Consider the following 72,089-nt stretch of genomic DNA (forward strand, 5'->3'; position numbering starts at 1 on the left):
TGTATTATTAAATATTAGTTGTAATATATTAAGTTTGATGTCAACTCTCTCATTTCATTTCCTGTGTCTCTCTCTCTCACCGACCGTGGCCCTCATCTCTCTCTCCCTCAAATCTCAGACTCTGTCTCATCTCTCTCTCTCCCTCCCTCTCCTCTCCCTCTCCCCCCTCCCTCTCCCTCTCCATCTCTCTCCGTCCGTGAAGCGTTCCATTGTCAGATCCCTCCGTCCGTGAAGGCTTCACGGTGAAGCCCTCCGTCCATCAGATCGTGAAGCTTTCCGTCAGATTGTGAACCCTCTCCCTTTCCCTCCGTCCGTGAAGCCCTCCGTCCGTCAGATCGTGATTCATGAAGAAGAACAGAAATAGATCTAAAGAAGAAGAATAGATCTCGTTGTTGAATAGATCTGATTTTTGATGATTGTTACACATATATAATTTTTTTTTTATGATTGTTATATATATATATATATATATATCTATGACAGATTTTTTTTTTTTTTTTGATCTTCTTAATGTTGCTTTTTGAGCTGACTGACTGAGATGTTGAGATTTGTTGATGTTGTTTTTTAGCCGGGGATTTTCAGGGTCGGGGAAACCCTATCCCCGTTAGGGGGCGGGGGTGGGGGTGGGGGTGGGTTCCCCGTCGGGGACGGGGACGGGGACGGGGACGGGGGGAAGTTCTGCCATCGGGGATCGGGGACGGGGAGGGTGATCCCCGGCCCCGCCCCGCCCCGTTGCCATTTCTATATGGGAGTCCTGACTTTAAAAAAAATAAAATAAATAGTTATAACCAAATATCATATAAAGTATAACCAAACAACTCTTGAATAATAACCAAAATAATATCATAACTAACATCATAATCAGTGACGGGGCCAGAAATTCAATGTAGAGGGAGCACACATTAATTACAATATTGAATTTTTTTTCTACCATAACAAGTTCCAACGAGATATTATTAAAGAAAAAAAATACAAATCAATTGAAAGACCCAAAAAAATTACAATATCATGAAAAAACTTAACACTTCAATTACTAAAGTTGATAAGCCTTACCACTTATTTGAAATTTGTTTTAGAAACATACACTAAATTGTAATTTTTCCATTATTAAATTTATACATTTTTATTTTTTGTCAATCAATGAAATAAATATTACAATTATCCTGAGATTTATATCAACCCGACTTCTAAATCCACAATCAATGACTAAATTATATTAACTCAACAATAGGAACAAACAAACAACTAATCTACAATCAATAAACTTAATCCTATCAACTCAACAAAATAGCCCCACATTGAGAAGAAATAAGCAACTAAATAAACCCCATAATAGGAAAGGAATTATCAATTGATTCAATTCTTGCCTTGACCTATCAATTAAAAGTGTACAAGAATAAACAAAATAATAGAATAGAATCGAACATTTTTAAAATTTTAAAAATACAAAGAGTTTTACCTGATTTTAAGGATGTGCATTATTACAATTTTATAAGGGATAAACAATACATAATCTTTATATATATGGGCAATAATATAAATATCAAAAGTTTAGGAGGGGTCCGTGACACTCCTAGACCTAAAGTGGCTCCGTCTGTCATGCCCCAAAATAACAAGCATTAATACATCCACAAACATGTATTAAACGATAGCGTAGATCAAAGTGAATGATCCTTTCATTACATGAAGTTAATAATTACAAATGAGTTTAACAGAATTAAATGCCCTATTGGCTTACACCTTTCCAAGCCTTGACTTGGGTACACAAAAAGAGACTAGCTCATACACCTTTAGCCCTAGGCTTTACAAAAATATACAAATCAAATAAAGAAGTTCGTGCTCCCAAAATGTTCCTCCATACTATTGCCTTGATGGAGGTAAGTCACCAACACTTGAAAATGTTATTCCCAAATTGAGTGAGCCACAACCCAGTAGAAATCATCTAACACAGTATATGAAATTTAGTAAAAGTATAAGCACAAATGCAATAACAATGCTTGTGATAGAACATTTCACAACTTTATGTACTCATAAGATAACAATATCGAGTCTTAATCCATTTACTTTTAATTCACATTTCGGTCACTTGTTTCTCAATTCATGAGTCAATTTCATTATTTCACAACTCAATTACTTTCATTTCACACAACACATATGCATAAACACTTCAAACTTTCATTTCACGGATATTTTGTCCATGGGCAACTGTCAAATGGGACCCATATAAACGTAGGCTATACAAGCACTACAATTGTCATTTTACGGATATTTCATCTATGGGCTAGACACCCATGTATAATTTTAGGACTTTCACCCAGGACACTCCAGCCAACTTAGTTATAATGAAGTCTAACCCATTTCTCCTCCCAAACAAATATCCATATATATGCAATGTATTCAAAAAGATAATCAAACATGAAATACATCCCCTTTCTACTCCCTAACAAACATACATATACAATGTATATAAATACGGTCATATTCGATGACAACCATCAAAAGATTAGTATTAATTCAGCTAGTCCATATGCAATTCCCACAACAATCCAAGCAATCCTCCACCGATAGCCCAATACAATTATCTCTAGATAGATATTCAATCTCAACAGATAGTTTATTCAAAACTTCCAAAAGAATAAGTTAATACATAACCAATTCTACTATTTGTATCAATACTCTCTTAATTTCACGTTTTCAATGTCAATTCCTATTTTTTTTTACAAAATAATGGTTTGACCCAATTAGGGCAATTTCTCCATTTTTCCAAATATTAGCCAAGTGTCAAAATCATCAAATTAGGCATAACACAACATCATTTTCAAACTCCACAACCATTAATTTCATCTACACCCAAAACCCCACACTCAAAACCCTTGGTTTGTTTTAAAACATCCCCAAATCACACCATTGTTACACAAAAGACAATATCCAAGCTAAATATCATATGAAAGTGTAGAAGGATCCCTACCTCAAAGGAAGAAGATGAGTCCAATAAGAGGGAAACTCCAACAACGATGAGACACACTTTCAATAGGATTAAAACGAAGATCTTGACGAGCTCTACCTTTTTCTCAAAGGCACTAGGGTGCAAAGATGGATGGATCTAGATGAAATCCAAAGGAGAAGGTGAAATGTAGAGAGAGAAACTCAAGAATAAGCTTTTTGGAAAGTGTTAGAGAGAGAAAGGAAGAAAAAGTGATTCAAAATGTCATCCTTTCGGACTGAAATACACGCAGTCTGCTCGAGCGTGGAAAACCCCGCTAGAGCGTCAGACACAAGATTCCGCTCATGCGTGAAAAGTGGCGCTCGAGTGTGGAAAGCACAGTTCCAGAAGTTTGACAGACGAAGGTCCCTGCTTGAGCGTGGAACTGGACGCTCGAGCGTCCGATGCACTTTCCCAGCATTTTCAGAACTGCAAAATATACTGAAGGTTGATGAATCCCGCTCGAGCACAAGAATGGCCGCTCGAGCGGAGGAGCAAAATTGTAAAGCCCGCTCGAGCAGAAAGGCCAAAATCTGGGCAATACAGGTTTTGAAAATGAAGCAACCAATCTGTTCCAAATACACAATGACAACCCGATAACCAAAAATAGAGGGGAGATAAGGGAAACAAGATGTGAATAATCTTTCAAACCCATACAACCCAAATCCGGAATACACAAGAAATGGGTTAAGAACCGGAATCGCTATACCGTCCCTGATCATAATGTGTCATAATTAACACCATAATAAATCATAACCCAAAAAATATAAAAAAAAAATATGACAAAAAATACATATGGTACCTTAGATGTGAATAAAAGAAACAACCATTTTCAACGCAAAAATAAATAAATAAACAACAATGATACATGGTACATACATCACATTCATCATTGTCTAATGTAGTAACAGATGCAAAATTATCACTATAAAATGTGAAAGTATATTTGAGAGTGTAAATTTCTTATAATTTGAAGTTTTTAAATATAATTTATAGGGGAAGTTATTCATAAATCTTAAATGTTGATCTTGTGTTCTATTTGGTCCCAATTTTTTTTCTTTTGATCCATTTGATCCTCTCTATTGTGGAAAAGACACAAATGCCATGGGATTAATCACAGCCTACTTTATATAAGGTTTTTATTCGGTGTATGTTTAAAACTTGCCACGTTATGCGCGTGGTTGGGTGATACACAACACAAAAGTACACTAAGGTTTTTTATACTTTTTGCTTTGTGGGTTGATGCATTGCACGTGACACACAGATCACTCTCGTCCTTTATTACTCGACCCGTTGTGTTAGAATATCACATTTGGAAAAACATATTAAAGAGTTTTTAATTTTTTTAAAGTGTCATATCATATCCGTCACATTGGAGTGTCTCATGTCATGTTTGAGAAAAATACACTAAGAAGTTTTTAATTTTTTTTAGAGTGCCACATCATACCCACTACGTTGTCGCGTTTGAAAAAAAATACACTAAGGATTTTTTATTTTTTTTTTGTGAAGTGTCATATCATACATGCCACGTTGTCACATTAGGAAAAAGTATACTAAATAGTTTTTATTTATTTTTTTGAATAAAAGTTTTGGAATGTCATATCATACCCATCACGTTGTTACATTTAAGAAAAGTACACTAAAGAATTTTTAAATTTTTTAAAGTGTCACATCATATCCATCACGTTATCACGTTTGAGAAAAGTATATTAAGGAATTTTTATTTTTTTTGAAGTATTATATCATACCCGCCACATTGTCACTTTAGAAAAAAGTATACTTAAGAGTTTTTATTTTTTTTGAAGTGTCACATCATACTTATCACGTTGCCATATTAAGGAAAAATACACTAAAGAGTTTTTATTTTTTTTGGAGTAAAAATTTTGGAGTGTCATATCATACCCGCCACGGTGACACATTTAAGTAAAATACACTAAGAAGTTTTTTATTTTTTTAGAGTGTCACATTAATGCCTGCCGTATTAGAGTATCACATCATACCTGTCCCATTAATAAAATAGCATAGATGTCTATCAAAATAAAAAATAGAACCACACGAAAAGAAACTCTCAATTAATAAAATTTAATAGATCAATAAAAAAAATTAAAATTAATTAAAATACTTATTTGTGAGATAGAATTTATTTATAAATACTCTTAATTTATAATACCTTTTAAATTTTTGAAAGTGCGGTAGCTTCATCCGCCCACTAATCTATCCTTCGTCTGGTAAGAAAAGTGGTAGTTTAGGTAGTGACAAATGTAGTTGTCATAATATGTACACGTGCCAAACCATTAATGCACAATGAGGTCTACTTTGACGACTTAAAAAAAAAAAGAAGTTAATTTATTAATTTATTTAGGTTAGATTATCTTATTATTTTTTATATTTTTTTAAAAAGTCAAAAAATGTTTTTTTTTTATTTTACTTTTTAAAAAAGGCCTAAATTGGTGAAAAGTAATCACTAAGCCTCCGTTTGGGAAGTGGGTTGGCTTTTTGATTTTTTGGCTTTTTTGGCTATTTTAGCCTGGGCTTAAAAGCTTGGTTTGGGAAGGGTTTTTTGGCTTTTTGGCTTTTTTGAGTTTTTTTGTGAGAGAAGAATGTAATGATTATGGGTTGGATGTGATGTTTTGTTTGTTATGGCTAAAATAGCCTATTTTGTTTTTTGTGGCTAAAATAGCCAAAAAAGCCTGCAAACTCACTTGCCAAACACAGGAAATAAACCTATAATGATTAAAATTTAAAAAATAAAACTGAGTAAGAAAATGGGAGGGAAGAGAGTGTGAGTTGGAATTTTAATTTAATTGTGTTATTTAATAAAGGGTAAATTATAAATACATTTCTTGAGATTTGATTAAAATACGAATCGCTCTTTATAGTTTTGAAAATTACTTTCACCCTCTGAGATTTATAATTTCATAACAAATTGCACATTTTAATAATAAATTATGCGTAAATTACACTTACACCCCCTGAGGTTTGGTTTTAATACATATCACCCCTTTATGTTTGGAAAATTATACTAATCCCTGTCATTGTAATTATTTAAATGGAATGAAAATACTAAACTCATGCATTCTCTCTTTTCTTGTTTTGCTTTATTTCATCTTCTTTCTTTTTTTTTTCCTTTTCCTTTTGCTTTACCTTTTTTTTTTTTTACAATTTAATTTCCTCTATTTTTCTAGTAGGAGTTATTGCCTTTTATATAAATAGAAGGTTTGTAAAATGAGACTATTAACCACAAGTAGTGGCGGAACCAAAAAATTAAATCAGATGGGGCACTTATTAATTATAACATTGAAAATTTTTACAAAATATTTCATATAAATTTTTACGATTGACTTCAAGAAAGATATATATATATATATATATATATATATATATTATTTGTAATTAGTATATCATGGACAATATATATATAAAAAAAAAAAGTCATGGATATAAGTTTAAAATAAATTATATAATGATAAAATAATTTTTTATACAAAATCTCAATAAAAATTCAATATAATAGTAATATCACGTCATCATTGACATATAATATCACCAACCAATAGTAAAGAAACACATAGAGAATAAACCTCACATGTCAAATGTACCTAACAATTCAATAAATTCCAAATTTTTATTGAGATTAATTATAATTGTATGTCAATAATGATAGATATCACGACTGTATTGAAATTTTCATAAATAATAATATGACTTATCGTAATATCTTTATTTTCAATAAAAAACAACCATTATTATTCTCATAATTTTAAAAATGTCATTGATATTTCACTCTAAATAATATTTTATAAATTTTTTTGTTTAAAATATTTCCTTTATATTTACACACACAAAATAAAATTATTCCAAAATCCAGGGGGGAAACGTGACCCCCCTGTTCTAGCTGTGGCTCTGCCACTGACCACAAAGGTATGAATGTAATTTCTAGAACATCAGAGGATGGGATGTAATTGGTCTAAACCTCAAGAGAGTCAGTGTAATTTATCCATAAATCATAAAGTCAATTAACAGTTTTTAATGATGTTAAAAATATGTTTCAATTAATAATTTAAGTAATTTTATTATTGTATAAGAGAACAATTATAAATTTTGTTTTTTAGTTAATTCTATTAAATAAAAAATTCTGATAATGGGGTATTTATAATTTTTCAAATCACAGGGGATAATTTATATTTTAAGCAAACCTTAAGAGGTGTATTTGTAATTTGTCCTATAATAAATATATTGATGATACTGTCGATATTGTCCGTCCCGGGTGGATGGGCCGGTCTGGTCCAAGCTCTTCGAGTTCCGGTTTGGGGTGGTGATTCCGTCAAATGACCTGCATGCAAGTCCAAAGGGGAACGGGGCCGTTCCCCAGTGAACCCTCCGGCGTGAGAATTAGTAGAGGAAGAAAATGTAGAGAGAGAGAGATGGAGAGATAGAAAACTTAAACCTTTTCTTGTCTTCCTATTCTTGCTTATATCCTTTGGTAATCATTTCAATGTCCCTCGTGATGTGCCCTCTTCCGCCGAAAGCCTGTGCTGTAGCTTACCTTGTTCAGGGCGAGGGGGCGCTGTTCCGACGGGGAGGTGTTGTCGTAATAAATGTTGTGATGGGATGCATTAATGGTGATGTGTTGTGGTAATAACTCTGCAGATCTTTGTCTGCTGATGTGGCCCATGTTCTACCTGCCACGTGCCCGAATGCCATTCGCCCCCTATGTCTAGATGGCCTCCAGCTGTCCTGGGCTTTGCAAACCGGGTTATGCTGTTGGTCCTAAGCGATGGGTTCGGGGTGGTTTGCTGTGGGCTGTATGCCTCGTGGGCCTACCCATGTCAGTAGTCCCCCATTTCCGAGTGCAATTTTAGTCCAACGAAGGGAATAGTAATAAGGAGGGGAAGTGCGAACCGAGTGGAGAGGTCGACTGGGAGTCGGGCCGATCGCAAGGGTAACAATGGGAGGGGTCGTCCGAGAGGTGTGCCGACCGCGAGGGTGGCCGAGCGGGGGGGGTCGACCGAGAGGCGTGCCGACCGCGAGGGTGGCCGAGCGGGGGGGGTCGACCGAGAGGCGTGCCGACCGCGAGGGTGGCCGAGCGGGAGGGGTCGACCGAGAGGCGTGCCGACCGCGGGGGTGGCCGAGCGGGAGGGGTCGACCGAGAGGCGTGCCGACCAGGACGGCACGGGGCTCAAAAAGAGAGGGGGTAGGGTGGGGCCATGTGATGATTTGAAATGGAAAGGACAGGGGAAGGGGAGGGGATAGTGCATCGTGGCCATACACGTGGTAATATCGTGGGGAAAGTGAAGCGTTGGAGCAGAAATGAAATGATAGGTCACGAGGGGGGTTTTGAAAAGGCGGTTTTGGCGGTTGATTTGAAAGGTTTTGAAACGGGCGAAAATTAATGTGGATCCATGGAATACGGGTAAACCGGGGGTGTTGGGTATAATGCGTTTCACCTACCGTTTGTACAAAAACTCAAAATATCCAAGTGTTTATTCCTTCACTGCGTGCGACATACCTGTGTAGCATTCTCTCAACTTTCTTGTTCCTGCATCAGAAGTGAGTTGTAAGGAAACCCTAGAAATGGCACAAGAAGAAGTAGTCAATGTGAGGGTGGACCCGCTAGGGGATGATGATGCGGAGGAGTTAGCAGCGCGATACAGGACGGAGGCATCGGCCCTGATATTGGCTCCAAAGCCACTAAGCCAGGTGGAGCCAGATCAGTGGCACACGAAGGCGGACAGATCCACACTCACGGCGGCAGATTTGGAGGTTATCAGGGAACGATACCAGATTCCGGCGGAGGTAGAGTTACTGCTGCCAACATCAAGGGAAAGGCCGTCTACCGCGAGGCCAGGGGAGTTTTCCTTGAACGAGGAGGCGTTAAAAGGTGGGCTGAGATTGTCACTGCCTCAAGTGGTGGTTGACGTGCTGAATCGCCTGGATGTAGCGCCGGGGCAATTGATGCCCAACGCATGGAAGATTCTGTTGGCCTGTGCGAGTGCATGGCCTAGGGCGAATGGGGGGGAGGCCATGACAGTAGACGAGTTCTTTTTGTGTTACAAGGCGTCGGGGCAGCAGGAAACTTGGGTCACCCTACAGGCGGTGATGGGGAGGGGATTGGTGGCGGGGCTACCTACGTCGATCAAGGGGTGGCGACCATGGTGGTTTTATGTATCTGCTAATGGGGGGTGGGGATGCGCACCATCTGGAAGGTGCTAACCAGGTCAATGGAGTCGAGGCTGGGGGCGATGGTGGAAGAGAGGGTGAAGAGAGTGAAGGAGTGGAAAGAGAGAGAGAAGGCCAAATGGGACGAGCTTGTTCAGCCGTCTGCATTATTTGAGGCGGGGCTGGGACCGCAACCAAAAGGCGGGGGACTCGGCCGGGCGGAATTGGAGGCGAGGAGAAAAGCTCAGGAGGTAGAGGATCGGGTCGTTTTGACTAAGGCCACGAAGTTGAAGGAAACGCAAAGAGACCGACCGCCTCAACCGATCGCGCGGGAGAGGATCCGACCGCGCCCAAGGCCGTTGGGGGAAAAAGACTTGAGCAGTTTTGAGCCGCGGCCGCCCCCTGTGGACCCTGTAAAAGAAAAAGCCAGAAAGGAGGTGGAGGCTCTGAAAAAGAAGAAGAAGAGGAGTGCCCCAGAGGAAGCCGCAAATGAGTCTGGGGCCAAGAAAGCTAAGGTGGCCCCAGCTGAGGTGGAGGTCCCTGTGGCCAAGGATGCCCCAGAGGTGGTGGAGGTCATCCCAACAGTGGAGGTTGTGGAGATTGCTCCAGCGGTGTAAGTAGAGGCGGGGCTGACCGAGGCGGCGCTGAGTGGAGGGGAGCAAGTCCAGAAGGGGCCTGCCCTCCAGGAAGGAGGGGTCCGCTCGGCCATGGCGATCTATCATGCGCGGGCGGTAGCTGGAAGGTTGGAGGGAGAAGGCGGCTCAGCCAAGGTGGGGACAGACCGCTTGGTGAAGATTGTGGATGACACGGCTCTGCGCGCGGCGGCGACATATAGTGAGGCTGACCTGCTGAGGGGGTTATGTTCCGCCCAAATGGAGGTAACTACCTTGGCAGGGGCCCTCCTTAGGAAGGCAGGGGCTGCGAAGTTGAAGGCTGAAGAGGCGAAGGCCCAGCTAGCCAAACTGAAGAAGGACAGTGCTGACTGGAAGACCGCCCATACTGATCTGCCAGCAGTCAAGTTGGAGCTGGAGGACACACGCCGTAAGGTCGTGTCGCTTGAGTTCCAACTGGCTGGTGAGCAGAAAAAGTTGGAAAAGTCTGAAAGGGCCTGCGCCGTTGCGGTCCAGCGGCATGAAGAGGCCATGGTCAGCAATGAAGAGCTGGTCAGACAGAAGGATGAAGCAGATTCCAGGATTGCAAATCTGTTGAAGGTGTTGGGGGAGGAGCGCGCCAGAGTGGAGAAGGAGAAGGGGAGGCTTCTAAGGGAGTGGGAAACAGAGAAGGCGAATGCGGTGGCTGAGCTGGAGAGCCTGAAGAAGGGGGTCGAAGAGGAGAGGGCGACGGCGGCGGCGGCGGCGGCGGCGACGGAAAGGGGGGCCCTGCAAACAGAGCTGGACGAGAAGAGGGCGAAGGCGGCGTCTGAGAGGGCGGCCTATCCTGATTTGTGCGTCACAGCAGTGGAGCAATATAAAGGGTCCCCTGAATTTCAGATGGTGGTGGATGTTGCTGTCGCCAGGAGTCTGGCTGGGCAAGAGTCTGGGGGGGTGGGCCCATCAAGGAAGACTGCTGGAGGTAGGACGGAAGCAGAAGTAATTGAAAGCTTCCAGCAGTCAGACTTCTACAAGCACGAAATGGCCGAGTTCTAGGACAGTGGGTGGAAGATGTTCAAGCGCAGAGCTGAAGAGTTGTTCCCACACTTGGACCTTAGTAGTGTGACGATAGGTGAAGATGATGTGGCCCAGACCCCCCTGGACGAAGGCATTGAAGAAGAAGATCTGGCGTCGAGCGAGGAGGAGTAGCCAAGGAGAACTTCAGATGGTGTTTGTTGTTGTTGTTGTTGTTTTTTTTTTTTTTTTTTTATAAGCTTGTGAACACATTGTAAAGGAATGAGTAAATGACTGTATGAAGAATTTAATTGTAATGAATTTGTGTACAAAGGTTATTTTGTTTGTGTTGCTAGTTGAATTTTGTTTATGTTGGTCATTTTGTTTATGTTGCCAAGATAAATGAAGTGTTGTTATAAAAACTGGTCGTAAAGGTTGGGTTAATAAAAATATCGTGTAATGATTGGAGTTGTATGAAAGTTGAAAGGATAAGAGTGTTTGATTGAAAAATTGGAGTAGGAAATTGTAGAACATAATATTAAGCACGGGTGAAGAAGCGTCAAAATGTAACTAAGTGTTAAAAATGAGAGCATGTTTGGAATTTAACTAGGTAAAAACGTGGTCCTAGAGTTGTGAAGAAGCGTCAAAATGTGACTAAGTGTTAAAAATGTGGTATTGCGTGGCTTTGAAGTACTCCGGCTGGCGGAGGCTTTCGAAGTGCTCGGTCTGGCCGAGGCTTTTGAAGTGCTCGGTCTGGCCGAGGCTTTTGAAGTGCTCAGGCTGGCTGACGCTTTTGAAGTGCGCGGTCTGGCCGAGGCTTTTGAAGTGCTCGGTCTGGCCGAGGCTTGTGAAGTGCTCGGTCTGGCCGAGGCTTTTGAAGTGCTCGGTCTGGCCGAGGCTTTTGAAGTGCCGAGGCTTTTGAAGTGCTCGGTCTGGCCGAGGCTTGTGAAGTGCTCGGTCTGGCCGAGGCTTTGAAGTGCTCGATTTGGCCGAGGCTTTGAAGTGCTCGGTCTGGCCGAGGCTTTTGAAGTGCTCGGTCTGGCCGAGGCTTTTGAAGTGCTGCAAGTGAAAAAGTTATGGGAACGGCATAGAGACAGTTGAATTATGAAAGCCGAGGTCACAAGTCGAAATTTGCATTATGTATAAAAAGGGAAATACAACAATATTGACAATACAAAAGTATGAACTTATTGATAATAACGCTTCAAATGTTCCGCATTCCAGGGATGGGGCAGGTCTCGGCCTTCCATGTCTTGAAGTCGGTAAGTGCCTGGTCGTGGTCGGGCTTTCACAACATAGGGCCCCTCCCATTTGGCTGCCAGTTTGCCCTCGGTTGGATTCTTTGTGGCGAGAGTCACTTCTCGTAAGACAAGGTCCTTTACAGAGAATTCTCGTGGTCAAACTCGGCGGTTGTAGTGTGTCCTCATTTTCTGTTGGTACGAAGCCAATCTGACAGCAGCGGTCTCTCTGAGCTCTTCGACGAGGTCCAAGTCTGTTCGGTGGAGTTCTTCGGCTGCGGCAAGATCCGGATGTAAAACCCTGGGAGTGGGCAAACCGACTTCTACCGGAATAACTGCCTCAGCGCCATATGTTAAGCGAAAAGGGGTTTCACCAGTAGGAGTGCGAGCAGTGGTTCGGTAAGCCCAGAGGACGTTTGGTAGTTCCTCAGCCCAAAGACCTTTAGCAGCGTCGAGCTTGGTTTTGATGATTTTCAGAAGGGAACGGTTGGTGACCTCAACTTGGCCGTTTACTTGGGGGCGACCGGAGGAGGAGAAGCATGGTTGAATCTGGAGATCTGCACAAAATTTTCTGTACTTCGCGTTATCGAATTGTTTGTCATTGTCAGAGATGATGGCTTGAGGAATGCCAAATCGGCAAATGATCGATTGCCAGATAAACCTGGTGGTGTTCCGCTCGGTGATTGTGGCAAGGGGTTCAGCCTCGACCCACTTGGTGAAGTAATCAATGGCGACAATCGCGAACTTGGTCTGGCCTCGACCGGTGGGGAGTGGACCAACCAGGTCGGTCCCCCACTTGGCAAACGGATAAGGGCTGCAGAGTGTGATTAACTTTGTAGGAGGAGCATGAGGGATGTTGGCAAAGCGTTGACATTTATCGCATTTGAGCACGAAGTCGGTCGCATCTTGATTAAGAGTTGGCCAAAAATACCCAGTACGCAGTATCTTCTGGGCAAGGGACCTGCCACCTGAGTGGTTGCCACAAATTCCCTTATGGATCTCCTGCATTACATAAGTTGCTTGAGCTGGATTGAGGCACCGTAGATATGGCTGGGAGAAACCGCGCTTGTACAATATACCGTCCACAATGACGTAATTGGATGCTCGGGATTGGACTTTGGCAGCCTACTGCTGGTCGTCTGGGAGTGCTCCTGTGGTCAAGAATAAGAGAATGTCGGATGCCCAAGGGATGGGTTCGTTTTGGATGTATTGTACATCTTGCAGATCGGGTGAAATGGCTGGGTGGTGTAGGTATTCGACGCGGACATCATGGCTGAGAGTAGGATGGTCAGCAGAGGCCAACTGAGCCATCTCATCTACTTTGGAGTTTTCCGCCCGAGGAATGTGCCTGATGTGGAAGGTATTGAAGAGGCGAGCAAGGGGGAGTGCCAGGTCCCTGTAAGCCCGCATCGTGTCTTCCTTGGCATCAAAGTCCCCCGTCATCTGACCGACGACGAGTTGGGGGTCGTTGAATACTCGGAGGTGGTTGACCCCTATGTCCTTGGCAAGTTAAAGTCCTGCTATTAATGCCTCGTACTCGGCTTCATTGTTGCTCGCTTCAAACAAGAAACGGAGGGCACATTTGAAGTAGCTGCCCTCAGGGGAGGTGAGGATGAGGCCGGCACCACTTCTTTCTCTTCGGGACGAACCGTCGACATTAAGGGTCCAGGAGTGAGGGTCTTCTGGCTCTGTTGGAGTTGGTGGGAGCGGAGGTGTGGTGGTCGGGGTCGGCTTGGTGAACTCCATGATGAAGTCAGCTACAGCCTGTCCCTTGATTGCTGTCCGAGGGCGGTAAGAGATGTCGAACTGGCTGAGTTCTACGGACCACTGCATCAGTCTACCTGAGAGTTCTGGTTGCTGCATGACCTTCTTCAGGGGCTGGTCGGTGAGGACCACTATGGTGTGGGCTTGGAAGTATGGGCGGAGTCGTTTGGAGGCAATAACCAAGGCCAGGGACAGTTTTTCCAGCAAGGGGTAGTTCTGCTCCGCGCCCTTAAGAGCCTGACTGATGTAATAGACCGGCCGTTGGATTGAGCCATCTTCTCTGAGGAGAGCTGCACTGACTGCGGTTCCCGATACTGCTAGGTAGAGGAAGAGGGGTTCGCCCGTGATTGCTTGGGAGAGAAGGGGGGGTTGGCCATGCATTGCTTTAACTGTTGGAAGGCCTCTTCGGATTCAACTGTCCATTCAAAAGTCTACCGAAGAACTTTGAAGAAGGGCAAGCACTTATCTGTCGCACGGGAGATGAAGCGGTTGAGGGCCGCCACTCGGCCGGTGAGTCTCTGAACCTCTTTGACCGTCCTAGGCGACTGCATCTCAACCAAGGCCTTGATCTTCTCGGGGTTAGCTTCGATGCCGCGCTAACTGACTATAAAGCCCAAAAATTTGCCAGACCCTACGCCGAATGCGCACTTCTCTGGGTTGAGCTTCATCTGGTACTTGCGCAAGGTGGCGAAGGTCTCACGTAAATCAGTAAGGTGATCGAAGGAGTATTTGCTTTTGACTAGCATGTCGTCGACGTAGACTTCCATATTCCGACCTATTTGGTAATGGAAAACGGCGTTAACCAGCTGCTGATAAGTGGCCCTGGCATTCTTCAATCCGAACGGCATTACACAGTAGTGGTAGGTACCTCGGTCGGTGATAAATGATGTGTGCTCCCGGTCAGATGGGTGCATCAGGATTTGGTTGTACCCAGAGAAGGCATCCATGAAGCTGAGCATTTGATGACCGGCCGTGGCGTCGACCAACAGATCTATGCGGGGAAGGGGGTAGCTGTCTTTGGGACAAGCTCGGTTCAGGTCAGAGTAGTCAACACAGAGCCGCCATTTGCCATTGTGTTTGCGGACGAGGACCACGTTGGACAACCACTTAGGATAGTCCACATTTTTTATGAATTGGGCCTCGAGGAGTTTGTCAACTCCGGCGGCTATAAGGGTGTTGCGCTCCGGATGGAAAATGCTTTGCTTCTAGCGGTGGGGTCGGAAGTGGGGTTCGATGCTGAGGCGATGGGTTATGAAAAAGGGGTCGATGCCTGGCATGTCAGAATGGGTCCAGGCAAATACATCGCTGTACTCGGTCAGGAGAGCAGTAAGGTCGGCCTTGGCTTGGGAAGGTAATTGGCTGCCAATCTTGGCGCTTTTGATTGGATTGGTGGGATCAATGTTAACTTCAACAAGTTCCTCTACAGGTTTACCTTTGACCAGCTCGTCCTCGTCTTGGACGTCAAGCCCTTCGATGATCATGGCTTCTTTTAGCTTGACTTCTTTGAGTGAGGCGACATAACACTCCCTGGCCACGGTCTGTTCTCCTTTGGCAGTTCCGACACCGAGATCGGTAGGAAATTTGATGGCAAGATGATATGTAGATGTGATGGCTTGGAAGGCGTTGAGGGCTGTGCGGCCAAGGATGATGTTGTAAGCAGAGGGCCAGTCGACCACAAGAAAGGTGAGCAACTTAGTGGTCTACCGCGGGTGCTCGCCAATGGTGATAGGTAGGTTGATGGAGCCGATGGAGGTCACACGGTCGCCGGTGAAGCCGACCAGGGGGGTTTGGAGAGGAGACAAGCTTTCTTCTCCAATCTTGAGCTGGCGGAAGCAATTGAGGAAGATAATGTCTAAAGAGCTGCCGTTGTCTATGAGGACTCGTCTGACTTTGTAGTTGGAAAGGATGGCAGAAATGACAAGGGGGTCATCATGTGGGTAACGGACGCCTGCACAGTCGGTGTCGGTGAAGGTGATGGGTTCGATCCATTGTTTTGACTGTTTGGGAGGTCGGTCTACCGTCGCCACTGCTTTGTCTGAGCCCTGCCTGATTTTCCTGAGTTCTGCTTTCTGAGCCGAGCGGGACGGTCCCCCGCAAGCGAGGCCGCTTGAAATGACTCGGATTTCTCCGACTGGTGGAGGGGGATTACCAGGAGGCCGAGGCTGTTGTGGTGGGCGATCGTGGCCTTGGTTAGGTGGGGCTTGATTGCGGGGTGGTGTTTGTCGGCGATTGTTCCTGGTGAGGTCGGTTCTTTGCCTCTGTGGAGGGCGGGTGTCTGTGAATCGGCTGACGCGGCCCTGGCGTATGAAGGATTCGATCTGATCTTTGAGGTTAATACACTCGTCGGTGGTATGACCATGGTCTTGGTGGAAACGGCAGTATTTGGACTGATCTTTTCGAGTGGAAGGGTTTCGTGAAGGTAGGGGCCATTTGAGGGGGTAGTCCCGCTGGATCTGGTTGAAGACGTGCTTTATAGGGGAGTTGAGGGGTGTGTATCGCTCAAACCGACCGGGCGGTCGGGTCGGAGTCGACCGGGCGGTCGGGTCCGAGTCGACCGGTCGGCACGGGGGGGTCGGTCATTATAGTGAGGTGTTTGGCTATTATACTGGGCGGCTCTGTTTTCGAAATCTTTCCTCTTGTCTCTAGGGATCGGATTTTTAGGGTTGGGCTCTTGCCGAGCGGCCAGGGAATCTTCAGCATTTATGTATTTCTGGGCTTTGGATAGTAGGGCTGCCATGGTGGTTGGAGGGTTTTTGGAGAGGGAGAAAAGGAAATCCGATGACCGCAGGCCGGCCATGAAGGCGGTGAGGATGACCTTGTCGTCATTCTCTGCTACTTGAAGGGCCTCGGTGTTGAAGCGGGTGACGAAGCTGCGGAGCGACTCCCCCTCGGTCTGACGGATGTTTAGGAGTTGGGTGGCTGGGCGTCTCTGACGCTGGGCCCCGATGAAGTGGCTCAAGAAAGAGTCACTGAGGTGTTGGAAGGTAGAGACGGAGTTCGCCGGTAACTGACTAAACCATAATCGAGCTGATCCCTTTAGTGTCACTGGAAAAGCTCGACACATGATCTCGTCCGGGAAAGCATGGAGGATCATGAGGGTGCGATAGGTTTCCAGATGGTCGACTGGGTCTGTCGTGCCATCGAAGGAGTCGATGGTAGGCATTTTGAACTTGGGGGGCAATGGTTTGTTGCGGATGGAGACAACAAAAGGAGAGTTGGCGGTGACTGAGGGCTTGTGCTGGATGTTCTGCATGACCCCTTGTAGTTGGAGTTTCATGGCTCGGAGTTCTGCGTCCCAGAGGGGAATGTTGTCGCCATGGTCGGTCAGTGGGGGCTGGACACTGCTGGCTCCCCCCTCAGGGGCTGGCGGCACGACTGGCGGGAGTGGAGGCGGAGGTGGGAGGCTCATATGTGGGGGAGGGGGTTGTGAACCTTCTGGGTTGGGGGGAAGGGGAGGCAGAGCATTGTGGTCCGGGGTTCTTTCTTGGTTGGGTAGAATGTCTGGGGGTGGAGCAGGGAGGTTTCTTTGGAGCAAGGCATTGATCAGGGCCTGGTTTTGCTCGGCCATGCGGTTGATACTGTTAGTAAGTTCGATGATGTACTGTGGTGGTTTGTTTGGATGGGAAGGGTCTGTTTGATGATCGGTGGTATTATGGTGGGAGGCCATGGACCTAGTCGTGACCATACACCTGGACGGGTGAGAGGAAAAAGGTAATAGTGAGAAAGGAGGGCTCTGGCGATAGCAAACACAACTAGCGCACGGATAAACCACAGTTTCCCACAGACGGCGCCAACTAATGATACTGTCGATACTGTCCGTCCCGGGTGGATGGGTCGGTCTGGTCCAGGCTCTTCGAGTTCCGGTTTGGGGTGGTGATTTCGTCAAATGACCTGCATGCAAGTCCAAAGGGGAACGGGGCCGTCCCCCAGTGAACCTTCCGGCGTGAGAATTAGTAGAGGAAGAAAATGTAGAGAGAGAGAGATGGAGAGATAGAAAACTTAAACCTTTTCTTGTCTTCCTATTCTTGCTTATATCCTTTGGTAATCATTTCAATGTCCCTCGTGATGTGCCCCCTTCCGCTGAAAGCCTGTGCTGTAGCTTACCTTGTTCAGGGCGAGGGGGCTCCGTTCCGACGGGGAGGTGTTGTCGTAATAAATGTTGTAATGGGATGCATTAATGGTGATGTGTTGTGGTAATAACTCTGCAGATCTTTGTCTGCTGATGTGGCCCGTGTTCTACTTGCCACGTGCCCGAATGCCATTGGCCCCCATGTCTAGATGGCCTCCAGCTGTCCTGGGCTTTGCCAACCGGGTTATGCTGTTGGTCCTAAGCGATGGGTTCGGGGTGGTTTGCTGTGGGCCGTATGCCTCGTGGGCCTACCCATGTCATATATATTTTTTAATTTCGAAACTTTGGTTTAAAATTTGAAGAATAGAATTTAAAAGGGAAAGATTTAGAAAAAAATTAATGTTAATTAATGGACATTTTCCTAATTCATTTGTTTATACGGTAACTAAATTTAATTTAATTTAAAAGTCAAATATTCAATGTAAAATTATACAAGTGTTAACTAATGCAAACTTTCCTAATTCATTTATTCATATGGGTAAATAAACTCAATTTAATTTAAAAGATCAAATATTCAATATAAAATTATACTGAAATTTTATCTTTAGACCTTATCACGTATCATTTTAATGATATAAAAATTAAAACTAATTCATTTATTCATATGGGTAAATAAACTCAATTTAATTTAAAAGATCAAATATTCAATATAAAATTATATTGAAATTTTATCTTTAGACCTTATCACATATCATTTTTAATGATATAAAAATTAAAAATGAATGAAGAGTTTCAAGCACAAAGGTTACGATTTATAATAATATAGACTATTTTTACAGAATTAGACTATCTCTAACGCTTTTTTTTTTTTTTTTTTTTTTTTTTTTTTTTTATCAAATCTAAATTTGATAAAAAAAAAAAATAGACTCTTGTTGCTCCAACACTTACATCAAATCAGCATCAAATCTAGAATATCTTGAACTTTTCATCAAATTGAGAATGATATGCCTTTCATCAATTTACTGTACATAGTTGTCGAAAATGCAGAGTATACACCAACACCGAATGACCGGCCAAATGTCCGACCAGTTGTCTCCTCAGTCGACCACCTCCTTACAAAAGTTTGTTTTGGAATCTGGAAAAATTACACTGGCCGATCGATTGGCCGGACATCCACCAATTATCATCCCGATCGACCAGTGATTTGATGAAATCTCAGATTGCTGCGTTGAAACGGGCGATATCAGATGAAACTTTTACTCAAATTTGATAAATAAAAAAAAGAGTTAAACATTGAAAATGCTCTTAGTGCACTAAAAATGATAAATTCAACCAAATGTATTACGAAGCTCGTATTTAGCATTAAATCTTAATCAAACTATCAATTTTCTTGATATATTTTTGTGTAGTAATAATGTGAAAATACTAAACATATATAAAATTTAAACAAAAAGTTTGACAAAAATAATGTCGTAATGTTATATATTGTAAATAAATTTGTCTTTAATGGTGTTTTGTTTTGAAGTAAAAAGTTTACAATGAGGCATACCATTAAGGTCTCGTTTGGGAACCCTTCTTTTTAGCAAAAAAGCTAAAAAGTTATTAAATTAGCTAAAAAGCCAACAACCCATACAAAAAAGTCAAAGATTCTCTTTTCTCTCTACTTTTTGTACATCTTTTCGTAAAAAACTAAAAAGTCATCCCAAACATACTAGTTTTTTTTAACTCATATTTTAGCAAAATAACCAAAAAGTTACTAAATTAGCATGTTTCCAAACGAGGCCTAAATATAAAAATTATGTACTCCCTCCGTCCCAAAATAATAGTCCATTTTGGGGAATCTAAATTTTTTTTGTAGTATAATTATTACACTTTAAAAATAGAGAAATGTTATGTATCCTAAATATTCTACCAAATATTTTACCAAACCTCTCACATGGGGTGAGATTCATAGAAATCCACATGTGTGTGGGTCCCACACCTATGTGAGAGATTTGATAGAATATTTAGAGTCCCTAGCATAACTCTTAAAAATATTAATTTTTCAAAATTATCCTTTGATGATACATTTTTTTTGAGAATATCAATTGTCATAATTATATTTTTTGTATTATTAACGAATTTAAAATAAGGACAAAATAGAAAATTCACATTATTTTAGTCCTTGATTTTTGAAAAAAGATTAATATTTTGAGACAATAAAAAAAATAAAGAACTAATATTTTGAAATAAAAAAAAGTATGAATATTTTTACTTATATAACATTACTCACAGTAGTATTGCACTTACACTTACCTTCTTGTTTTTGTAGAAGGGTTACACTTACTTTTAAGGGTATGGCTTCTGTCCAGTTCGGGATCGGATTGGACCGTATTGTTGAGTCTGTGAAGATCCACCACGGGTCCTGTTTTGATAATCTGAACCATTGAATATGTAGAACTCGTCGAGTATTATATGCCTGTTAAAAATCACGTTGATCGGATATTGATAGCTATATGATCAAATCAGTTTCGTATTAAAAAAATTAGACGGTGAACAAATTAACAGTTGACAAAAAATTGTTTTGATCACATAGCTATTGATATCCGATCAACGTGATTTTTTACAGGCATATAGTACTCGATGATTTTTATACATTAACGGTTCAGATTATCAAAACGGGACCCGTGGTGGCTCCCCACGGGCCCAACAGCACGGTCCAGTCTGATCCCGGACTGGACAGAAGCCATACCCTACTTTTAATTCATCATATACTGACAATTATTTTCTGTTATTTATGTTCCACAAGTAAATTTTTTTTTTGGTTAATTCCAAAAAAAAAAAAAAAAAACTCTAAAATTTCACATGTTTTTCATTTTAAATCATAGTGTTTTAATTTCGACAAATTAAATCATGAAATTCTATGCTTATTTCAATGTGCTTCATTTGTCCATCTCTATCAACGTAAGGTAATAGAGAATAAAATACTGGAGTTTAAAGTGAAAAACTTGTGAAACTTGGGTTTTTTTTTTTTTTTTTTTTGTGTGTAATTAACCCTTTTAATTTTTAGTGATTTTAATTTTAAAAAAATAATTAATTACGAAAAAATCTCTAAATTTTCATGCATTTTTTCACTTTAAATCTCAGCATTTACCTTACACAAACGGAGATGAGTAGAGGTGGCATATTAAAACACGGATGGAACTCCATAATTTAGTTTGTTGAAATTAAAATATTATAATTTAAAGTGAAAAATACGTGAAATCTTGGTATTTTTTTATTATAATTAACCCCTTATATATATATATATTTGAGGGGAAAACTGGCATAGGAAAATGAATGGGAGATTTGGTCAAAACTTTTTTATAATAAAATTTTAATATATTAAGGACAAGTACAAAAAAAATTTATTAAAACGTTCAGTACATATCATTATTACCAAAATATCTTTAGTGGCTAATTTAATATTTTAAACTTTAAAATAATATAATTTTTGATCTATATGTCGTTTTTTTAATAAAATTTATATTTTTAGAATCATCTCTTTAAGATCTATCAAATAAATAAATAAATCTAGGTTGAGTATAAAATTCTTTAAAAAAAAATACCATCGAAATTGACATATAGACAGTAAAATTTTACCCTGTTTTACAGTAAAATTTTATTTTATCATTACTAGAGTAGGCGATATCGTAGTATCATTCATGGTAGTAAAATTTATTGTCGTTAAGCATATCAACAATTAAAGTTTATTGTTATTAACCAGAGTAAAATTTTACTTTATAAAAGAAATAGTACATAGCCTCCGTTTGGGAAGTGGGTTGGCTTTTTGGCTTTTTGACTTTTTTGGCTATTTTAGCCTGGGCTTAAAAGCTTGATTTGGGAAGGACTTTTTGGCTTTTTGGCTTTTTTGAATTTTTTTGTGAGAGAAGAATGTAATGATTATGGGTTGGATGTGATGTTTTGTTTGTTATGGCTAAAATAGCCTATTTTGTCTTTTGTGGCTAAAATAGCCAAAAAAACCCAAGAACCAACTTGCCAAACAGAGGCATATTAGATGAATGAACAAAAAAATACAAATACACAACATTTCTAAACTTGTAAAATAAAATAAAAGTGAAAAGTTATTGAATTAATGAACAATGATGTTGGCACAAGCCTAGTTTAAGGTACATGAGAAGAAACAAACAATGATTGCCTTATCTTCTTATCAATTTCTTCCAACTCAGACGATTAAATTATGACTTGCTAGTTTCGCTTTCGGTGATTAATGAATGAAGAAGATCACAAATTTTGAGACTTTCAAAAGTACTTCGATGACACTAATTACAAACTAAGGAATCATGCAAATTTCAAATTTGTGAGATATATATATATGCATGAGTAATATTATTTAGGAAATAAAATAAATTTTATTCTGTCTATATTTAATTATGTACCTCCTTTTTAGAACATCTGCATCAAGCTCTTCAAATTTATTTTTTAGCTAAAAACTTCAAAAAAATCAACCGCATCAAACTCACTTGCAACTCGTCAAAATTTACGAACACTACAATAACTCGTTACAACAAGCGAGATATTGTTTATCGCTACTTGTGCATTACCGGATATCCGTCCAGAAGTCCGGCCGGTCAACTGGTCGACGGCATTTTTTTTTTTGCTTTTTTTAAGAACTGTTTGATTGGTAATTTATCAATTTAATAAAAAAAAAAAAAATTAACAAACACAATAAGAAAATAATAATAAAAAGTTAGAATAAAGAGTTTGATGCAGTAGGTGTTAAAAGGTGAGTAGCTAAAATAATGAAATAATTTTAATTTGACTAAAAAATTAAAAAAGTTGGGTGTAGATAATCTCATAGGATTTATAAACCAAAATAAATTAGACTATTATTTTCATGAAAGAATCAATTTTGGCGAAAATTTTCCAAAATGAATTGGGTAGAGTGAAATTCCGTTATGCAAACAGTTTTTTATAGAGAGAGAGAGAGAGAGAGAGAGAGAGAGAGAGAGAGTCAAGAAGAAGGGGGAACTTCATTTCCCAAATAAGAGAGAAAGCAACTTTTGTGTCTTGAAACTTCAATAATACATTAATATAAAATTTAAATAATCGAGCAAGTTCACACACAATCCCTATATAGGGAAGTTTATATATATATATATATATAAATTCACAGCACTCGCATATATTCCAATCGATACAAAAACAGGAGAGAGAAACATAACCTGTATTTGTGTATTCTAGAGAGAGAGAGAGAGAGAACTGGGAGGAGATGCAGAGGATGGTGGTGGAAGAAGAAGATGAGGGAGAAGAAGCGAGGAAATCGAGCTCAAAATTAGGGCCCTACGATTGGTTGACGAATTTCCACAGGGATCTGATTGCCGGTGCGGTGATGGGCGGCTTGGTGCACACGATTGTGGCTCCAATCGAGAGGTCAAAGCTCCTATTGCAGACCCAGGAGAGCAACATAGCAATCGTCTCGGGTCCTCACAGGAGGTTCAAGGGGATGGTGGATTGCATAGTCCGTACGGTCAGAGAAGAAGGCATTCTCTCTCTATGGAGAGGCAATGGTAGCAGCGTTCTTCGCTATTACCCTTCAGTCGCCCTCAATTTTTCACTCAAGGTGTGTGCTTTTAATCCATTACCCATTTAGATATGCCTATATATATATATATATATATATTTGTGGGTCTGTTTCAAAAATCATGGAAATGTTCTTGAAACGACTTTAAGCTGGAATTTAATGGTTTGGGGTGGAAATTCTTCTGATGGAATCTAATGGAAGCTTTGTCAAATTGAGTTATAATGTGTGGAAAGATTTTAATACTGTGATTTGGGTGTTGAATCATCCATCAATCATGTAAATATGATGGGAGATATAGAAATTTTAGCCTGGTGACTTTTTTTTTTATAATTTTTTTTTTTTTAGGTTTATTGATGATGTGAGCTATAGAGGAAATTGTTAACATGGCAGCAGTGATTGGTGTCAAATTTCACTTGATGTATTTTAACCAGTCTGTAGTGAATGAAGATTATTAGTAAATGCAACATGGGTTTCTAAATCAAAATGGTTTTATGTGATTTGGGTGAGGCATTCAAGATTACGTTCTTTCTTTCTTTCTTTTTTTTTCTAAAAAATTAAGTTATATTTCATTAGGGTTCTTTAGCTTTCAAGGAGTTTTTTTTCCCTGAGAAAAGTTCTCTATGGAACGTATAGTGGTTTATGGTACATGGCAAAAGTGATTCCTTCTATGGGCATATTGTCTTGTTAAGATTTTATGCATTTCAATTGCTTAAACATCTGGAGAACTGTACTATAGCTGTTAGACTAGTTGATTTATAATTATTTCTAAAAGGCTGGCTCCAAGTGATGAGTTTTCTTTTAACTTGTCTCTGAATCTTGTTTTAAATGCTCTATGGCAAAGCCTGTGTTCTAACTATTTGGTTGTGGCTACATAAATCCCATTTTCTATATACTTTATCTAAGACATGCTTTTGGGGGCAACTCCCCCATATTCATAGGAAACCTTCCAAGTCCATGTCTGTATGGGTTTTTGAGTTCTGTACTGGTTCTTATCTACCCAACACAACACTCCTTGTGTTGGGATACAAGTAACTAGATTTTGAAATTTTTGCCACTCAATTTGATCAGGGATATCCCTGTTTTCGTAGCGCACTCTTAAAACTCTCTTTTTTTTTTTTTTTTTTTTTGGTGTGTGTATGTGTGTGTGTGTGTGTGTGTGTGTGTGGCTTCCAACAGATATGATATGAATATCAGGATTGTAAGCCACTCATATTGTCGACTGCGTACATGATTATAGTCTTCCATTTCTTCAGAAACTACTCTTTTTTCAGAAACTCTTCTTTTGGTACGTGTCTACTTTCTTTGTTTGATGTCAAAGACTCGACCAAGTTACATAACATACATATAGCCAACAATCCTTTTTTCAGAAAAGTAAAGTTAGCTTTCCTTGCAGTTACATGTGTAGTCTAGGTTAATTTAAGAATTATAGACCTAAGATTTAGATTGACGCGAAAGTGGCAACTAAGGAATATTATGAGTTATCAAAGAAAGATATTTGAGAAAATTCGAAAGTCAAGGAAAAGAGGGATATGTACAGTTTGAGATGCTACTGCAAATGGTTTTTTGAGGCGCTGGATGAATGCCTGACTAACTGTCAAGCATAAGTAATCAGAGATCCTACTGTCAGGCAATAACAAACAGAATCAGGAGTTCTTAATTTGCTTAATAAGGTATAATCTCTATCATAAGACTTTTTACAAATTACATCTCATCATGTATTAGGGGTGACCATTGGTTCAATGGTTAAGACTTGGCCTAATAACCTTGAGGTTATGGGTTCAAGTCTAGGGACCACCACTTTGTGTATTATGCCAAAGGTTAGGTGTGGACTTAATCTTTACCCTCCCAAACACACATTAATGTGTACTAAGTGGGCGTTGTTATTACATCTCATCATGTATTGTTAAAATTTTAAAGGAAAAATTCAGTTTACCCCCCCGTGGTTAAGGGTGGGAGCTAAGAAGTACGGACACTTCTAAGAAGGTGGCGTATCCATGTAGTGTATGTGTCTGATACCGACACTCGTTGGACACTTCCTGACACGGGTTCAACACTCGTCGAAAACGTGTCCTATTTTTTAAAAAAAATTTAAATCCGAACATTTTCGGATACTTAGAGGACACACGTGTCCATCGATTGGACATACATAAATAAGTTTGAATTAAATAACTTAAGATACAATAATAAAACACGAACATTGTAAATTTATAAAGGTAAGTGTTATATTGCATTCTTTTTATTATTTTTAAATGATATATTTTTATATATAATATATATTTATAAGTATATATTTCGTGCGTGTCCTCCACGTGTCATGCCCTGCATTTTTTGAAAATTGACGTGTCGGCGTGTTCGTGTCCGTGTCTGTGTCCGTGTCCGTGTCCATGCTTCTTAGTCAACATTTACATTATTTTTATTATTTATTTTTGTGGATAATTGGGTGTTCGGACCTGCTTGTGTGCACATCGACATTTCTTGCTTATGCTCTTGTCTTGGGTTGCCTATCAAGTGTCTGATAATGAAACTTTCCTTTTGGAGCTATTCACTGAAAATGGAAATGTTGAAATTTATTAAAATTGTCCTTTTACTGCTTGTCGTTACCATTTATAAGTGGACTGTTCCAATTGCATATTGCCAGTAAAGTCAACATTTACTTTATGTTTTTCTTCTTCTATTTTTTTTTTTTTTTTTGTTAATCGGGTGTCTGGATTAGCTTGTGTGCACCTCGACATTTCTTGCTTATGCTCTTTGTTAAAATCCACCTACTCTCCACCTACTTCACCCACTTAAACCTACTCCACTAAACCTAACCCACTACACCACTACCACCTCACCTACTCCACTAAACCTTCACCCACTTAAACCTACTCCACTAAACCTAACCCACTACACCACTACCATCTCACCTACTCCACTAAACCTAACCCACTACACCACTACCACCTCCACTTCACCTACTTCTTACCTACTACACACTCACCCTCTTCTATATATAGGAATCATGAATCATTGTAATAGAAATCAATATACATTAATCAATAATACATAAATTCTTACATGGTATCAGAGCAAGGTTAAGACCTTACTATTTCTCGCTTCACCGGCGGGCGGCAACCTCGCCTTGGTCGCCCGCCGGACCTCAACCTATTCTGCTTATTTTCTACACATACCTTGACTTCTTCAACATTTTCTTACACCCCTCCTCCGCTATGTCGGCAGCGGCACCCGCAGCATCGTCTAGCCTCTATCGCCGTTCACCTCGCCTCTCACATATCCGTGGTTGTACTCTTACTCGTCGTCGTCGTTGGCGTTTCTGGCGCTGTTTTTCTGCTCGTCACTGCTGTTTTTTTCCCGATTTGCTCTCTCTCTCTTAGCCATGGATTTGGGTGTGGGGTGTAGAGCTGTGGCTCTGTTGTTGGTAGCCATGTTTGCTGGCTTGAAGGTTTCAATGGCAGCAGTGTACAAGGTTGGGGACTCCGCTGGTTGAACTATCATTGGGAATATTGATTACAAGGCCTGGGCTGCTTCCAAGACGTTTCATGTTGGAGATGTCATCATTTTCGAATACAATTTTCAATGTCACGTGTTGCAAGTGCCCCACAAAGAATACCAAGCCTGCAGAAGTGTAAGACAGTAACATGCATCTTCACATACAGCTTGGGTAATGTGTAACTGTCAAAAGCACAAGCTTCTTGGACATCCCTCTCTCTCTCTCTCCATGGACCCAACACCAACAACATTCCACAACCTTGTCATTTTATTCATATCAGGGGATCAACCCCGATCACACTTTTACATCAAAAAAAAAAAAAAAAAAAAAAACCCACAAAAACAAAAACAAAACTACCACACCCACAGTGGGATTTTTCTTCTCTACTCAGCCGCCGGTCTTTTCTTCTTGCCTCCGTCCTGGGTGGTCCTTGCCGGTGTTGCCTCCGTGCTTCCTAGACCACCAAGCAAGTTGCCTCCTCCCTGCTCCTCCACTACAGCATATGGTGGACCTCCAAATCGGAACATCACGGTGGCCTTCCGCTTCAGCTCCTTGTTTTCTGTCTTTAGCACACTTATCTCTGCTCGCGCATCCTTATACATGCGTTGGAGCAGAGCCAGTTGGGAGTTTAACTGTTGCACCTCATTTGTCCTGCTCTGCAGCCGGTGCGACAAGTTTGTGACCGCAGTCATGGTTTCCACACATGACTTCAGAGTATACTGATTGGCCTCAATATCAGTTTGCACCGCCATTTTTTGCTCCACCGACCGCATCGGAAAGTTCAACGGAGCAAAACCAGAGGTGTTTGGTTGAGGTTCACTGGCCACCGCACCAATTATTTCTCTTGTGAGCTCGTTCAGTTCTGGAAAGAGCGTGAGCAGACCACGGGAAGAGGAGGCCATGTTTTGGGTAGCTGGACGGGAAGAAGAGGCCATGTTGCTGAGTGTTTCAGAGACGGGTTGGTTACAGCGTATTACAGAGTTTCTCTCTCAGGCAAGGAAGAGTTTTTCAGAAGATTTTAGCAGGTTTTCTGCCTTAGCCTCCGCATTGATTTATATAGAACATGACGAAGCGGCAGACACGCGCATCATGCGCCGCTCGACGCTCGCCGACAATATGGGCGCGCCTTTTGATGGCACGCCTTTTGATGAATTGGGCACGCCTTTTGATGGCACGCCTTTTGAAAGATTGGGCACACCTTTTGAGGGTGCAACTTTTACAACTGTCCGACATGACCCTATAAACTGTCCTGACATTGATTCCGGTTAGCTCCTTCATGGGTCCGACAAGACTCTGTAAACTGTCTCGACATTGATTCCGGTTAGCTCCTTTATGGGTCCGACAAGACTCTGTAAACTGTCCCGACATTAATTCCGGTTAGCTCCTTTATGGGTCCGACAAGACTCTGTAAACTGTCCCGACATTGATTCCGGTTAGCTCCTTTATGGGTCCGACAAGACTCTGTAAACTGTCCCGACATTGATTCCGGTTAGTTTCTACAAGGGTCCAGCAAGACTCCGTAAACTGTCACCACAACTGTCACAACCTTGTCTGCTACAACGGTCCGACATGACCCCATAAACTGTCTTCTACATCGGTCTGACACCGCCATCCAGTGTCCTCTACACCGTTATGACACCACCATACAGTGTCCTCTACATGGTTATGACACCCCCATACAGTGTCCTCTACAACGTTATGACACCACCATCCAGTGTCTTCACCAATGGTCTGACACGACCATACAGTGTCTCTTATCCTCTTTTATTTTTATGTATTTTCTTGTTTTGTTACTCTCTCCAAACTCAAGTTGGTTAGTTCCTATCCCCCTTGAGTTTGCGGGGGGCTGTTAAAATCCACCTACTCTCCACCTACTTCACCCACTTAAACCTACTCCACTAAACCTAACCCACTACACCACTACCACCTCACCTACTCCACTAAACCTTCACCCACTTAAACCTACTCCACTAAACCTAACCCACTACACCACTACCACCTCACCTACTCCACTAAACCTAACCCACTACACCACTACCACCTCCACTTCACCTACTTCTTACCTACTACACACTCACCCTCTTCTATATATAGGAATCATGAATCATTGTAATAGAAATCAATATACATTAATCAATAATACATAAATTCTTACACTCTTCTCTTGGATTACCTATCTGGTGGTTTGATAAGGAAACTTCGCTTTTGGAGCTATTCACTTAAAATGGAAAGGTTAAAATTTATTATTGAAGTCCGTTTACTGCTTGTCGTTAACCATTTTTAAGTGGACTGTTTCAATTGCATACTGCCAGCAAAGTCAAGAAGCACAGACACTTCTAAGAAGGTGGTGTATCCGTGTTGTGTCATGTCCGTGTTGGATACCGACACTCTTTAGACACTTCTCGACATGTGTTCGATACTCATCGAAACATGTCCTATTTTTAAAAAAAAATTTAAAACCGAACACTCTTCGGATACTTATAGGACACGCGTGTCCATTGATTAGAAACACATGAATAAGTTTAGACTAAGGCCTCGTTTGGGAAGCGACCGGTTTAGCCAAAAAGTTACTAAAAAGGCCAAAAAGCCAACAACTTATACCAAAAAGTCAAATATTCTCTTTTCTCTCTACTTTTTGTACATCTTTTTGTAAAAAATCAAAAATTCATCCCAAGCATACTAGTTTTTTTTAGCTCATATTTTAGCTAAATAGTCAAAAAGTTACTAAATTAGCATGTTCCCAAACGAGGCCTTAAGATACAATAATAAAACAAAAGCAATGTAAATTTATAAAACTAAGTGTTATATTACATTTTTTTATTATCTTTGAATGATATATTCTTATATATAACATATAATAAATATATAAAATTAGCTATTTTGTGCTTGTCTTCCACGTGTCATGTCTTGCATTTTTAAAAAATTCGCGTATTAGTGTGTCCGTGTCGTATTTGTGTCATATCACATGTCCGTGTCCATTCTTCTTCGTAGTAGCATTTTACTCACATATGATTCAAATATATGCAGAGACTTCCCTTGTAATTTTGGACTAAAGTGCAAGATACACTTTCCAATCAAATTCATGAAAGGTGCTACACATGCGAGTTTGGAGTTTTGGCCAAAAAAAGGCTCAAGTAAAATAAAATAAAATAAAAACTGTATTACCCTTGACTACTTCATCTTCTTTTACCTTCCCATTTGATGACACTAACTCTAACTCAATTGATTGCAAAAACATTGTTGTACACAACTGATTACACAAACCCAAAGTGATTTAGCATGCTTGGTTATGCAATTCTAGGGCCATGTGGACAAGCCTATGGCCAAACAAGGCAAACGACACTAGTAGAATTCAAACAACACATGCGCAGAATCACATGATATTTGGTGGGTTGATTGGAACGTCATTCTGAACACAATCCATCTCTTCACCATGGACCCCGTCGGATTGATGGCAAATTTCATTGTTTAGGCCATCAATTTTGAGATTTTTTTTTATTTTTGGAAAGTTTTGCAATCTTCAATTGCTCTTAGTATAGTAGTCACTGTCAAATCTGCCTTCAGTGTGGCAACCTAAATTAATAGTTTCTTTATTGGTTTCAAGATTTTCATTTTTGGTAAGTTTTGTTAAATTTACTTATTTCTGTGTTGCTAGGTAAGGAACTACCAATTTCGATTATTTCCTAGTAATGTTAGGTCTGTTTTCATTATAAACAATTATTGTAAGCCTTCAGGATGATCAGTTCTTTGGAGAATTAATCAACATGTTTGTTTCAATTTTTGTGAAAAAAATCTTTAAAAAATTCACTAAATACTAAAAATACAAAAATTAAGTATATTTTTTGTATTTTTGTGTATTTATTAATTTTTTAAAATATTTTTTCTAAATATTTTATTTTTTAGATACATCTAAGTAAGGTGCATCTAAAAAAGTAAAAAAAATGTTTTAAATTTTAAAAATATTCACTAAAAATAAAAAAACTCGAAAAACAAAAAACTCAATTTTCAAAAAACTGAATTCAAAAAACTGAAACTAAACACATTGAATAGAATTTTGAGTTTATATTCTTCTTCCAATCTTGGGCATTCATTTCGCATCAACCATTGTTGAGCCTTTTTCTCTGTGATCTTTGTGAATCAATGAATCTAGAGAAGGATCTTGCTTCCAGCATTCATTCTTCAATCAATGGACCCTAAGATTGTTAGCTACTTCCTCGATTACACTTTCCGGCTAAATCACAAGGTCTAATACCAAATTTCACACAATCTAATGAATAACAAACAAGGATCATCCAACCACTCCCTCAACAGTTGACGATATCACATACAATATGATGCATATGCTGAAGTAGAGCTCCCACTAGATTGGATCTATCATACCCAAACCTGTGCAAATCTCAGTCTAGTCAATTTGCAAGGGCCTAACTTGAGTTTCTTAGCTGAGTTGCTTATCGAGTGCTTGTCTAAGACCTCACATTTGACTTTATTTAGGCTTTATGAATTTGTGTGGAATGACTTAAGATTCGACTCTTAAAAATCTTATCTTCGTCCATCTAAGGCGACATCTAAAAATGAACCAGTCTTGTTTGATCTATAAGCAGCAAAATGCTTATCTTGTTTGTTCTTTAAGCGCCAAGATATAATGTCTCATCCTGCCCGCTATCTAAGTGCCAAGGTGATCACCCGTGTGAGAGGGGCAATCTCAAACTAGTGACATACAAAAATGTAGTATTCATCATACTATAATTCCAATCCACATCCATAGAAAAAATATATAAGATACTCCATAAGAGTCTCAAAAATTACACAGTCAATAAGGTATCAACAATGCATATCACATTCTCCTCAAGTCACATGCTTTATTTTTGTATGATGAGATGATTAGATGGAAGATGGGAGCAGACTAATTTGTGGCGTACCCATCATTTGTGAGTGGGAGATGTTGTCAGCACCCATATGGGTAGGCTGATGTTATGTGATTTAGTCTTTCCCACTTATTCACACAATTGACTTGTGTGTTGCATACTCTAAATGGTTGCTTTTACATGCATTAGTCATGTAAACTATTTGTATTATTACATTACACAAGTTTTGTCACATGTACTTGTGCTCATGTGGAAAAGATGGACATAAATCTTCAGATTACCAAGCTGGAGAATCACCAAGGCCTTTCAGTGATTTGATGTGACCCCCAAAGCTAGACACTTCACCCTCCTGAACTTGGAGAGAATAGATTGAGTTGCCCTAGCCCTAGCCCTACTAAAAAATATAAGAGATTTTCCATTTGCTGTCTCCTGTAAAAGAGAGGAAGTATTTAAGTGTTGGGAGACCAAAGGGTATCTCCACTCACTTGAGTAGTAGTCTCCTCTCTCTTGGTCTCTCTCAAAAGGCCACAATGTTTGTGCATTGGAATTTAGTGTGGAACATGGAAGACAACTGTGTGTGTAAGTAGCAGAGACTAAACCAGATGATGTCAGCCTACCCACATGGGAGCTGACACTGACAGTATGAATATGTATCTAAATTTATTTGTTGAGAGGTCTTAAAGTATTGTGATTGTCCTGCTAATTACGTAAGGAGAAACGATAGTGATACATGCTATTAGTAATCTAGATAGATTGTTACAGAGGCACACTTGTTTTTCACGTTGGAAAAGCAGAACAATATTGCTACTATTGGCACAACGTAGTAGCATGCCCTTAAGTACTATGTATGAAACCAATTCATTTTTTGTTAATGGAGGCTTCAGTATTAGCAGGAGGAGGATACTGTTCTAATTTGCAGAGCTGGACAGAGAAGTGGCATTATGTCTGAATATCCACTTTTCCCATTTTAAAATAGCTGACACTTGCGAAAAGGAAAGTGTCCATTCTAGTTGCAATGTTAGTAGTTGCTCTGATGGTGTCAATTAATTTATTCTTGGTGGTATAAAAGTAGAACTGCATTTAGCTCAATTAATTTATTCTAGGTGGTATAAAAGTAGAACTCCATTTGGCTTTGTATTCTTCTAATGCTGCCATGCTTACAAGTTACACCACTCGCAAGGATTTGAATATCTTGCTTCCTCTATGAACATACTCTCTCAAACTTTCTACAAGTTTTGAAGAGCCGTCAAGTGGAACATAGCACGGTAATATACCTTTTAATAAAAGTGAAATAAAGCATATGTAGTTGTGGCATAAATTTTCTAGAATATTCAAGCTTACAGACCAACTAAAAATCTACTAGTATGGTAACCCCAAGGGGTAGGCCTAATGGTAAGGCCTTGGGTCTTGGGGGTGTGCTCCTTCCAAGGTTCAGGCTAAGAGCTAACAATTCCTTAGGGCTATCGAACTAGGGGAAAATCCTTAAATTAACCGTGGTGCACTTGCAGGAAACTCTTTGCCGAGGGCCTGTGCACCCATGGGGATTAGTCAGGCTTTGATTTGGACACTCTAGTGCCAATCAAAAAAACAAAAAAAAACAAAAAACTGCTAGTATGGTTCCAATAATTCTTCTTAGTATCCTTGAGAATATTATGGCCAAACATTTGTTTTTTTCTTCAAGCAAAATACAGTCACAAAATTGTATAAACTTTTATGGATGCTTCCACAATACAACATTATGTTCTATTATTTGTAATTGAACCCCTAAGAGCATCTCCAATGGTTTGTCATTGGAGCTATCAAAGTTACAATATAGCAGCTTTGCACCAAAAATGGTTCTCCAATTGTTGAAGATGGCAGTTGCTAAATTTGGCAAATGCCAAATGTGCCAACTCACCCAAAACTAACCGCAGTTGCCAAATGTGCCAACTCACCCAAAACCAACCGCTTCCTCCCTCCCCCCTCATCCTTCCCAGCAAAAATTCCCAAAACATATCATTTTTTTTTTAAAAACAGAATTTACCAATTTTTTAAAAACAAAATTCACAAAATTCTTTTTTAAACAGAATTAGGCTAAAAAAAATTTAACAAAAAAAATTCTCAAACTATTTGGCACAAGCTAAAAAATAGAATCATGCTAAAAAATTTCAACAACAATCAAACAACTTAAAACAAATTTGAAGTTATCTCAAGCAATTCTCAATAAATTTGAAGCAAATTTATACTAAAAAATACCTGGATTTTAAGATGCTTGATGGATTTCTCAGACGATTTCAGCACTCTGAAGCTTCGGCTTCATCTTCTTCATCTTCGTGCTTTGTTTTTTAATCTTCTTCTTCATCTTCTTTGTTTTCATCTTGGTAGGGTTTGAGGTTAGGGTTTGAGGTTGGTCTGTTTGGATTGATTTAGGGTTTCTTCATCTTCGATTAGGGTTTCGACCTTGATTTAGAGTGAGATCAAGAGATGAAGATCCAAAAGGATCTAGGGTTTGGTGGTGAGTAGGGGAGAGTGAGAGAAGAAAGGGAGAGATTGATGAGATTTCTCAGAGTGATAATCATCTACTGTTTTGAGGGGGTGAGTGGGATTCAAGGGCTTTGAAAGTATCGAATCTGATTTCAAATGTATCGGACTGGATCAGAAGGGTTTAGGGTAGAGAGAGAGAGAGAGAGAGAGAATGAGAGAATGGTTTAGGGTTTCAGTAGAGTGAGATGATATTTGTCTAGTCGGGTAGAACCATAATATTTAATTTTTTTTAGAGAAAAGTTTTAAAAGGTCATAAAAGGAATTTTTTTTATTTTTAAAATCACTCAAAAAACTGTATCCAAACACCACATAAAAATAGGAGGGAAAGTTAGTTGGGATTGTGCGAAAATGGCTTTGCACCATTGGAGTATCATTGCTATAATTTGGCAATGTGCTACCGTAGCATGCCAAATTATAGTTTTGGCAATGCTATTTTGGCAACTACCATTAAATGTGAGAAGTGTTTTTTGGAGCACCACCTGTCTTGAGGGGCACCCCAATAGAGTTTTAGAAATGTCATTTTGGATCATTTACAGGCATTTTTCATGCAAGATAAAAATCTCTTCTTTTTTTAGTCTCTTTTTCTTTTTCCCCCCTTCTAGTATGATAACAAAGTACTTTGTATGATGCCTTACTGATGTAGCATCTCTAGGTCATATAACTTCATAAAAAATGGTATGTCATTTTATTTTTTTTAACTTGTGTGCATTGTTTGCATTTTATTTATTTACCTTTCTTTGTAATAAATGAGTTACTAAAATAAAAATTGTAAGATCCCTAGCAAGTAAACTTGCCCGAGTATTTGGGGGCATAAAGAACATATTTAATTTAGTGTAATATATATACTTATTACATGCATTGAGTTTTTACATTAGCTTCTGGACTCTGTTCATGTATTTGTGTGTAACAGTTTTACTCTTGGAAGTGAATACCTGATTGGTTCCGGTGCCGTGTGTTTTTTGAGAATCAGAAAGATTTGTGTTAGGAAAGTAGTATGTTGTAGAAATACTTGCTATTGCTATTTCCTTCTTTAACCTCTGTGACATTAGCTTGACACTAATATGGGCAACTAGAAAATTCTCTGCTTGTTATATTACTCTCTTTCAAAACCAAAAAAAAAAAAAAAAATTGTGGGCAGAGGTGAAATGAAGTTACTTCAATGAAGACAAGTTTTCATTGAAAATAAGGTTAGTGGAGAAGAATTTACTCCACTCAACAGTCCAGTTGGAAGATTTTCCCTTCTACTAAGCAATGCATTGAACTCAATTTTCTGCTTGAAACAGTGATAAAGTAAATTGGCCAATTTCAAATTTCGGGGGCAAATGCACAATGTGATGTGAATGTTAATTTTGAATAATTTAAGCTGTCATATCTCAAACACTTACGAAACACTGTCTCTCACTCTCTCTCTCTCTCTCTCTAAATGAGCTATGTCCAAAAATGACACAATAACTGCCACTTGAATTTCAGATATTATTTGTGTCACTGTTTAGCATGGATCTATTGCTTGGTTGAATGGGAAAGGTATAGTTTTCTTTAGGGGTTTACTTTGATCAGAACTTTCTCGAGATGTTGATGTCAGTCTTCCTTGAATTCTTTCTATCCTGTAATTGTAATTTGTGACGTTGAGACATAACTGATGAAAATTCTTGTTTAAATGAGCATGTTTTTCTATGTACTTTATTAATAACCCTGATTTACAATGAGTGATGGCCTTGACCAATTCTCTCTCTCTCTCTCTCCCCACAGGATCTCTATCGAAACATCTTACGTAGCGGCAACTCTCAAGAGAATCATTTTCTATCTGGTGCGCCTGCCAACTTCATTGCCGGGGCTGCCGCTGGTTGCACGACACTGATCATCATCTACCCACTCGACATTGCACATACCCGCCTTGCTGCTGACCTCGGAAGGCCCAGCACTCGTCAGTTTCGAGGCATCTATCATTTCCTAACCACTATACGCAACAGAGAAGGTTTTCAAGGAATTTACAGAGGTCTTACCGCCTCTCTTCATGGGATGGTCGTTCACAGAGGCCTTTACTTTGGAGGCTTTGACACCATTAAAGAGATGATGTCAGAAGAATCTAAACCAGAAGCAGCATTATGGAAGCGGTGGGTGGCGGCTCAGGCGGTCACGACATCTGCCGGATTGCTGTCGTATCCGCTGGACACGGTTCGGAGGCGAATGATGATGCAATCTGGGTTAGACCAGCCTATGTATAGGAGCACCATGGACTGCTGGAGGAAGATTTATCGGACGGAGGGTGTGGCCTCTTTTTACCGTGGAGCAGTTTCAAATGTGTTTAGGAGTACCGGTGCTGCTGCCATATTGGTTTTGTACGATGAGGTGAAGAAGTTCATGAATTGGGGTGGATTGTAGCCAAAAAAAATTATTTTTTGTCAGCCTCTTCATCTTAAAGGGTTTTAGAGTAGGATAGAGCAACTACAGAACAGAGCAACAGAAATATTGTTGCAGCAACAAATGGAGTTCTTGATACAGTCGATGTTTTGTGATATATAGCAGATGAGGCACATTTGCCATGTAGTTTTGTTTTTGTTTTAGGTTCTGTGACCATTACATTACACCGTTGATTTTTTGGTTAATAATAAAAGAAGGAGAAACTAGTTGGAATTTGTTGGATGTGAATGTTGATCATCTTCATCATATATTATCCTTTGCTCATCGTTGATTCCGACATAAATTTTGCTCAGCAGAATGTGTTTGATTTGAATCGTGAATGTTGATGATATTGTTGTTTCCGGTTTATTTCTCCTTAAAAAGTTCAAAACAGTGAAAAATTGTGTGGGAGACCTTGTTGAAGTTATTGAAGCAGGAAGAGTCTATCAGTGAGGAGCCCTTCGACTCGACACCCTATGTCTATACTATGGATTTTCTGAGCTTAGACTTGAACTGATTGGCTGACTTCTACCGCAGGTTGGAATCATGATGAACCTCAGAGCCCTCCAATCTAGATTTTAGACCCTATATATAATATATAGGAATTGCTAATTACTGCATAATGGGCGTGGGTTAAGATGTAAATAATGTCAACTCCAATGCGTATTTCATGTATTGCAATATATTTTTGCATATATATATATATATATATTACATATATTCATACATTTTATGGAGGTTATTTACGATGCACTTTTCAAAATAAATTAAATACTTGTGTCGGACATCCGATACTTTAAATATGGGTATGTGATATGTGTCCGATATTTTTTAATAGATACTTCTTATATAATTGTATGTACAACTATTATTATATATACATATTATTGTATAATTGCTATAAATGTCTTTTTGACGTTATATATAGGCCTCGTTTGGGAAGTGGCTATTTTAGTAGGCTATTTGGCTTTTTGGCTATTTTAGTAGGCTATTTTAGTTTTTGTGTTTGGGAAGTTGAGATGAATTTTATTTGAGTTGTTGTATTGAAAAATGTGTTGAAATGATGTTTGAAATTAGAATGACAAATTTGCCCCTAAAAATATATTTTTTTAAATTGTTGTCAAGGGATAAAACTGTAATTTACCATCTAAAAATCAAATTTTGTAGCTGACAGTGCCTACACTGCCGCTGTGCAGGCCTTTTTTTTTTTTTTTTTTTTTTTTTGAAAAAGCTTGCAAAATGGCTTTTTGGCTAAAATTTTTTTTTAGGCTATAATAGCCGGCCAAATCACTTCCCAAACAGCCCCATAATATCTATTTCTCATATACTTGCTTAAAACATTAAAATATGACATTTTTTTTACTGAGTTAGCGTACCTTTAAATTTAAAGTTTGATGAGTCCGACATCTAAATACATACCTATACCTGACCCCCATACCAGAGTCCATGTAACGTAGATGGGCGATGATTAGCATTTTCATTATCGGTCACGATTCAAACCCGCTCCTATAGGTATAGTGGATGTTTGGGAAGTGGCTATTTTAGAGACTTTTTAACTTTTTGACTATTTTAGTAGGTTATTTTAGTTTTTGTGTTTGGGAAGATAGATTGGATTTATTTGAGTTAGTGTATTGAAAAATGTGTTGAAATGATATTTGAAATTAAAATAACAAATTTGCCCCTAACTTTACATTTTTCAAAATTAATTTGAAGGGGTAAAATTGTAATTTAGCTTCCTATCACTACAGTGATAGGACTGTCACAGTGACAACCACTGCGGGCCTATTTTTATTTTTTATAAAAAAATTTTGGTTTAGAAGCTTTTAGGCTAAAATTGTTTTTGAGGCTATTTTGGCCCCAAATTTAAGTTCTCAAACACCCCAATAGTATCGTAACCGGCCAATAATAGGTGTTCAATTGAGTTCTAAATACTAAATTGTTTGAGCTCTCAAGTCATATGCCTCAAATTCCTTCCAATTCTTCTTCCTTTCCTTTGAATTCAAACTCTCTCTCTCTCTCTCTCTCTCTCTCTCTCTCTCTCTCTCTCTCTCTCTCTCTCTCTCTCTCTCTCTCTCTCTCTCTCTCTCTCTCTCTCTCTCTCTCTCTCGTGTTGATGTTCAAGAGATAAAAGGAGAGATGATTCTAGAGTGTACATGTAAGCCTTATATAGGCTAATTAGCGGAGCTTAATTAAACTTGACGACTAATTTATTACAAGTATTTTATTTTAATTATTTAGGTCCAAATCAAATTTCAGTTAAATTTATCATAAAATTTTAAAAATTTCAAATTACATATTGACCTAATTAATTTTGTGATTAAGTCATTCAATTCGCATACCGAAACTGAATCACAAACAGAAATTTCTGCCATAGACAGATATAAGCACAATTAACACATAACACATATAATTAACTCAAAATTTTATCTTAATTATTGATTAAATATTCTTAAAATTTATTAACTAATTACAGGTCGGAATTGTAATTACATTAACTGTGCTATTATACATACATTTTATTTTTTATTAAAACTTAACTAGTCATTAGATGACTTTTTCAGCACATTATGGGATTTCATTGGGCTGATTTGTTGGGTTAATTTTTCATTATAAACGTCCACTCTGTGATATAGTTTTAGTGGGGTGGTTGACATTTTCAGTAGTTTTTTTTTTTTTTTTAATGAACTTTTCAAAAAAAAAATCTTACACTTTTAAGTTTTAGTTGACTAAACAGACCAGAAAGTTTAACAAAAATGCTTGAGACCCTCAAAATTGGAGATTTTTATGATTTCTAAAATGATATGGACCAATCATGTGTTTTTGTTTTGTTTTTTTTTTTTCTTTCCTTCCTAAATAAATCACAGTTGAGTGGAGGTTATGTTTTTTTGAGAGTCTGTAGCATTGTTCAAAGTTTAAAAAGAAAATTTATAAAAAAAGATCTAAAAATTATTAGAAGAAAGAAAAAAAAACCAAAAATAGTTTTTTTTTTTTAAGTGAACTTTTTTTTTTTAGATTCGTTTACACGCGATGGATTTAAAAATAAAAAATTACATAATTTTGAAAAAAAATACTAAATATAAAAATAAAAATAAAAAAGATTAAAAATGTGACTTTTTTAACTGTAAGCAAAACTCACCCTTAATTTGTCTTTTTAAAACACTAGCTCTCCATATGTGGTGCAAAACTGCATGCATATTATCTCTCAAATCCTGTTCATTAACTCAGTGCAAAATCTTTTTGAATGTGATTCATTGTGTTTTTTAAATTGAATATGAGGGTAGAATCCTTCAAAATTGTGCTATTCTATTTAAAAAATACAAACAATTCTTTCCTATGGTTAGAGACTACATGTCATGCACTAATTTTTGTAATGATGATGTAACAGCACCAAACAATTTAATTAGGGTGTGTTTGGTGGTGAGATGAGCCAATTAAGCAAGTGGGTCTCAGCCTCAAAGTGGTTGCTTAGCAAAGCAAGATTATTATGTAAATAATTCAACTTTTTCACTTTTAAGAACAATGAGAGTGTGCCCTCCATATTGCAATCAATCTGATGAGACACTATATGATTGGTTCCAAAAAAAATTCCAAGCTTGGGAGGTGTTAACTGGTGAGGATTCGAGCTCTTTAAACAATATAAAGAAAAAGAAAAAAAAAAATTATTGAACAAAAGGTTCAAAACAAACGCAGCCCAGATTAGGTAAAGCTAGGAAAAATGAATAATTAAAACTGAGAAGCCAAAGCAAACCATGACTTCACCACTAAAAAGAGGAAATTAAAAATAAGAACAAAGATATTTGGGAACTTTAGACTATAAAATTTGAAATTGTAAAAGCATTGAGGTGCAGTGCAAGTGGTGGTCTGTACTGTAGTGCATGTAAGTTCACAGTTTTTACTTCAATAATTTACCTGCACTTGCATATTTTTACAATATTTTTCTCTATTCCCACTCATTTGCAATTTTTCTTTTTGGTTTTGTTTTTTTGGCATAAAGAAGAATTTCAATTGGCTTATCTTATCATCTAATAAAATTTCGGATATTCATGATCATCTGTTTTATAATTATTAACTTTTAATTTAAAATAATTTTCACCAAGGACACACAGAAAGAGAAAAAGGATGGCATATGAAATTCTTTTACTTTTATTCTTATCACACAATTGGACATCTTCATTACAACATTCATTCACTTTCTAAAAATTAATTTTTATATATATTTTTTTAAAAAAAATTTAACATGTAACGAAAGATTCTTAACAGTTAAAATCTTAATTATGTGCATTCAAACAGAACAAATTGTGTGGATATAACGATACTGTTCGTAATGTAAAAGTGGGATATATAAATGGGTCGGGCCAATAGTATAAACCATATCATAGAGCACTTTGTATGATTGTGGAATGCGCTCTCCTGTGGGTGTGTTGACCCTTACAAAAGATTCAATTGTAAGATTCTTCTTATGCTTATGTCATGCTGTAAAAGATTCTCTAGATGTGGCTTAGATAGTTCCTCCATCAAACCACTAGAGGGTGCCACGTGTGATCTCAATAAAAGACCAATAGGGCACTCATTTTTGGTTGTGGGGTTGTGGAATTAATTTAAGATACCTAATAGTGTAGTATTTGTCATCACAAACCACTAAGCTCTCTTTTACTTTTACAAACCCAAAGGACAAGGAAAAAGAAAAGAAAAATCAACCATTTTTGTGACTTGGGGAATGTGGGGTTTGAGTTCATAATTTCCCTCCCACCTAATGGCCTTTCCTCTTCTTTTTTCCATAAATGGGAAAGATCTCTAAAGTGGGTTTGGCACACACTGTGACCACCTATATTTACAACTTCCAACTTTTACTCTATGTGTGTACAACCACTTTTAAATAATAATAATAATAATAATAAATTAAGATAAATTCTCTTAATATTTAAAAAAAAAAAATACAAGAAGTCCCATAATTTTTATATAATTATATCGATTTTCTTTCTAATATGATTAAAATAATCAAAATTAATGTAAATAGTGTGAAGATATGAGAATAAATATAAAAAAATATATATTTCAGTGTTAAAAAAAGATAATATCATTTTTTCATCTATATAATTAATGAATTATTGATAAAAATAAAACAAAGTATAATATAAATTAAACCTTTAAAGATACCCAATATAATTATGCTAGAACTATAAAATTTGTTCTATTTTTTTCAAGCGTTATGGGATCAATATAATTTATCCAAAAATTTAACATCCATTTTCTTTACAACCCATCAATTCCCTCTACCGTAGGCCATCATCACCATTTACGACCTAAGCCATTTCCCTCCTTTTTACCTTCCTACTCTTACTCTTTCCATCCATTTTCCCTTCCTTACCTTGCACTATAAGCACAATTTTTCTCATTCTTCACAACTAATCCCCTTTTCCTCTCTACATTCCCCTTCCTCTCATTCTCTTTACCAATCCGGGAAGTGATAAAGAGCTCGAGAGCTCTACTGAGTTAACAGTGAAAAAAAAAAAAAAAAAAATCAAAACATCACATCAATGGATGAGTCTCCCCTATTAGAGTTCTTTTAGAACTGTTGATTTAAAACTCCCAAACATTTTTGCTACCAATCTCATCCTTCCATCTCCAGACTTTGATTTCCTCTTTGCTCTTCCAAAGGCACATACCCATTGTATTTTGTCATTTTCGTATGTGAAATTGGTTATGAGATTGGGTGGGCTTGGGGATTAATTTTGAGATTAAGTGTAAAAGATTAATTTTTGTAGTGATCAAAATGAAAAACTTTACTAAAGTGAGAAACTTAATTTTTGATTTTTTTTTTGTTCTCTTCAATTTTAAAGATTGTAGAATGTTAATATATTAGTAAAGTTAGCATACAACTAAAAGGGTCGCCGCTGCTTTATCAATTCGTGTTCTTGACCTTTTCCTCACTACATCCTTAAGTGTGACTACATGACCACTGAATCAAACCCAAGGGCTAACTTAACTTTTAAATTTAATGGAGGGGGAATTGGTAATTAGAACACAGTAGGGAAGGAAATGAAAAATAATTTAATAACTTAACTCCTAAATTTAATGGAGCCGGAATTGATAATTAGAACACAGTAGGGAAGGGAATGAAAAATAATTTAACTACTTAACTTTTAAATTTAATGGAGCGGGAATTGGTAATTAGAACACAGTAGGGAATGAAAAATAATTCAAGAACTAGAGTGATGAAAAAAAAAATTTAAAGAGCAAAGTGAAACTTGACATATTATTTAGGCTCGGTCCTTCGTTTAAAATTCACACAAAAACTAAAATTTTTAAAATTTCAAATTAATTTTAAATAAATTGTTACTCGACTGAACCGGACTGAAATGATTTACCACTCCCAGACTTTCCTCTCAACCTTTTGATTAAGGCCGTGTAAAACATGGTTCAATCTGTTAAAATTGTGCCGATTCGCATCAATTCTTACCGCTCTAACCGTTTACTACGATTTAAATTTTAAAATTTATAATCTGCAAACCGAAATCGCTCCGCTTCGCTATAGTTAATACATATATATTTTTTAACCTCCAATGAAATATCAATGTAAAAATAAGTGGGAGAGAGATTTAAGATGTGAAATTTATTATAAATTAGTGGTTATATATATGAAACATATTATGTAAAATTACTGTGTTATATATCTAAAAAAAATATTATACAAATATATGATAATTAGTTAGAATATTCTTCAATTTGCCAATTCGTCAAAAGCCACTCAAACCGTAATTTGTCAATTTTCTAATCTGTCAATCCGCTATTTAATTATAATTTTACTCTCAAAACGCCCAAATCATACCGCACACATCCCTACTTCTGATAGAGAGCAGTGAGCAGTAAATTTAAATAAAATAAAATTTAAAAAAAAAAAAAGCTAATAAAGATGGGAAAATGCTAGAGAGCTCTAAATCTAGAGCTCTAATTTGAGCTCTAGTGATGTGTCAAAGCAAAACAAAAAAAAAATAAAAATAAAACAAGACATAAATATCACATCAGGATGGGTCCCATCTTTCCATTAGAGCTATTAGAGCTCTTCTATTAGAGCTCTAAAGCATTTTTGAATAAAGATGTGTTCAATTGATGACTTTTGTCTCAATGCACGGTGACAAGTTTGGACTCATAGCTCACGTCACCAATGATATTTGTTTGTCAGCTTCACAAAAAATAAATAAATTATGAATAATAATATTAATAAAATAAATAAATCGCACAAAAACAAATCAATTATAAATTGAGAATAAGCGTAAAGGAAAACCAATAAAGATTTGTCACAACAATTTAAAACCAACTAAATTCCTCTCTTTTTTTTACTTCTTCCACATTTATGATTTTTTATCAGTAAAATTTATCCAATTTAAGCATTTTATTATCAACAATGATACATCTCACTAATTTGGGAACACTAATGGACTACTAATGAGGTGAAAATTCAAAAAAAAAAAAAAAAAAAAACTTAAAGCCAAAACATCACATCAGTCAGGAGAACCCACTCTCTAAAACTCCTTTAGTGCTTCCAATTTAGAACTCTTAAATATTTTTCTTTTATTATATCGATTAAACCTTTACATGCATGTAGCCACTTATCTCTTTATTTTACTTTATTCTTCTTTTATTTGTGAAAAAGTACACAACTCTTTTATTTTTATCAAAAATGTTTCATGCCCCCTTTTCCCCACCCATTTGACCCTCTCTCTCTCTCATTGGTTACTTTTTCTTTGTCTTTTTTCTTTTTTTTCTGCTCCTCCAATCACCACCCGCCACGTGTCTGTGGGGTTGTGGGGTGGTGATTAGAGGGTCTCTATCATAGCTCTATTTTTATTATGAGGTCTATGCTAGCCAGATAGTATGCATGTTTTGTCAAATTAGTTACTCTCTTATACTAAATTTGATTCAATATTAATGAAAATGAAATAGAATGAAATATTAAATCATTAACCTCTTAATAAAATAATAATGATAAATCATAATTTTATATGTAATATACCTGTTATTATTCTTTAAGCCAACCAAACATCAAAAATAGAAATTCTGATGAAATAATTATACTTTAATTCTAATAAAACAAGGGAGCTTTTTTGATAAATCCATTTTCTAAGAGCTTTATTCCATCCAACCCATATTCTTTTTGACTATTCCATTAGGTCCAATTTGAGATAAGAAGACCAAAATACCCTTTTCATCTACCTATGTTCCATTTAGTTCACATTATTTTCTTATATTTCAATAAGTCCTATGGGTGACATAATTACCAAAATACCCCTAATGTGAATGTTCACACCGTCAATGTGAATGTTCATATCGTCAATGTGTAGGGGCATAGCCTATGTCGATCCTCGTGGGTGCCCGGAAAAATTCGAGTCGGGCTGGGCCAGCCCACAGGCCAAAAAAATAGGCCCGGCCCGGCCCGTTGATAATGTGAATATTCACATTGACAAGTTAACATTCATATTGATAGGAGTGTAAAATTGGCCCGTGGCCCGTGGCCCGTGGCCAACCCGCCGCCCGGGGCGCGCCCGGGCCGACCCGTTCATAATGTGAATATTCATATTGACATATTAATATTAACATTGATAAGAGTGTAAAATTAGCCCGTGACCCGTGGGTAGCCCGAAGCCCGGTTTCGGCCCCGGGCCGTTGACAATGTGAATATTCACATTGACATGTTAACATTCACATTGATAGGAGTGTAAAATTAGCCCGCGGCCTGTGGCCGGCCCGAAACCCGCCCCTGGCTCGTGGGCGGGCCAGGCCCGACCCGTTGATAATGTGAATATTCACATTGACATGTTAATATTTACATTGATAAGAGTATAAAATTAGACTGCACCCCGTGACTGCCCGAAACCAGCCCACGGCGCATGGGTGGCCCGGGGCGGGCCCGGCCCGGCCTGTTGACAATGTGAATATTCACATTGACATGTTAACATTCACATTGATAAGAGTGTAAAATTGACTCGCGTCCCATGGGCAGCCTGAAGCCCGTGAGCGACCCGGGGCGAGCCCGGCCTGGCCCGTTGACAATGTGAATATTCACATTGACATATTAACATTCACATTGATAGGAGTGTAAAATTGGCCCGTGGCCTGTGGGCGGCCCGAAGCCCGCCCGCTGCCCAAGGCGGGCCCGGCCTGGCTCGTTGACAATGTGAATATTCACATTGACATATTAACATTAACATTGATAACAGTGTAAAATTGGCCCGTGACCCGTGGGTAGCCCGAAGCCCGGCCCCGGGCCGGGGCGGGCCCGGCCCGTTGACAACGTGAATATTTACATTGAAATGTTAACATTCACATTGATAAAAGTATAACATTAACCCGTGCCCCGTGGCTGCCCGAAACCCGCTCACAGCGGGTGGGTGGCCCGAGACGGGCTCGACCCGACCTGTTGACAATGTGAATATTCACATTGACATGTTAACATTCACATTGATAAGAGTGTAAAATTGACTCGCGTCCCATGGGCGGCCCGGGTTTGGGGCCGGGCCTACCCCGGGCCGCCGGCGAGCTTCGGGCAGCGGACAAATTTTACACTCCTATCAATGTTAATGTTAACATGTCAATGTGAATATTCACATTGTCATGGGTCGGGCCAAGCCCGCCTCGGGCTGCGATCTGGCTTCGGGCCGCCCACGGGCTGCGGGCCAATTTTACACTCCTATCAATGTGAATGTTAACATGTCAATGTGAATATTCACATTGCCAACGGGCCGGGCCCGCCCCGGTCCGTGGTCGAGTTTCGGGCTACCGACGGGTCACGGGCCAATTTTACACTCTTATCAATGTAAATGTTAACATATCAATGTGAATATTCACATTGTCAACAGGCCGGGCCCGCCCCAGGTCGCCCACGGGCCGTGGACGGGTTTCGGGCAGCCACAGGGCGCGGGCTAATTTTACACTCCTATCAATGTGAATGTTAACATGTCAATGTGAATATTCACATTGTTAAGGATTGGGCCAAGCCCGCCTCGGGCTTCGGGCTGCCCACGGGCTGCGGGCCAATTTTACACTCTTATCAATGTGAATGTTAACATGTCAATGTGAATACTCACATTGTCAACGGGCCGGGCCGGGCCGGGCCAGGTCGGGCCTGCCCCGGGCCTCGGACGGGCTTTTGGCCGCCCATGGGCCGCAGACCAATTTTACACTGTCATTAATGTGAATGTTAACATCTCAATGTGAATATTCACATTGTCAACGGGCCGGGCCAGGTCGGGCTCGCCCTGGGCTGCTGGCCAATTTTATACTCTTATCAATGTGAATGTTAACATGTCAATGTGAATATTCACATTGTCAACAGGCCGGGCCGGGCCCGCCCTGGGCCGCCCACAGGCCGTGGGTGGGTTTCGGGCAGCCACGAGGCGCGAGCTAATTTTACACTCATATCAATATGAATGTTAACATGTCAATGTGAATATTCACATTGTCAACGGGCCGGGCCGGACCCTCCCCGGGCCGCTGGCGGGCTTTTGGCTGCCCATGAGCCACGGACCAATTTTATACTCTTATCAATATGAATGTTAACATGTCAATGTGAATATTCACATTGTCAATGGGCCGGATCGGGCCCGCACGGGCCGCCCATGGGCCGCGAGCGGGTTTCGCGCCGCCACGGGACGCGGGCCAATTTTACACTCCTATTAATGTTAATGTTAATATGTCAATGTGAATATTCACATTGTCAACAGGCTGGGACCGCCCCGGCTCACGGGAGGGTTTCGGGCCGCCCACGGGCCAATTATACATTCATACCAATGTGAATTTTAAAATATGAATATTCACATCATTAAATTGCTAATCGTTCAAAAAATATTTATAAAGGTATCAAAATTGAATATAAGGACATAAGTGTCCAAGAAAATAGTGTAAATCAAGAAAATGGACTTTATGGAAAAAAACTATACATACATGGGACTAAATGGGTTAAAAAATTTCTTCATGAACTTCTTGGGTTAAAACACTTCTAAATTGGACTTATCAATAAAAATCCCATAAAAGGAACACTACCTTAAGTTGTTTAGCGATTATTTTCTTACCAAATCAATAAAAGTACTGTCTAAAATCTCATTTTGTTGGTTTACCTTAAAAAATAAAATAAAATAATTTAAAAATAAATAAATGAGACATTGAGCTTCACTTTGACTAAGTTGACCAACTCTAATTAATCAAGACCATTAATAATCTCATGATTTTGGATCACCAAATATCTGATGGTTAGTAGGAAAAGATACCAAGGTATGTCCCTCCTTTTTTCTTTACAGCTCTCTTGTAATACTTTTCATGCAATGAAATATTAAGTTCTTCACTTTGTCCACAAAAAATAAAGAAATAAAATAGACAAATTGTTTCGAAAAAGTGCACAAAATGCATTGCATTCATCCAATCTTTGAAGCATTATTGAAAAACAACAAAATGAATTTATTAGAATTTTTTGACACGAGAAGATTTCGAATCGATTATGAAATACATTCGTAAATGAAATCATACCATCTAGATTCAATCCAATAAGATGACACAACATTATACGTTTTTTAAAGTGACAGAATCAAATTCTGTTAAGGAGTAAAATAGATTAAACTGACTCCTCAGTCCAAGCAAACTATTCAAGAAGTTAGACTGGGAATAATTAAAATTCTTCTGATTACTTGTAAGAGTAATAAAAGAGTACATTTTCAGAGGTCAAAAAGAAAAGGGACAAAAAGAAGAAGTTGTGATTCAAAAAATTGTCCAACAACATATTTCCCAAAGCTTCTATATGAAAACAGGTAAAGAATATTCTTCTAGGCTTACTCATCATCATAATCATGTTTTTTTTAAAAACAACTAAATTACTTCACAACTATAAATTCTTCACAAATCTAGATTTGTATGATTGAAGAAGTCTGAAAATAATTTGCCCTAAAAGAAAAGTTGAAAATAATTGACCTAGAGTTTATCACAAGTTAAAATACATAATTTAAACACAAATGTCAAAAACATTGAATTGTTTTCTCATATTGCCTAACATATCGATCTCTAACTTCCGTAGTTTGTGACGAGTTTAAATTTATAATCTAAACATTGATGTTAAAAAGTCTCTTTCTTAACATTTTGATAGTCAATTTTTTATTTTTTTATTTTTTTTATTTTTTATAGAAATTGTAAATAGAACTTAGACCAAAAAATATAACACACAAACTCTTCAAAATTTTTAAAAAAATAAAAAAAATCATAAAATGCAGCATAAGATATTACATGCAAGACACATGGCTAAACACACAAAATAAAATTAAACTAAAAATTGACATATACATCAATTCCAACTCGGACAGATTTGATCGAATTGAAGTAATCACAAAAATTACTCCTCTTACATGGTAAGTCAAGATTCTCTGCAATAATTTTGCAGTAGTAAGGTAAAGTATAATTATAACATTTTAATGTGTGTTCAATTTTATTTTTAATTATTGAATTAAGTAATTCACTAATGATACAAAGCACGATCAGATTATTACAAAAAAAAAATCATGACAAAGAAATCAGATATTAACAAAATAATGGTCATGCAATGATGACAACCGTTCATAGGTTGTTTATTATATGCAGAAGATCAATTACTACAAAAAGAGGAAATTAATTATTAATTATTATTATAATCAATATTATTGCTAATAATTGTGGGTTTGCATTTTTTTTTCAATTACAATAATACAGATTTTCATAAACTGACAGAGACAGAGACTGAGACTACCAATAAAATAAAATACTAGTACAAAATTACAATACCAAACCACTGAGAGCACCAACTTCAACGAGCTTGGGAACCAGGTGACCACCGACGTGGAGAGCATTCAGTCTCTCCAGTCCGCCGACTCTTGTCCCTCCGATGAACAACGCCGGTGCGGCGGCGCCGCCACCGTCGTCGTCGTCGTCGGAAGGGACGGCGGAGATCTCATCATCGTCGTCCAATTCGATGACGGTGGGGTGGACTCCGATGCCAGAGAGGAGTAGCCGCATGACGTGGCACATGTAGCATGCGGATTTGCTGAAGATGATGACTGGATTCTCCGATATCAGGCGTCGGATCCTCGTCTCCGCCGTCTCCGAGACGTCGATCGCCAGCGGGGAGGAGGTCGTCTGCATCAGCTCCAGCCGCACGCCGCCGTCGGATAGGTTCATCGCCGCCGGTGGTGATTTCTAGAGAGAGAGAGTGATTGAGAATTATAGAGAGAGAGAGAGAGAGAGAGAGGGGGTTATGTCAACGGGGGAGCAAGTCGGTATGGGAAGTTTTTGTGGGGTTTTATAAACAGAAGAGGATGAATTTTTATTTTTATTTTTATTTTTAAATTTATTTTATTGATTGGAGGGAGGAGGAGTTTGATTCCTTACATCACAAAGTAGCATACTATTACGTAATTTCTATATTCCATTACTTCTTCCAGGACCACTGTCCCACGTGCCATGCCCATACTTATCTCTGTAACTAAAAGTCTTCGTTTGGCAAATTTAATTGGATTAAAAAAAGTATAAAAGATAAAATATGTTAAATAAAAATTTACCCATAAGTCCTACTTTCTGAAAAGTTGAATTATTTAGTCTTAAAAGTTTTCTTATGCTTTATTTAGTCCCATTTGCACATCAATCTAATGTTTGAAACATTAATCTGATGTTTAAAATCTAATGTTCGAAACATTAATCTGATGTTCGAAATCTAATGTTCGAAACATTAATCTGATATTTGAAACATTGTAATAGGACCTTTCAGTCTATAAGAAAACTTTTAGGACTAAACAGTATATAAGTTATTAATTTGGGATTTATTGGTGCATCCCTCATAAATTAATAACATAAAATATTATTTTTAAATTATAATTATTTTATTTTTTTTATAAAAATAAAAAAAATTCAAATCAAACGAATTTTTTAATTCTAAACTAAAAAAATTTCAACTCAAAAAAAACAATTAAAAATGTCAATGCTAAACGGAAAAATGCTGATCCTGGTTGATTGGAATATGGGGTGATGAAATATAATTTTGATTTTTTAAATTTTTGTATGGAATGATCATTTTTTTTTAAATAGTGAAAATTAATTTTATTTGTAATATATTTATTATTATTATTTTAATCTAACTAAATATGAGAATAAATATTTTAATAGAATGATTATTTCATTCAAATTAATCAAACATTAATGATTATATAAGGGCATTTATGGATCGAATTGAGTAAAAATCAAAAATCAAATTAGTTCTTACGGGTTTATGAAATTAAAACGGTAATTAAATTGTTAAATACATGAAATTGAATTAGAATCGACCTATAAAAATCTATTTGATGATTTAGTTCAATTCTATAGTTCTAAAAAATTTACATACCAATAAATATGATATATATTTTATGTTAGTAAACAAATTAATAACAATTAGGGGTATTTGTTTGGAGGGATTGGAGGGGGGATTGGACTCTATATCCATTTCATGGAGGAGTCTATTGTTTGGTTGAAAATTTATAAATCCGAATTCAACCGGATTCCATATCTTTTATATATGAGATTGTTGTGTCCTAAGAGGAGGTGAGATACAAATGGTGGGATAACAATTCCATAGAATTAACTTATAAAAAGTCAATCCAGTGGATTATAATCTCTTCTCATCCAATACGTCCATACAAATATGACATTATAGTAACAAATTTTTATTAAATTTTTAATTTTTTAAGAACTTGACTTTTTTTTTTTTTGTGAGATTTTTTGATTTTTTTTTTTATGATATGAAAAGAATAAGGAAAATTCTATGATATACGCCTTTTTTAGGTGTGTACTATATGCTCCAATTACAACATTTATAATTCATTAGTTTTAACTTATTATGATATTAATTATGATTTATTATATTATTAGTTATGAGATTATTTTAGTTATGATCTAAAAAGTTTTTGATGAAGAGTTAATTTAGTTTGACTTTTTAACTAATTTAACCTGGCTAAATTAGTTTCATTTGGGAAGAGCTTTTGGCTTTTTTTTTTTGTTTAAAACCTCTTTTGGGAAGTAGGTTAAAAGTTATTTCTCAGCTTTTAACTCATTTTTGGTCACATCATCTCTCACTTTTTTTATACATTTTTTCAAAAAAAAATTAAAAAATGCCAAAAAGTCAACTTTTAACCATCTTCCCAAAACACCCTTAAATGTGATGATTGTGATGGAAAAATTGAAATAATTATAATTTACATGTGACATTTTATCTTGTTAACTTATTTAGTTTATTTTGTCTTTTTATGTTTATTTAGGCAAAAAAATTGTTGCCATTCTATAAATATTTTACATAAAGTACACACTCTTATATTATAGCATAATCCAAAAAGTTTTTGAAATGATTTTTTTGGTTGAATAAGCAGTTGTGGAAAAAAATGATTAATTAATATATATAATGTGATATTTTGTTAACGAAAAATTTGTTGATTTTTTTTTTTTTTACTTTGAATTTTTTTTTTGTCAAAAAATAACGTGTCAAACGGAGCTTGTTTAGATTTTAAACATGAGAAGTGCGTGGAACATAGAGGAAAAAAAGAAGAAATTGGAATCACGCAATGAGGATAGGTTGGGAAATATTGTTTTGAAAAATAGGTTAAAATTAGTTTTTTTTTTTAAAAAAAAAAAAATTTATAAAAAAGTTAAAATGATATGACTCAAAAGAATTGACTTTTAATCTCTTGTTAAAAAAATTTCATTTTTTTGAAAATGTAAAAAAGAAAAAAAAGTTAGTTTATTGATTTATTGATTTATTTAAGTCTCGTTTAGAAATAAATTATTTTAGTAATTTTTTTACTTTTTATAAAATGATAAGTAAAAAAATAAAATGAATGGTATGATAATTTATAATAATTCTTTTAACTTTTTAATTAAAACTAAAAATTACTAAACAAGGCCTTAAATCTCTCTCTTTTTTTATAATAAGCCATTATAAGATATTGTATTACAGAAAAATCATCACATCTATCTGCAAATTCAAAACAATGTCCATATTAAGATCGTCAAGATATTTTGTTATTTGTTTTGAACGAGACATATATGTAAGAAAAATACGTGGGAGTTTGAATGCGTAAAATTTGAATGGTCCGAATGATATAAAAAATATTATCTTGTTGATAATAAAATAATTTTTTTTTAAGACGATGCGCATTCGAACAGTTGATATATATAATGAGTAATGTTTGAGGGCCCGAAAATGGTGGCTCGAATTTGGCTCAAAACCCAAAACGACGTCGTTTTGGGTTTTGATTTTTTTTTTTTTTTTTTTCTTTCTTTTCTTCCCTTCCGCCATTTTCTTCTTCTTCTTCTTCTTCGCAGAGACAGAGAGGGAGAGGGAGAGAAAGAGAAGAGAGAAAGAGAGAGAGAGGGAAGACAGGTCGCCGGTCGCCGATCGCGTAGCCGCGCCTCCGTCGCCGATCGCCGCCTCTGCTCGTCGCCGCGCCTCCGCCTCCGTCGCCGATCGCCGCCTCTGCTCGTCGCCGCGCCTCCGCCTCTGTAGCCGATCGCCACCTCTTCTTCCTCCGTCTTCTTCCTCCATTTTTTAGGCCCCCTCCAGTCCTTCCTCCCCCTCCTCCTCCCCCCTCCCCCTCCCCTCCCCTCCCCTCCCCTCCTTCTCTTCTTCGTCTGCTGAAAAAAAAAAAAAAAAAAAAAAAATTTCGGGGCATTCGGGGGTCCCGTTTTCGGGCCCCCAATCACTACTGATATATAATTTGCCAACTGAATCATAGATTTGCCTGACAGAGAGAGAGGGCCAAAGTACTAAAAAGTGGCGTGGGCCCATCACATGGAGTGACGATATATTTTAATGAACCTGACGTCATTCTGGACTTGGACGTGGAACCATAGGAACTGGTGGGCCCCTCCGCTACATTTAACTGCTGAATAATAGAGCAATGAAATGTTACCGACTGTAAGGATTGGTTTGGCCAGTTTTAAAAAATTAAAAAGTTATTATTTTATTTAAATTATATTATTTTATTTAAGTTATTTTATTTTTCTAATATATTATTTTAAATTCAATTTATATTTTATAAAAAGTTAAAAATTGCACTTATTTTAAATATTTCAAATAATTTTTAAATATTTTATTAATATATTTATTAAATACCTTTTATTAAATTTATATGGTGTGAGTCTTATATTTATATAAAATATTTGATAAAATATTAATATTTTATCTAATGAAATTAATGACAAGAAAAGAGATATATAAAGAAAAAAATACTAAATGAGAAATTATATTTTGCCCCTTATATTTGACTTATTTTTTTTATTTTAATCTTTAAAATTTATTTTTTTTCACTTTAACCTTTTACATTTCAAGTTTTTTTTATTTTACTTTTAAAAATAATTTCCGTTAAAAATTAGATAGAAAATAACATATTAAGAGTCACGTGATATAAAAACATTTTATTATATATAATTCACATCTCTAATACAAACTCAAACTCTAATATAATAAATATTTTTTATATTATGTGATAATTATTTTGCTATTTTCTATCTAATTTTGAATAAAAATTAATTTTTGAAGTAAATTAGGAAAATTTTAAAACATAAAAGGCCAAAATAAAAATAAATAAATTTTAAAGATCAAGTGAAAAAATGACCAAATATATATAGAACAAAATGTAAGTTACCCAATAATAAATAACAAAGGGGGAATTAACCGGTGAGAGTGTCCATCTAATAAAACGAATGGTGATGATGTAAGAATAAATTACAAAATCATGAAAATAATATATCATTTTAATTATTAAAGCGTATGAATTTTTTCATTGATTGATGATTTTTTTTGAACTACTACACTATACTGTCATTTCCTCAATAATAAATTACACTGACTTTAAAGTTTTGAAAAAATATTATAATGTGAGTTAACTTTTTAAATTTTGCTTGTCACGTTATTTAGGGGCATTTGAAGGGAAAATAATTGTGTGGATAAATTATTTTTCTATAAGAAATTCCAAATTTTTGATATAATTATATAACAGTGTTACATTCACTTAATTTCTCTCTTCCATAATCCTCCAAATGAAGTGGCAAGACAATATTAGATTGTGAGTCAATTTTTTAAATTTTGTTTGCCACATAATTTGGAGGGATTTGAGGGCGAGCAATTGTGCGTATGTTGGGGTTTCCAAATGACCCGCAAATAAAAAAATCCGATATTATCCAATCCAACACAATCCAACCAATTCTTCCCATAACCGGTCTCAGCCCACTTAAGTGCTTAACAAGTCCTAACCCATAAAAGATGATTTAGGACTTTAAACAAAGATTTGTAATATGAGCCCACCATAAACCGACCCGTAAGAACCCACATTAGTAAGTTTAATGTTTAGTTTGATTTTTTTTTTGTCTAATGTTTAGTTTTTTTTTTTTTTGTTCTCATGTTTAAAGTTTTTATTTTTTATTTTTTTCCTCCACTTATAGGTATTATATGTTACTTGATTGTTTTCTAATTATATGCGATGTAAAAAGGTAAAAAAAAAAAAAAACACAAATCAAAATACTTGAATTATGTTGGAAAGTAATAAGAAAAATAACTTATGAAAATATTAAAAAATGTGTAACTTGGTTAGGTTTGATTTTAGCCTATAAGATTTGGATTTATGGGTGATACGTGATTTTAATTTTTTAAATAAATCTATCCTATATTAAACCATTGATTGGTCAAAACCAAAAAAATCAATTAAAATATAAGATTTGGACATAATAATTACAGTATCGGTAAGCTTGGCATGTCTCTTGATGACTCATGTGTATGAATCATTTTTCATAATTATATAAGGAGTAATACTGGAGACCACATTTGAGATCTCCAAATAAACTCATAATAATGTGACAATGAAGTAGATCTCTCCAAATAAACTCACAATAATGTGAAAAGGAAGTAGATCTCAACTGATTGAATGTGTGACAATAAAAAATTGACACTCATCATTTCATATAATTGTGGGTGAAATTGTTGGGATTTTATTACGGATCTCAAATATTTTTCTTATATATAAGTTATTATATTAATTTTTTATTTTTTCTTTTGAGATTTTGAGAAAATATAATTAGTCCTACATTTTTTACATAATACATTGAGGCCTAATTTGGGACATTGGCTTTTTGTCTAAAATAATACACTACAACAAACTGCACCTTTGGCGACTAAAATTGGCAACCAAAACAATATTAGTCGCCAAAAACATAATATTGGGCGACTAAAAACCTCATTTAGTCGGTATTAGTTAAGTATTTTTAGCTACTAAATTAATTTAGTCACCATATTAACTTATTGGCGACTAAACTGAGTTTTAGTCGCTGTTTACAACATTTTAAGCAACCAAAATTTCGTTTAGGCGCCGTATAGTAAGATTTTTGCAACCAAAAATTTTTGTCGCCAAAAAATGGGTGTATGTTGATGATTTTTTGGCAACTAAAGCTAAATTAGTCGTTGTATGTTAACTATTGTCGACGGAAATTTTAAAGTAGTAGCCAAATAGTATTATTTTCGTGACTAATTTTTAGTCGCTGTTAGTGATATTTGTCGACAAATAACCAATTAGTCGCTAAAGCTTCGAAATTTTTTTAGAGGGAAAGTAATTAATGTTGGCGCCCAGGATGAAATTACACAGACTCACTTTTTTGTTCTGTTTTGACTCACACACCAACATACAGAGTAGTCGATACACCTAACCTCACCATCGCTCACCACCGCTGATCATCACCATCGCTGGCCACTGGTGGATGCCACCACGACCACTGCAAATTGGCCCCACCACTTACAGGTATTTGTCTCTCGTCTCTCTCTCTCTATCGATTTGGGTCAGTGTGTTTCTATCTCTGTCTCGCCGTTTCTTCCCATTTCTGTAGGGTTTGTATATGTGTTTTTTCTTTCATTTTCTGTTCATGTTGTATTTGCATGTTAGGGTCTTTTCTGATTTTGTGAATGCGTTTGGTTGAAATTTCGGATTATGGATTTCTGATTCCCGATTTGGATTGTTGAACTGTATGACCAATATGAATTTTGTATTCGTATTAGGGACAAACCACCAACAAAAACCTGTGAACCATTGGAAAATTCAAATTTGCATTGGTATATTGACAATTTGAGAATAAAATCATTGGTATATTGATTGATATATTAGAGGGATATTGATTGATATATTAGAGGGATATCTTACAGGTCAATATATCTAAAAAAATCATTGATTTTATCAAATCATTGGTATGTTGACCTCTAAATTACCAATGATTTTATCAAATTTGCACTAATTTTATTGACGTCTAAAATCATTGGAAAGTTCAGAGGTATATTGACCTCTGAAAAAATTATTGATATATTAGAGGGATATACCTCTAATCATTGAACTTTCCAATGATTTTAGAGGTATTAGACTGAACTATTGAACTTTCCAATAATTTTTCCAGAACTTTCCAATAATTTTTGAACTTTCCCTCTAATACCTCTAATCATTGAACTTTCCAATGCTTTTGTTGCGGGTTTAGGGTTTTTCCATATACGGCTTTTGTTGTTTTCATATGAGTGATGTGAGTATTCTCATTCTTAGTTGTATCTTCCTCTCTCATTAGGTCTCACTCTCTACCAAACCTACACACCATCATTTTTGGGTTTGAGGAACAACTTCGAATTGGGTATGTACCAAGCAGCAATCAATAACAGCTACATTCCTAATCTTCATGTGTTATAGTTTTCAAAATATTTGCCGTCATTTGATGCAAATTTTCAATGATTTTATTTGGGAATTTTTTCCCATCATTCTTTGAATTTGGAACTCTATTAATGATAGTCTTGTCAATATACCATCTTTGGTGATTTTCTTTCCCTCTTTTAAGTGTTAGTGGTGGTTGTCTTTAGTTTTTATAGAAATTTCCCAAATTACATAGTTATTTTTGAATTGTTTTATGTCTTATTCACCCAAGTTTTTTTTTTTTTTTTTGAATTGTTGAAAATGATTGGTGATTCTAGCATCGATCTCAGAAGTACAACAAGGGTAATACTTTTTCCTTATTTAAATATTTAGTTTCCATTTTATTCTTTTTTTTTAGGACGAATTTCCATTTTATTCTTGTGGTTATGGTTTATCTTCTTGATTACCCACAATGATTTGTAATATATGTTGGTGTTGGTCTTACGCAGACTTTTTACTCTTTTTGTACCTTTTAAAGGTCCCGAAGAGCTTCCCAAGTGGAACTATAATGGATGTAGCATATGCCAAGCTCATGGAGAAGAGTGTTAATTGATCATATTGTATGTCATCTTGTTTTCACTTTTTTTCCTTATTATATTGATTGCTCTTTTCTAGTATTATTTTCCATGTTTTGGTAGATTTAAATTTAAATGAAATGGGTGCTTGCTTTTGTAATTTGGTTATATAACATGACAATCCTCAACCAATTTTTAAAGATCCATTCTGGTGGGGTAACAATATATTGGTAGCGGTGAATTAAGCCTATATTTTGCATTCAATTTTGTTTGGTTTTTGGAGAATTTTCATTATGATGTGGTAAACAAATTTTGTTTAGTTATCTTTCTCATTACATTGTCTTCTTAATTGGGCATGTGTCAATATTTTTCTATACTCTATTTTATGTTTTCTTGTAATTCATATTCTAAGTCTATCATGTTTTTTAAAAAATTAGAATATTGACTTTTTTAATACTTGTTATTTTCCTCTCTAAGAGTTCTTAAATATGTTATAATTGTACACCCAATACACGTGGATGTTAGGATATGCATCTTTAACAAATTATAGTTGAACAACTAGTAGTTTGCTTTGGGCATTTTGCTTTGGGATTATCAGTTAACAAAACATTTTCTTCTCCCCTCAGCATGGGTTAGCAATATAATGTCACGAACTAAAATTATGGAAAGACGTTGCTGATGACCCAACAATGAACACATACCCCATGGCAGCGTGCTGATGACCAATCAACAAACACACTATGAAAAAATTGAGGTTTACACTGTGGTTGCTTTGTATAGTTGAAAATAATTTCTTTAAAAGTCAGCCTTAGTTGAGAAATCTATGTCCAAAACATAACAAATTAGGATTAGAAAGTGTGATTAATCAGTAGCAACTACTGCGTAATGCTTAAAAGAGTCTTTAATACACTCTTATTTGTGAATAATGCATAAAAATAGTATTGAATACACTAATATTTGGAGGTGTTAGTTTCACATAGAATTGTGAATGTATTGTGAATGTATGTCACATTTGCGTATGAATACATGCCAAGTTAGTAGTGAAATTAGCCAACTATATGCAATTGACAAATAGGCAAAACATCCCCTTCTGTTATTACTATTTCGTTCATTTCAAAAAGCAATGCTAATCGAACCCCTACATTTTGCAGAAGCTCTCTTCCATTACAGAGTATTTTTGCAAGTTGCCGTCCATTCCCAGGTTCGTCTTTGCTTGATGTGTACTGTTCCAATAATGGACAAGAGTTGGATGATGATCGAACATAGGCTAAAAAGTAAAGAGTATCTACAAGGTGTTCAGTCATTTATTCATTACGCTACGCAGAATTTAGGGCCGCAAGATGAAATCCGTTGTCCTTGTGTTGATTGCTTGAACGGCACGAAATTCAGTCCACACGTTGTACGGTTGCACTTGATTCGAAGAGGAATCGCATGTTCTTATCGAACTTGGGTCCACCACGGGGAACATGTTCCCATGTTTCGTGCTTATCCTATTATGCGAAACGATGATACTGAAAGCCACCGAGCTGGAATGACAACCAATCACGAAAATATAGGTGAACTACCAACCATGTTAGAAGAGATTTACATGAGTGGTCTCATGGATGATGATATCGACGAAGAACGTACTAGTTCGAAGAGGCACAATTTGTTGAAGTTCATGAAGTTGTTCGATGATGCTCAACGCAAAGTATATCCAAAGTGTGAAAAGTTATCCATCTTGTCCTTCGTAATTAAGATGCTTCATGTGAAGGTGTACAATAAATGGAGCAATAAATCTTTCGATATGATTATGCAAGTTTTCAAAGACATTCTACCAAAGTGCGATGAAAATGTTCCATGGACCCTTTATTACGTGAATTGGGTTTGGGATATGAGGCCATTCATGCATGCAAGAATGATTGTACTTTATTTTGGAAGGACAACGCCACGTTGGAGAATTGCCCTACATGTACGGAGTTTAGATACAAGTTGAACGACAAGACGGGTAAGAAAATTCCACGCAAAGTACTGAGGTACTTTCCTTTGACGCTGAGGTTAAAGAGATTGTACATGTCGAAAAAAACAGCCGCACATATGAGATGGCACAAAGATAAGCGTGTGGATGATGGACTATTGCGACATCCAGTTGATGGTGACGCATGGAAGGACTTTGATAGGCTACATCCTACGTTCTCTGTGGATCCTCGGAATGTAAGGCTTGGGCTTGCCACGGATGGGTTCAATCCATTTAGAAATATGAGTACATCATATAGCATGTGGCCCGTAATCTTAATGCCTTACAATCTACCCCCATGGAAGTGTATGAAAGGTCCGTTTTTCATGATGTCATTGCTTATTCCCAGATGATCCGCACCTGGAAGAGACATCGATGTTTACTTGCAACCATTAGTAGAAGAGTTAACTAATCTGTGGGAGCATGGTGTGCAAACATATGATGCCTCAAACGGCCAAATATTTACAATGTATACAGCAGTCATGTGGACCATCAACGACTTTCCTGCATATGGTTCCTTGTCTGGTTGGAGTACAAAAGGTTACCTAGCTTGCCCTAATTGTAACATGGATGCATCATCTCAGAGGTTGCGAAGTAAGATAGGGTATATGGGTGCTCGGCGGTACTTACCTGAGAACCATAATTGGCGAAGAAGTAAGCTATTCAACGATGAAATTGAGAATCGGTCCAAACCTGTGGAGTTATCGAGAGAACAAATACTGGACCAAATTAATTTGGGGACGTACAGACCGTATGAAAAGTATCCAACCAACCAAAAAAGACAACGAACTGAAAATCCAACTCCGAACTGGACAAAAAGAAGCATTTTGTTCGACCTACCCTACTGGAAAACACTTAAGCTTCGACATAACCTTGATGTCATGCACATAAAGAAGAATATATGTGACAATCTACTTGGGACATTATTGAGCATAGATGGCAAGAACAAGGACACGGACAAAGCACGTTTGGATCTGGAGGACATGCGAATACGAAAGGAGTTACACTTGATAAGGCATGTAAATGGATCTTTTGAGAAGCCTCCGGCATTGTACACTTTGTCCCCCGCAGAACGAATAGGGTTTTTTGATTTCTTAAAATTGATTAAGTATCCTGATGGCTATGCAGCAAATGTATCCAATTGTGTCATTGCGAATGGTGGTAAGTTAGTTGGCTTGAAGAGTCATGACTGTCATATCATTCTACAACGACTTCTTCCCATTGGGATGCGAGGATACCTTCCTATCGAGATTGGGACCACATTGTTTGAGCCGGGTACTTTTTTCAAACAGTTGTGCTCAAAGACATTGAGGGTGACTGATTTGGAGAAATTGGAAGAACAAATCGTACTTATACTATGTAAGCTTGAGAAGATTTTTCCTCCTGTTTTTTTCGATGTGATGGTCCACTTGGCAATTCATTTGCCTTACGAGGCTAGGCTTGGAGGGCCTGTGCAATATCGATGGATGTATCCTATTGAGAGGTATAACGAGGAGTCAAAACTTTTTTCATGTCATTATAGCTCAATATGACCATACTGACGATCAGGCCGATGTTTACATGTAGGATGCTCGGACTTCTTAAAGGATTTGTGGGCAACAAAGCTCGGCCAGAAGGTTCCATTGCAGAAGGCTACATATCGAAAGAGTGTACGACGTTTTGTTCATTGTATTTGCATGGAGTTGAAACGGTGTTTAACCGGGAAGAAAAGAACTACGATGGGGGTGACAATGGCCCGAGGTTATCGATTTTCACTCAAAATGTCCGTCCTTTTGGTCACCTCCCAAGGGCAATTGATGTGTCCGTAGCTGACTGCGAATTGGCGCATTGGTTTGTCCTACACAAAAGTTTGGAAGTTGATGAATATCTAGAGTATGATTCCTCATCATATACGCAACATACATTTTCTACATGATTTTTATTTTTTAAAGTCTTCATTATTCCAATTACTTATGACTTACATTGTATTAACTAGGGAACACAAGCTCATGTTGCAACAAAAGTATGAAAGTTCATGCAACATTGCAACGCGACAATGCAAAGAATTTCCTAAATGGTTCAAACATCGCGTAAGCTAAAACTCGTTAGTGTGTAGTTTGCAGATAACGTTTAATTATTCTAAGTTTGAATTGACATGACATACTTCCTTGTGTAGATGAACCAATTGCGAAATCAAAAGTCACCGGAAGCAACCGATGAGATGTAGTCATTAACCAATGGACCTAATGCGTTAGTGAATACATATTCGGGATGCATTTGTAATGGCGTCCAATTCCATGCTATCGACCGCGATAACTGTCGTAAAGGTTAAAATAGTGGGTTGGTAGTGGAAGGCGACCACCAAGGCCAATTGATAAAGTTCTACAGCTACCTTTGTAAAGTGTGGGAACTGACATTTTTGTTTGGACATTGGGTTGTTTTGTTCCAATGTGAATGGTATAACACCGGTAGTAGTCGAACTTTGCATGTCGAACCACATGTGACAAGTGTTGACGTAAGAAGTCGATGGTATAAAGATGACTCGTTTGTGTTCCCAAGCCAAGTTCAACAAGTTTTCTATGTTCATGATACGAAGTTAGGGCCGAATTGGCGAGTTGTGGAAAAGTTTCAACATCGACGAATTTGGGATGTGCCAGAGCTAGATGTGCCAGAATTTGATGAAGTGTTGCAAGATGATAAAGCCAGTACTATTGTACCAGCTGAGCCTATTGATGATGATGTTGTTTTGCGTCGGGATGACATTGAACCTGAAATTATTTCAATGGAAGTTTCTCAGTCCAATAAGCGTGTACAACCTGAGGGTGTTATGGATGATGATTTCATCTGTGATGACGATGATGAACTAACAATTACGGGTGATGACGAAGAAGAAGATGAGATACAAAGTGATTTTGATACAGATACGGACCTAGAGTTTTAACTCAGTTTGTTTCTTTGTCCGACTTGTTTTGTTGATGTAATAGGGGCAATTAAGAATATGGTGCTTAGACTAGTTATGTATTGATTCTTCTTATTCTTCTGCTTGTTCGGGCCCCAATTTCCCAAGTACATTCATTTCTATGAACTTTGTCAGAAAATTGAAAATCAAATTAATACTCATGTCAGATTTTCCATTCGGTCAGCTGTGCTGTTTGGCTGATTTTTCCACAATTTGTGCCAGATTTACTGGTTTTCTGCTCTGTCTCTGTTTGCTGAATTTGACAGATCGCTGCTGTTTTTGTCCATTTTGGCAGCTTGATGCTTGACTGCTGTTTTTGTGTGCTGCTGTTTGGTTGTTATTAATGTTGTGCTGGTTGTTAATCTGTATGACATTTCTGTTTGGATGGGAGATTTTAATGTTGTTAGGTTTTGTCATGAAAAAGTTGGGGGGTCTAGTACTTGGTCTAGTGCTCAAGAGTTGTTCAATACCACCCTCCTTCAACCTTCTTTGGATGACATTTCTTATACTGGTTGTCAATTCACTTGGGCTAACAAGCAAACTGATGGTCTGTAATGGGACTACAGCTTATGGGACTAAACTTTTGTGTAATGGGACTAAACTTTTAGTTTGATAGCTTTTCGCCTCTTTTACTTGTTTTCTGTGTTTCCTTAGGACTAACACCACTATTGAAATTTTGGATTGTAATTTTTGGTAGTTGATTTAGGGGAAAATTTTATTCTTATACTGGAATTAAGTTTATTAAGTTTTGGAATTTTATGGAACTTGACTCACTTTAAATAGTAGTGAAACATTACCATGTTGTAATGATTTGCTACCTTAGCATGAATAGTTCCTGATGGGTCGCTCTGTAATGGGACTAGAGCTTGTTTTCTTGCTTTACAACCTAAAAATCAGAATCACTGTTTTGATGCTGATCTTCTGGTGCTGATCTTCTGGTTCTAGTAGCCTTCTTCCTGTTCTGATGCATTTTGGTGTTGTTTTGATATGTTTTGCTACCATTCTGGGCCTGTTTTGATTTGTTTTGCTATTCTGATCTGTTCTTTTAGCTTTGTCTTGGTGCTACAATTCTGGACTTGTTCTGTCTTGGTGCTATTCTGTCTTGGACCTGTACTACAATTCTGGACCTGTTCTGTTTTGCTGTTCTGATCTGTCTTGGTGCTGTATTGGTATGTTTTTCATTTGACAGATTTTCACTTTTTTTTTTTTTTTTTTGCTCTACCATATGCATGCTATCTGTAGCTAGATGAAATATAATATCTGTTGTCCTTTTTTTTTTTGCTCTGCCATAGATGAAAAGTTTGTAGATCATGCTGGCTTTTAGAAATATCAGATGATGCCTGCAGATTTTAACCATCATAATTTACCAAAGATCTGTCACTGCTCTGGGAACATGCTTAGAATGCATTTACCTATAGGGGGATTAATTTTCCTGCTAATTATGCTCAAGCCACTAGTTGTAAGTTGTAGCCATTTAGAGGGAAAGTGAGGTGAATCAGAAGTTCTATTCTTCTTCTGTTTTTGGGATGGACTCTAATTCATTTAAACTGCATAGTCTCATATTGAAGAGCCTTACATCTTAGTGCCAATAACATGTATTAAGTGTTGTTTGGTAATGCCTTGGTCATATGTCAGCAAACATATGATTTGCATTTGATTTCCTATACTGGCACAGCATGCAATCTTCTGTCCTAATTTTCAATCTTTTCCACTTTGGTTATCTCCATCACACTTCTCTTAACACAGCTATGACTAGGAAAGATGAATCCATAATAATATAGTTAAAAAATGTTATGAAAACAAAGGTAAAGTAAAAGTTTAAAAATAAAATAAAATAAAAACTCACTGAGAAGAAAGAAATAAAGACATCATCACATATGGTGGATCATAAATAATAGAAAAGAAACAACAAAAATGATGACAACAACAATAATTCCACATTTGAACTACTGTAACTGTGTCAATATTCAGCATCCAAAAAACAAACAAAAGTTACTATGACTAACATGTTTCACAGAAGACTCAATTTGCAAAGACAAAAATCTCTCAAATTGAAGCTATATTCAGTATGGAAAATGTCTCACTGTAGAGAAAGAAAACCTCTCAATTGATCCTTCTCCCTCTCTCTTTCCACTTTCGTCTCATCCTCTACATACATTTTCCGCATGCTCGATCCCTGCAATTGAGCAGAAATTAAAATAATAACAATGTAAGAAACCAAGCAAAAGTTACTATGAACGAACCTTACGCAAGTATTTATTACTAAAGGGCTAACATCCCTAACCCAAAACTTGGCAACAATATGTCCCTGCTAGCTTACAAAAAGAAGCTCATAAAGATTGAGGATAAGGTCCATCCACAAGACTTACAAAAAGCCAAAGTCAAATACAATCAATAAGTCAATGAAGCTCATAAAACATACAAGATCAAAGTTCGTAAAGAAAAAGGTTTGCTATTAAAAAAATCACTCTCCATAACACAGTTAGATGAGAGATTTGAAGATTATAATTATGCTCCAAACAATTGTGAAGTCTAGGTATAAGCCCTAAATTTTTGTACGCTGTAGTTTCTTACTATTCAATGAGGTTTCCCTAACTGAAAGATCCTAGCTCAACACCCTAATAATCCCGTAAAAAATAATTTCTCCTCCAATATGTCTTATACAAAAAACCGGATCCTGCAATTTAAAGTTCTAGGAATCTGTAAAGTGGGTGATACTAAACCTTTAAACAAGCAACAAACAAATACATTGCTGGTAATGCCTTGGTCACATGCACCCACGGCGTAGTCTCATGCATCAATAATTTTTATTTTTAAATTGATGGTTGCTTGTTTAAATGTTTTAATGTATCCAGAATTTTTATGCAGTATGCTCACCGAAAGTGTGTTCAACATTGGTGCAATGAGAAAAGAGACATAATTTGTGAGATCTGCCATAAGGTATGATTGTTGCAGCCTACTTATTGTCATACTTATTCGTATGGTATTTTAGTATGGCAATATATGCTTGTTGAATTTGAACTGTGATAGCTGTACGTTATTTACATGCTAGTACAAATATGATCTCAATTGTGAAGAAGGATTAAACTTTGAACTGTAAGCAATATCAGAAATCATTTTGCACCCTCTTTTGATTGCATACTTGTAATAACTTAAATCTTTATCCTTCATGCTTATCCAAAAAAAAAAAAAAAAAACTTTTCCTACTTTGTGATCGTCTGAGAACAATTTTCAATAGTGAGATATTATCACTTTGATTCCTCAATTGCAAGCCTCTCACTTAGTATCCTAACTGCCATGTACCTGCACCATTTATCTCCATAGTACTTATCAGTGATAACCTTTATGTATTTTATTTCATGGAACAGAGCCAAGATGGGGTCTCTCATCTGAGAGCCTTTATGTTTTTTATTTACGTGCAAGTAAACATTTTGTAATGCAAAAGCTCTGTCCGGAACAATTATTCATGTATGTTTGTTACGCAATGTAGGTACCATGGTTCCTGGAATCAAGATAGGCCGGCGGAAGAGAGCAACAAGTGGCAACGTATTATCAGCCTCTAAAGCATGTGCACAGGAGATTGGCACCCCGCTGACGTTCTTTGATGAGACGCAACCACCAGATGATACACAAACAGTGGTGGACGAGACACAGCCAGGTGGAGTGGGTAAAAGCATTGAACTTAGTTGTAAGCTAAAAAAATTGTTTTTTGTTTTTGTTTTTTGGGTGCATAAGTCATCAAGTAAGGCGATGAACACCCCATAAAGACAAAGAAAAACAAAAAAAAAAAAACCAAACATTACTTTGCACATAACAAGGACACTTCCACAACAAATAAAATATTAGCTAAACAACCTTGGAATCAGTTACAACAGCAGCAACTGCCAATTGAATATTGGCCCAGCTGCATCGATAGCAGCGAAATCCAACTTGTAGCATAATTTATGTTTGACTTTATGCAGCCAAACAGTAGCTGGCAGCAACAGTAGGCAACGAAAAAACTAAGAGGACCCACAATGGCTACCTTTTTTTTTGAAGTTCATTAGCAATGCTTGTAATTTGTGACTTCCTTCTCCTTTTATACCAGGGCAAACGAGGTCAACTCATGTACGAGGACCAACATTAGGCAAAGGAGTGCAGAAAAAAATTACTAGGAGAAAGGGGGAGAAATTACATGTCTATGTCAATCGGGTGTTGAACGCAATCACGGGAGGGAATGCCACCCCAGCGACGAATGAGTTGGGCCTTCAAATTAGACGGTTGTGCCCTCTTCAGAGCGTGAAGTCACTACTAAAGAAAGGGCCTTTTGAGTCGGTTTTTTGAGTCAGCAAATTTTATCGTCGCAAAAGGTAGCCTTTTTGAGACGGCACAGAGTTACCGACTCAAATACCAAACCTTTAGAGTCGGCACCGTTGGCCGACACAAAAAATTAATATTTGATAGCATTACTTGAGTCGGTTCAATTTACCGACACAAAAGATAGACCTTTTGAGTCGGCATAGACCTTTTGCGTTGGCAAATTTGTGCCGACGCAAAAAATTATACCTTTTTGTGTCGGCAACTGATGTCGTAGCAAAATTTTTTTTTATAGCCAAGATATATATATTTACTTGATTATATTTAATAAATATATTTATTTATACATATACTTTTATATTAATATTGAGTGTATATACTATAAATAATATATATCTCATTTAATATCTGAAAGAGGTATGGTGGTGAAGTGGACTTAGTGCGGTGACTTCGGGTCAAATCATCCAAATGGAGTGTGTTCGAAACTTGGGAGCCTCAATGAGAAAATTATGGGTTAAATTTTTTTAAAACATTTAACCACTTTTTGAGTCGGTAATCTACCGTCTCAAAAAATTGAAACTTTTTGCGTCGGCAGATTGCCGACTCAAAAACGTTTTGCGACCCCACCATTTTCGTCCCTTAAGTTGCCGTTGAAACGCCGTCGCAAAAAGTTTTGCGTCTGCAAATACGCTATTTGCGACGGCACGCTGCCGACTCAAAAGTCCTGTTTTCTAATAGTGAGTCATGGAGAAAAATTGATCAAACTACCAAAGATGCGGTCATCCAAGCGGTGCTAGTATAAGAATTATCTTGCCATAATGTCTTCATTATGTTATTTGTAATTGCATAAATTAATTGTTGTACTAATTCTCTTATTATGTTTGTAGGACAAGTTTGTTATCGGCGACGATTTTGATACTGATGAACAAGCTCAACAGATCCTCGATAGAAAGGCATATTTGCTATACAAGGATTGGAGGTACAATCTAAAGCAAGAGTTCCTCGAACTTGAGGAAAAGGGTGTTAATGACCCCTATAGTCATCCGCCTAGTGGAGTGAGCTTGGAGGACTGGAAATATCTAATTGATGTTGCTTGGAAAGACGAATCTCACTTGGTAACAAATTAATTAGAAACCCTATTATTGAAATTAATTTATGTTTTAATATGTAAAAATGCTTTGCTGAATTTTTTTTTTTTGTTGTTTTTTTTTTTGTTCCTATTTTTTTAGAAACGCTTAAAAGCTGGTAAAGCGAATAGGGGTATGCTCCCCTATAATCGTACAAGTGGATCGCGATCATTTCCTATAGCAATGTCGCTTATGGTGAGAAGTTAATTTACTAATGTAATGGATGATTGATTCTTCTTGATTTTGAATATTACCAGTACTAATTCGTCAATGGAATTTTTCCAAACCTAACAGGCAAATAAGGATAGAGATATAGATTTTCCTAAATTTTATAAGGAAGCACACAAGTCCAAGAACACGGGAGATTGGATTGGCCCCAAATGTGGTGAGCTACATGTGAGTGTTGAATGTTGAAACCAAGTGTGTTGCATATGTATTAGTAAAGTTGTTTTACATTCGTTCTCTCATCTTGACTTTATTGTTTTGTTTCCATGACAGAATGATATGGTGAATCTACAAGTGGTAGCCACCGATGCAGGGATGCCATTGACCCACGAAGAAATATCAAGGCAGGTGCTCGGGGAAAAAAAAAATTACTTGCGTGGATGTGGGATAGGCTCACAACCCTCGTCCATAGCTTCTAGTACGGCACGAGCACACGATAAACATATGGAGTCAATGAGAGCGGAACCGGAGGTTCTTCGTTCGGACCGTCAAAGAGATCACGAGGAGTTGCTGAAGGAGAAAGAGGAGCGCCAAAGAGATCACGAAGAGCTATTGAAGGAGAAAGAGGAGCGCTGAAGAGATCACGAGGAGCTATTGAAGGAGAAAGAGGAGTGCCAAAGAGATCGGGATGAAATTATGAGGGAAAGAGAGCAGCTGATCACACAAGTCGATGAAGAAAAAAAAGCACAGGAGGCACAACAAGTACAACTCAATCATTTGAACGACGTGGTGTCACGACTCACAACCTTCTTGGAGGGTTCGGATGGTCATCCTACTATTCGGTAAGCAATTTGACAAGCTAGTTCAACTTCTACAAAAAATATGGATCATGTTGACATATAATTGTTTTCTAAAGTTGCTATGCAAATAAATTTTTGTTATGTGCTTCGAATAGGTTTGGAGGCATAAAGTGAGTAAAATTTACAGCAGACATTGAGGGTGTTTTGATACATTACACAAAGGACCGTAATCTGATTTCCATAAGGTAACTACATGATTGGAATGAAATATGAAGTTCCCCAAAAGCAAATACGATGAGCCTATGAATGTGAGGCCAATTACTATTTAGCTGTGATATCCAATTGAATGTCATTTCAAATTTAAGACTAATTGAATAAACCAAGTTAAATTGGAATGACTTTTGATTTAATACAATATAACTAGTACAATAGACAAAATACTACCTGGAGGCATATAGTCTTTAGTATGCAATACTATTAGCAACACCTTATGTACTATAGAAAAAATACTACCTCGAGACATTTCCATTTAGATTCTGCCCATATTTTGGTATCCGCATCTTCAATCCCAATAATTGTTCCAGTAAACCTTCAATTCATCAATAAATTATATGAATAATATGTTTTATAAATAACGAAGGCTCAAATATTACACTATGAGAAACATCTAAAAACAATCAGTTTTCAGAAAAAATATATTAGTTCAGTTAGTCTCCTATGTAAAATGTCGTTTTACCAGAACGCCATAAACTTAGCCGGAAAAGGCCTTCGAGGGCCGAAATTTGAAAGCAGCCCCCGAACCACTGTGGGGATGGCACGGGTAGCTTCCTCGTGTCAAATAGGACCTATAGGGACAGACGGGATGTAATTAGCACGTGTACGTTGGGAGTTGGCGTGAAAAACGTCATAATCTTAGCCGAAAAAGGCGTTGGAGGGCCGAAAATTGAAAGCAGCCCCTGAACCAGTGTAGGGATGGCACAGGTAGCTTCCTGGTGTAAAATAGGACCTGTGGGGACAGATGGGATGTAATTAGCACGTGTACGGTGGGAGTTGGCCTGAAAAACGCCGTAAACTTAGCCAAAAAAGGCCTTCGAGGGCCGAAAATTGAAATCAGCCCCCGAACGACTGCAGGGATGGCACGGGTAGCTTCCTAGTGTAAAATAGGACCTATAGGGACAGACGAGATGTAATTAGCACGTATACGGTGGGAGTTGGCGTGAAAAACGCCGTAAACTTAGCCGAAAAAGGCCTTCGAGGGCCGAAAATTGAAATCAGCCCCCGAACGACTATAGGGATGGCACGGGTAGCTTCCTGGTGTAAAATAGGACCTGTAGGGATAGACGGGACGTAATTAGCACGTGTACGTTGGGAGTTGGCGTGAAAAACGCCGTAAACTTAGCCGAAAAAGGCCTTCGAGGGCCGAAAATTGAAACCAGCCCCCGAACCAGTGTAGGGATGGCACAGGTAGTTTCCTGGTGTAAAATAAGACCTGTGGGGACAGACGAGACGTAATTAGCACGTGTACGTTGGGAGTTGGCGTGAAAAACGCCATAAAGTTAGCCGAAAAAGGCGTTTGAGGGCCGAAAATTGAAAACAGCTCCCGAGCCACTGTAGGGATGGCACGGGTAGCTTCCTTGTGTCAAATACGACCTGTGGGGACAGACGGGACATAATTAGCACGTGTATGTTGGGAGTTGGCGTGAAAAACGTCATGAACTTAGTTGAAAAGGCCGTCGAGGGCCGAAAATTGAAAGCAGCCCTCGAACGACTGTAGGGATGGCACGGCTAACTTCCTCATGTGAAATAGAACTTGTGGGGTCAGACGAGACGTAATTAGCATGCGTACATTGGGAGTTAGCGTGAGAAACGCTATAAAGCTTATAAAAATATATTAAAGCTTACATATTAAAGGTTACAAATATATATGTACATTTATGAATAAAATACATATATGTTTACACATTAGACTAAACTTGACTTGGGGCTCATGCTTGACTTGGGAAATTTCTTTGCACTTTAAATGTACACTTTCAATACAACTTAAAGTGTAAAGAAACTATATTGAAATTCATAAATTCAAACTATAGTTAAATACAATTTCAATTACAATTGACATGCTTGCAATTTGTGTTTTGTAGATGGCTATAACTTTTTGTTTGCAACTATGTTTACAATGGAACTAATGGGTGTAGTTTTTGTTGTGTAGATGGCTTTTGGCATTGATATGTGGATCTTTTATTTTTTTGTCCGAAAGATAATTCACAGTTTTGCAAGGATTTGGGAAGTTTTTTGTCGTCTTATACTTTTTGTGTGGATTGTGGATGCATCGTACATATAATTTTTGGCGGGGTACATAGTATTTTTGGTGCTTGTATTAATTGCTCTGGTGGTATATATGTAGATTACCTTTTGCCGTGGTACATATTACCATGGTAATTTGTACCTTGGCAAATGGTCATTGCAGTGCGTAGTATAGTAAAAATGTTGTGTAAGGAAGACATAGTTTTGGTAACATATTTGGAATGTATGACGTTATTATTTGTAATTGGAATATATATAGTTGGTTTGTATATCAGTTTACATTAGTAGGTGTTCTTTTTTGTTTGATGGTTGTAAGTGAAACATGATTACGGAATAGGTGATAATATATATAGGTTGCATACAAATTACAGGTTGAGGTGGATACATACAGGTTCTAACAAAATTGATTAAAATGAAAAAATAAAAATAAAAATATAAAATGACGTTTTTGGTGACAAAACAATTGGTAGCCAAAAGAGAAATAAATCTTTTGGCGACTAAAATATTTAGTAGCCAAAACAAATCGAAAGACTTTTGGCGACTAAC

The 72,089-nt window shown here is 37.4% G+C and overlaps 3 protein-coding genes across 3 annotated transcripts; 2 read left to right on the forward strand and 1 right to left on the reverse strand.

Moving 5' to 3' along the window:
- The first annotated feature begins 22,704 nt into the window (after positions 1–22,704).
- Positions 22,705–36,894, forward strand: LOC114300295 (ADP/ATP translocase At5g56450). Its single transcript, XM_028245167.2, has 2 exons — positions 22,705–23,419; positions 36,008–36,894. Exons 1-2 carry the CDS (start codon positions 23,069–23,071, stop codon positions 36,638–36,640), a joined length of 984 nt encoding a protein of 327 aa, XP_028100968.2. The 5' UTR covers positions 22,705–23,068; the 3' UTR covers positions 36,641–36,894.
- A 12,553-nt stretch (positions 36,895–49,447) lies between these two features.
- LOC114300287 (Thioredoxin superfamily protein) lies at positions 49,448–49,849 on the reverse strand. Its single transcript, XM_028245159.2, has one exon. The coding sequence runs from the start codon at positions 49,847–49,849 to the stop codon at positions 49,448–49,450; it is 402 nt and encodes a 133-aa protein (XP_028100960.1).
- A 9,305-nt stretch (positions 49,850–59,154) lies between these two features.
- LOC114300310 (uncharacterized) lies at positions 59,155–60,269 on the forward strand. The gene is made up of 2 exons (XM_082895423.1): positions 59,155–59,784; positions 59,841–60,269. Exons 1-2 carry the CDS (start codon positions 59,155–59,157, stop codon positions 60,267–60,269), a joined length of 1,059 nt encoding a protein of 352 aa, XP_082751549.1.
- The last annotated feature ends 11,820 nt before the right edge of the window (positions 60,270–72,089 follow it).

The sequence above is a fragment of the Camellia sinensis genome, chromosome 11 (assembly GCF_055761805.1).
Source record: "Camellia sinensis isolate YWXY chromosome 11, ASM5576180v1, whole genome shotgun sequence".
Taxonomy (NCBI): Eukaryota; Viridiplantae; Streptophyta; class Magnoliopsida; order Ericales; family Theaceae; genus Camellia; species Camellia sinensis.

Coding starts and splice junctions, on each gene's coding strand:
- LOC114300295 (XM_028245167.2), top strand. CDS start 23,069: ATGCAGAGGATGGTGGTGGAAGAAGAAGATGAGGGAGAAGAAGCGAGG. Junction 23,420..36,007: donor CCCTCAATTTTTCACTCAAG/GTGTGTGCTTTT, acceptor CTCTCCCCACAG/GATCTCTATCGAAACATCTT.
- LOC114300310 (XM_082895423.1), top strand. CDS start 59,155: ATGGACAAGAGTTGGATGATGATCGAACATAGGCTAAAAAGTAAAGAG. Junction 59,785..59,840: donor CCCTTTATTACGTGAATTGG/GTTTGGGATATG, acceptor TTATTTTGGAAG/GACAACGCCACGTTGGAGAA.
- LOC114300287 (XM_028245159.2), bottom strand. CDS start 49,849: ATGAACCTATCCGACGGCGGCGTGCGGCTGGAGCTGATGCAGACGACC.